This window comes from Furipterus horrens, unplaced genomic scaffold, assembly GCF_987537825.1.
Source record: "Furipterus horrens unplaced genomic scaffold, mFurHor1.1.pri manual_scaffold_9, whole genome shotgun sequence".
Classification (NCBI taxonomy): Eukaryota; Metazoa; Chordata; class Mammalia; order Chiroptera; family Furipteridae; genus Furipterus; species Furipterus horrens.
Window position 1 is genome coordinate 54,888,142 of NW_028327179.1, and position 72,089 is coordinate 54,960,230.

General features: G+C 38.2%; 1 protein-coding gene across 1 annotated transcript; it reads right to left on the reverse strand.

Annotated features, from left to right (window-relative positions):
• Nucleotides 1–286: 286 nt before the first annotated feature.
• Nucleotides 287–49,288, reverse strand: SLC26A3 (solute carrier family 26 member 3). Its single transcript, XM_090287352.1, has 21 exons — nucleotides 49,199–49,288; nucleotides 36,299–36,603; nucleotides 35,671–35,810; nucleotides 31,068–31,178; nucleotides 30,702–30,874; nucleotides 29,261–29,425; nucleotides 27,750–27,902; nucleotides 27,245–27,327; nucleotides 24,352–24,499; nucleotides 24,127–24,240; nucleotides 23,946–24,023; nucleotides 20,765–20,860; nucleotides 19,677–19,783; nucleotides 18,519–18,588; nucleotides 18,335–18,427; nucleotides 16,541–16,636; nucleotides 15,976–16,209; nucleotides 14,367–14,421; nucleotides 2,635–2,777; nucleotides 2,445–2,510; nucleotides 287–675 (listed from the first exon to the last, which is right to left on the reverse strand). Exons 2-21 carry the CDS (start codon nucleotides 36,427–36,429, stop codon nucleotides 652–654), a joined length of 2,280 nt encoding a protein of 759 aa, XP_090143478.1. The 5' UTR covers nucleotides 36,430–36,603; nucleotides 49,199–49,288; the 3' UTR covers nucleotides 287–651.
• Between the last annotated feature and the right edge of the window lie 22,801 nt (nucleotides 49,289–72,089).

Here is a 72,089-nt window from a genome sequence, read left to right on the forward strand (position 1 = left end):
CTTTTCAGTTTTTATCTTCCATTACCTTATATGACTTTCATATTAAGAGGTGGAAAAAAATAAGAATTTGCTTCAAAAGCTGGTTATGGAAATATTGTGTCTAAATATGGATAGGAGGCTGGATGCTTTACAAAGCTATAGTGATAATCATAAAATCTGGACAAAGAAGAGTCATTGTAGGGGGTTAGAAGATTCTTATGTAGCAAGCTTCCAGCCAGACCACTATAAAGGGGACTCACAGCGAGTATGTTTCAGAGAGCAAACAAGAAATTTAACAAGACATATCTGTGTAGTTGATTTTTTAGGTGGAGCTATATTAGTATGAACAGTATAAATTACAAGATTCAAATCAGCTGTGTAAGTACATTGTAAGACATGTATGAAAGTAGTGACTTGGATAGAAATCTGTCAGCACTACAAAAATACATATAAACAAAAAATTTTCTTTCTTTGATAAATCTACAAGCTAAAAAATTTAGAGTATTTACATAATTTTATACTACATACATGAAAAATATACCAAGCTAGAACAATCTTGTTCTGAAGTTTAGAACATAATTCTGTCAAAAATATTATTCATACAATGTATGAATCTATCAATAACTTTCTGGGTATAAAGTTGTTCTGAATTTTCTCTGAGTTATATCTTCATTAGAATTTTGTTTCAACTGGTACCTGGAAGAAGACAGAAAGTGCTTGTTTAAAAAAACTTGTTAAGTTCTATCTCTTTCAATAATCATATCTTGTATTTAAAATGCCATCAATCTGATTGAAATTAGGAGCTAGAATTTGCCTGAGTGATGAACAATTTTTTGTCTTGAATTTTAATAACCAAATATCTTTTATTACAACTTGGCTAATATAAAACCATGTGATACCAGGTTGTAATATAAAGTATCTTTTGAAGGCCTAATTTAAGTTAAAATAACAATACAACTTTTTGTAGCAATGTATTTCATCACATTTGTTTCAAGAGGCACTCAGCTCCAAGGGGCTACAGTGTGTTGGCCAGGCACACTGAGCTCTTACACAAATCCACGCTGGTGGCCTATCCCCGACTGCTCATTTATCTTCCTCTAAGTAATGCAAGGAGCTGGAGTTAAATGTTTCTTTTTTTAAACATGGAGGAACAGATATAAAATGTTGCTCACTACATACTGTTAGTTGGTTCTAAAGCTTTGATCTAACATCAGGTTTAAATTCTGTTGCTATACTTTAGCCTCTGAAACTTGGTGTTAATTCTGAATCCAGCTATTGGGCAGAGGATTGCAAGTGAGGCTCTCTGTACTGAGGTGGTGGGTGGTTTGGTGGGGAGTGGACTCAGGCAAGGTATTGGATTTGGATTTCTCTGGAATGCCTGCCTTGGAAAAGAGTCATGGTGCTCTTCTCGGCTCTCCTCTTACCTCAGGATTATCTGACTTTCTGGAATGGCATTTTCCATCTGCCCTTTTTCTATTTAATATAAGATCATTTCTTCTTTATTTCTAATATAAATTCCTTTTGCTACTTTTCTTAGACCTTTCTTCCTCCCATACTTGAATACAATCATTAGCTTCTTTCTCAAGACCCTCACTTCCATTAGTCTTTCACCAAAGGATAGGGTCAGAATACTGTAGTATAGTAAATAAAGCACAGGTCCTGGCATCAAACCCTGTTGATAGGTCTTGGTTAAAATCCTGTTGTTGTCACTTTGGTGTGTGATCTTAAGCAAATTGGTTAAGTTCTCTGAGCCCTCCTAATTTCCTCATTTGTGAAATGGAGATATCTTCTTTGCATATTGTTGTAAGGACTGAGATAATGAATGTAATGCTTCTACCATGTGTCTGGCCTATAACAGATACCCAGTTTGTGGTTCTGCTTTTCCTGAACTACAGACATTCCCTTAAAGGACAGAATATTCTAAAAATGAGTGTTCTAGAGTGAAATGGGACTGTCCAATTAAATGATGATGTGGAAACTCTTTCTAGTAAGGAAGAAAAGGAACTTAACTTTCATTGCTGGGCTAGGCAGTGTGCTAGGGACTTCCCATGCACCTGGGAGTATATTAGCTCCTCAGCTCCATCATTAATTAATCTGTAAATGGAAAGAGCAATACTTTCCCTACCTCATGGATTATTATAAAATCAGAATAAGATTTTGGTTGTAAGTACTTTAAAAACATAAAAAGTTTTCTCTCTGTATGCTCAGTATTGCATTAACAGAGATCTAGAATCACTATTTTCCATCCTTTTTGTCCTGGTCTGAGTTATTTCCCTCAAATTTTCTATGAGACTGGCATTGCTTCAATTTTGTATGGATGAAGCACAGACCCTCAAACAAGTTCTGGATGTCCTACAGCATGTGAAAGAGGCCTCACTACTTTTGTATTATGTTAGGTTATATTATGTTAAGTTATGCTGTTGTTATGTCTAGTGAGGATAAACCTGTTGATGAATCAATCTTACCTTACATTCCCGATTACGTAATCCTCCATTTGTCTGTATGGGAAAATCAAATTTTATTTCATTTTCCTGAAAAAAATCAGAATAGAATTATGGGTTAAGAACAATGTTTTAAATATTGAAAAACAAAGGGAAATTTAAGAAGCAAAGATGATTGGTTATACAAATATGAAAGTCACCACAAAGCTGGTACCTGACTGGAATTAAACTTTGAAGTACTGTAATCCTTTTTCATCAAAATGTGCAAAACAGCATCATGGATTGTTAAGAAAAATATTGAGTCCTTGACTTCATCATCAAAAAATTCACACCGTTCAAGCTTCTCAATGAAATCATCTGAAGAGAGAAAAGAAAGAATAATAGTTAGAAAGAAGATAATTGTATGGCCATAGACTTCTCCTTGAAGCTGGAGATTTTAATTTTCATTTACAAATGTACAGAACATATGCTCACGGACCAGTGCTATGCTGTAGTTCTGGATGGCCAGACCTGTTATTTACCAGTTACTTACTGTAGTTCATTTCCTCAAAGCTACTGGGTTCCATCAGAAAATGACTTTTCTGGCCACCCCACATTACCTCTTCAGGCACCTTTGAAGAATCTCAATCTTGTAGGCATTACGCAACACTTAGTTGCACAGATTACTCACTGAAATATTACCTCAAAGCCCTGGATGTAATATGAAGGCTCAGAAAATAAATCACACATGAATCTTACCCTCAATGATATAAGAACATTTATGGGTTTTAAAGGATCCAATGGTCCTACACCAAATGCAAACCCATCCACTCTGGGAGCCACCACCAGGGCAAGAGCTAAAAGGGTGCCATTTGCATGCATGAAGTAGGTGAAGTGACTGGAAACCAGGCAAGTTCTGAGCAAGCCTCCAGCAACCAGACAGCAGCATTTTCCCCTCTTTGACCTCTCCCCCACATACAGAGCCACAAAGCTATGAAGTGTGTTGCCTCTCACAAGCCATTACCTAACACTCCACCCCATACAATGTAACAGGTATGCCAAGAAAGGGAGTCAAAGTAGCCCTACTTAATACATGGAAACAAACATAGAGAAGCTGCCATATTGAGGAGACAAAGAAATACGGATCAAATAAAAGAACAGGAAAAAAAAACAAACAGAAAAATGAACTAAACAAAATGGAGATAGCCAACCTATCAGATGCAGAGTTCAAAATGCTGGTGATAAGGATGCTTAGGGAACTCACTGAATATGGAAAAAGCGTAAAAGAAGAAATGAAGGCTGTACTAAGTGAAATAAAGGAAAATCCACAGGGAACCAACAGTGAAGGGAGGGAAGCTGAGGTTCAAATCAATAATTTGGAACATAAAGAAGATATAAACATTCAAACAGAACAAAATGAAGAAAAATGATTTCAAAAAAATGAAGAGAGACTAAGAAGCCTCTGGGACATCTCCAAAAGTGCCAAGATCTGAGTCAAAGGGATGCCAGAAAGAGAAGAGGCAGAGCAAAAAATTGAAAACTTAGTTGAAAAAATAATGAAAGAAAACTCCCCTAATTTGGTGAAGGAGATAGACATACAAGTCCAGGAAGCACAGTGAGTCACAAGCAAGTTGGACCCAAAGAGAACCACATCAAGACACATCATAATTAAAATATCAAAGGTTAAAGATACAGAGAGAATCTTAAACGCAACAAGAGAAAAAAAGAAAATTACCTACAAAGAAGCTCCCATAAGACTATCACCTGATTTCTCAAAAGAAACTTTGCAGGCAAGAAGAGACTGGCAAGAAGTATTTAATGTGATAAAAAGCAAGAACCTACAACCAAGATTACTCTGTCTAGCAAAGCTATCATTTAGAATGGAAAGGGAGATAAAGTGCTTCCCAGACAAAGTAAAGCTAAAGGAGTTCATCATCACCAAGCCTTTATTATATGAATGTTAAAGGGACTTATTTAAAAAAGAAGATCCAAACTATGAACATTAAAATGACAACAAACTCAAAACTATCAACAACAGAATCTAAAAAACAAAAACAAACTAAGCAAACAACATAATTATAGATATGGAGATCACTTGAAGGGTTATCAGCTGTGATGGGGAAGGGGGAGAATGGAGGGAAGGTACAGGGATTAAAAAGCATAATTGGAAGGTACAAAATAAAGAGATGTTAAGAATAATATAGGAAAGGGAGAAGCAAAGAACTTATATGTATAACCCATGAACATGTACTAAAGTGGGTACAGTGTTGGAGGGAAGGGAGGTACTGGGTGGAGGGGGCAAAAAGAGAAAAATTGGGACAACTTTAATAACATAATCAATAAAACATACATTAAAAAAGAAAAAAAATTATGTATACCAATAGTAATGAAAGGAAATGTGCTGTAGAATAATAAAGACAGAAAGCAATCTAATTTTTTCTTTACTATTTTCTTAGTTCTTAAAATAATTACCAGCGCAGAGTATGTCCTCATATTTTTGTTGAATGAATAAGAGAAGTACAGATTGTGTGCTATGAAAGTCCAGAGGATGTAGGGATAATATTGTTTTCTCTTGCCCTGACCTATGTGGATCAGTTGGTTGGGCACTGTCTCACAAAGTGTAAGGTAGCTGGTTCAGTTCCTGGGCAGGGCATGTGCTTGGGTTGCATATCGACCCACACATCAGAGGCAACCATTGATCTTTCTCTCTCACATTGATGCTTCTCTCCCTCTCTTTCTCCCTCCCTTCCTCTCTCTCTAAAAGAAAAGAAAAACACTCTTTAAATATTTTTTCTCTTGGTGGGTGTTTCGGGAAACTTGATCAAGAAGACACCCATTAAAAGAATGACTTAAGATTTGGAGAAAGATGGAGGAAGATAAGGTATGAAAGCATGGAGGTGGGAAAAGTCTGTTAACAGGCAAGCTTTCCTCATTGACAGGACCTAGCAATAGCTGAGGGAAAGGGAAAAAGAAGGGAACTCTAGTCACCAAAACTAGAATGGAGCTGGGTGGCACAGAGTGGGAAGAACAATGACGATTTTTGTTAAAAACTGAGAGGGATGCCAGCAGCAGAAGCAGAAGGAAGAGATACTTTCAAAAAGACCTGAGATGATGGAGAAGGAGTAAAATTATTTAATAGACTAAAGGGTTACTAAAATGAAGAGAACTAGAATATATCTGTAGGTTTTAGGAATAGGAGCCAGTAGAGAGGGCAAACTGAAAATGCCAGATTCATGCCTCCTTCAGGATCTGCGCTTTCCCCCAAGATATTGTCAAAGTTACTCCTATGTTGCATTATTGGACATACTTAATTGCCTGTCTAACATAGGGTCATCTGTGCTGCTCTGTCTCTTAATCAGTTTTTTTTCTTCACTGAGCTTATTACCTCAAATATGTTTTAACTTACTTATTATTTGTCTTTCCCTATAGATGGTAAGATTCATGAGGGCAGGGCCTTATCTTATTCACAGCTGTATCCCCAGCACCCCGAACCTGCCCTGGAAGAAAATGCCACTTAGTGGGAACACAAGGACAAAGCTACAGTGTACTGTGATGTGTTTTGTTCCATAGATGCAAACAGTCTGAAGACTACAGTGCTGTCTCGGAAAGCAAGGAAATTCTCAGTTACTAAGGGATAAATTCTTGAAGGAGTTTTCTAGTCAGAAAATGGGAAAGTATTAAATATTATACAAGGACACTAGTTAGAAATTTGTTCCTCAGGGCCTGGATGAGAACTGATAAAGATCTGGATTAAGGTGTGGAAGTAGAGAGGAAGAGACTGATTCAAGAGGAGATATCTACAGGTGACTCATTGAATGTAGAAGGAAGGTGAGGAGAAATTAAAGATGGCTCCAGGGTTTCTACTTTGGGCAACTGGGTAAGTGCTGATGGAATAACTGAGATAGGAAAGGAGGAGTGATTTGGGGAGGGAGGGTATTATATTTAGCTTTGAGGATATGTATCTGAGGTGACTGGGACACATCCAGACAACCGAGTACCTGGATCTGGAGCTCAGAAAAGAGGTCTGCACTGAAGGTGTAGTTTGGGAATTCATTAACAAGATATATTTGCAGTCATAAGCATGTAGAAGATTGACTAGAAAGAGTCCATGGTGTTAGGAATATTGGACAGATATATGCAAAACAATGAAACTAGACCATTAACTTACACTACTCAGAAGAATAAACTCAAAATGAATAAGAATGGTAGAGGGGCAGAGATGTGAAACGGGCTGACCCCAAATCTACATGTGGAGGGATATTTCAGGAGTGAGGAGTTCCTGCTCCACAACAGGTCCCCCAGCCCACAGTTCCAGTGCCACAAAGGTAAGTCCCCATAACTGGCAGGGAGTGTGTTGGTGGAAGAAACTTCCGTCCCAAGGAGTTCCCCTTGAAGAACCCACACACAGGCTAATCTAGTCAGACTCACTCCTTCTGAGCTCCATAATTGGGGTGGCAGCTTGAATGGCACCAGTGGCTTACAGGGAGGAACTGAAGCATCCAGCATCAAGGCAAGAGCTGGGGGACAGCCTTCTCCCAGACAGAAAGGCTGGTAGAGGCCATTTGTTGCTTTTCTGAGCCCTCCTCTCACAGAGTCACAGAGCTGGCAAGTGTGTGACATATCTGAGACTCCATCAACCAGGCTAACACTGTTTTCCCTGCCCTGGAAATCCTGTGAGACAATGTTCTACCCAACTTATGGGCCCAAACAAACTGTTAACAGTGACATCTTCATATGAATGGCTGATCTTGGCTCATGCTTCACAATTCCTAAATCCTATCAAATAAGCAACAGCCAGCCTCAGTGAGCTCCCAGCCCGCATACCTCTTACTAAGTGGCCCCAGGCATGGCACTAGCAGCAGCCAGCCTAGATTCACAGCTTGGCTTCGCCTGGGAATCTCCAAGCCCAGAACAAATAGCAACCAACTCAGATTATTTTATAATTCATGCAGGGTGGCCCTGAGCAGAACACAGGTGGGGGCTGATCTTGGCCTGCACCACCCAGGAAAACCCAGCCTACCCACCCAGTAGACAGCTACAGACCATGTAGGAGTACCATCACCCTGCACCTGCACAGCTGGCCCTCCACGGAGGGTGGAGGTTGGTGGCCAGTGGTCATAATTAGTCCTTGGAGCTGACTGGCCTGGGAAAATCCCTCCCATTGACTTGCCAACAGCAATCAAAGCTCAACTACAAGAGGAAGGTGTACTCATCCCACACAAAAGGTTCACCTTGAGTACCCAGCTTGGGTGATAGGGGATGCTGTGCCACTGGACCCTACAGGATACCTACTACATAAGACCAAGACAAGGAGTCATAGCGGCTCTGCCTAATACATAGAAACAAACACAGGGAAGCTGCCAAAATGAGGAGACAAACAAACATGGCCCAAATGAAAGAACAGATCAAAACTCCAGAAAAAGAACTAAAGAAAATTGAGATAAGCAATCTATCAAAACACTGGTTATAAAGATGATCAAGAAACTTAGTGAGGACCTGAACAGCATAAAAAAGAGCCAATCAGGAATGAAAGATATACTAATTAAAATAAAGAACAATTTACAGGGAAACAACAGTAGAAGAAATGAAGCTGAGAATCAAACCAATGATTTAGAACATAAGGAAGCAAAAAACGACCAAGAAGAACAAGAAGAAAAAAGAATCCCCCCAAATGAGGAGAGTGTAAGCAGCTTCTGGGACAACTTCAAGCACTCCAACATTCGCATCATAGGGGTGCCAGAAGGAAAAGGGAAAGAGCAAGAAATTGGAAATCTATTCGAACAAATAATAAAAGAAAACTTCCCTAATTTGGTGAAGGAAATAGGCATACAAGCCCAGGAAGCACAGAGTGTCCCAACAAGATGGATGCAAACAGACCCACTTCAAAACACATCATGATTAAAATGCCAGAAGTTAAAGAAAGAATCATAAAAGCAGCAAGAGAAAGGAAGTTACTTACCTACAGGGGAGTTCCCATAAGACTTTCAGCTGATTTAGCTGATTTCTCAAAAGAAACTTTGAAGGCTAGAAGGGACTGGCAAGAAATATTCAAAGTCATAAAAGGCAGAGACCCACAGCCAAGATTGCTCTACCCAGTAAAGCTATCATTTAAAATCAAAGACCAGAAAAAGGGCTTCCCAGACAAGAAAAAAACTAAAGGAGTTCATCATCCTAAACCATTATTATATGAAATGTAAAGGGACTTGTTTAAGGAAAAGTTAAAAACTATGAACAATAAAATGACAATAAACACATATCTATTAACAATTAAACCTAAAAAACAAACTAAGCAAACAAGAAGAACAGAGACAGACTCATGAATATAGAGAGCATTTTGATGGCTGTCTTATGGGTGAGGGGTGTGGGAAAATGGGTGAAGAGGTGAGGAGATTAAGAAGTACAAATGTAAGTTATAGAATAGCCATGGGGATGTAAAGTACAGTATAGGAAATGGAGTAGCCAAGAACTTATATGCATGACCCATGGACATGAGTAATGGTGTGGGGATTGCCTGAAGGAGTGGGGGGTGTTGGGTGGATAAAGGCAAAAGGGGAAAAATTTGGACAACTTAATAGCATAATCAATAAAATATAATTAAAAAATAAAAAAATGAGATTTCACCTCATACCTATCAGAATGGCTACCATCAATTAATCAACCAAAAACAAGTGCTGCCAAGGATGTGGAGAAAAGAAAACCCTAGTGCACTGTTGGTGGGAATGCACATGGGTGCAGTCACTGTAGAAACAGTAGGGCAATCCTCAAAAAGTTAAAAATGAAACTTCCGGCCAAGATAAAGTTCTAGACAGACACACTGCATCTCTCTTCACAATTAAGAAGGAATACAACTACCTCAAAACTAGAGACAACCAGAAGTTCCAGAAAATCGAGCTGCATGGAAGTCCAGCAAACAAAGATATAAAGAAGAAATACTCATCCAGACAGGTAGGAGGGGCAGAGCTGGGTCGGAGAGGATGTGGTGTGGTTGCAGTGGTAGCAGCAGGCTGGTGGAAAGCACAGTCACATGTTTTAAAATGTCAGGAGGGACACCTGGGTGCACTCCCAGCACCAGACCAGACCACACAGCTCAGGGTTCAAGCGCTGGGAAAAATAAAGCCTCATTGCTTCTGACTGTGCAAACCAGTGGGGATTGGGGCAGAGAAAGAAACTGCTGGTCTCTCAGCAGAGTCCACTTGCTAAAAGGGCCCCCATGGTCCTAGGACATCGGCAGACCCACCCACTATGGGAACAATGGCCAGGGCAAAAGCTAAAGGGGTGCCAGTCCCATACAAAAGTGGGAGAAGTGCCTGGAAAAGGGGCGAGTGCTGAGCAAGCAGCATTGTTCCCTCTCAGACCCCTCCCCCACAAACAGTGCCACAATGTGGTGAAACCAGTCGCCTGTATTGACAAATATCTAAGACTCCACTTCTTAAAATGGAACAGGTGCGACAGCTCTACTTAAGACACAGAGGCAAACAAACACAAAAGTCTGTCAAGATGAGAAGACAGAAAAGTATGGCCCAAAAGAGGGAACAGATCAAGGTTCCAGTGGGAGAACTAAGCGATGAGGCAATAACTAACCTAACAGACGAGGAGATAGCAAACCTAACAGATGCAGAGTTCAAAACACTGGTGATAAAGGTGTTCACAGGCTTGACAGATATGCTTAAGTATGACAAACGCATAAGGGAAGAAGTGAAGGCTGTGCTAAATAAAACGAAGGAAAATCCACACAAAACCAATGGTGAAGAGAAGGAAACCAGGGTTAAAATTAATGATTTGGAATATAAGAAAGAAAAAAAACAGTCAACCAGTACAGAAGGAGGAAATAAGAATTGAAAAAAAAAAAAAAAAACCAGGAGAGGCTTAGGAACCTCTGGAACAACTTTAAACGTGTCAAATCTGAATCATAGGGGTGCCAGAAAGAGAAGAGGAAGAGTAATAAACTGAAAGCTCATGTGAAAAAATAATGAAGGCAAACTTCCCAAATTTGACCAAGTAAATAGACATACAAGTTCAGGAGGCACAGAGAGTCTCAAAGAAGCTAGATCCAAAGAGGACCACACCACGACACATCATAATTAAAGTGCCAAAGGTTAAAGATAAAGAAAGAATCTTAAAAGCAGCAAGAGAAAAGAAGAGAGTTATCTACAAAGGGGTGTCTATAAGACCACCAGCTGATTTCTCAAAGTTTCAAGAAAAGAAACTTTGCAGGCAAGAAGGGACTGGCAAGAAGAATTCAATGTGATGAAAAGCAAGGACCTACAACCAAGACTACTCTATCCAGCAAAACTATCATTTAGAATGGAAGAGCAGATAAAGTGCTTTCCAGACAAGATAAAGCTAAAGGAGTTCATCATCACCAAGCCATTATATGAAATGTTAAAGGGACTTATTTAAGGAAAAAAAGATCAACACTATGAACAATAAAATGACAACAAACTCAATGATCAACAACAGAATCTAAAAAATAAAAACAAAAACAAACTAAGCAAACAACAAAAACAGGCACAGACTGATAGGTGTGGGGATCATTTGGAGGGTTATCAGCTGGGAGGGGGTAGGGGGAGAAGTGGGGAAATGGTGCAGGGATTAAGAAACATAATTGGTAGGTTCAAAATAGACAGGGGGAAGTTAAGAATAATATAGGAAAGGGTAAAGCCAAAGAACTTATATGCATGGCCCATGGACATAAACTAAGGGGGTATGGGATTGCTGGAGAGAAGGGTGGTATGGGAAGAGGGGAGCAAAGGGAAAAGAAATCGGGACTACTATAACAACATAATAAATAAAATATACTTAAAAATAAAAAAATAGTAAAAAGTTAAAAATGGAACTGCCTTTGACTCAGCAATTCCACTGCTTTAAATATAGAATCCTGAAACACCAATTTCAAAAAATATATGCACCCCAATGTTCATTGCAGCATTATTTACAATAGCCCAGATCTGGAAACAGACCAAGTACCCATCAGTAGATGAGCAGATAAAAAGGCTGTGTTACATTTACATGATGAAATACTATACATCTATAAAAAAGGAGACCTTACATCCAGCCAAGGTGGAGACGTAGGTAGACATGCTGTGTCTCCCTCCACAACTAAGAAAGAATACATCTACCACAAAAACTATAAAAATCAACCAAAATTCCAGAAAATCGAACAGAAGGGAAGTAAAACTAAGAAGTGAACAAATACCCATTCAGACAGGTAGGAAGGGCAGAGCTAGGGTGGAGAGGAACCAGGTAGGCACACCAGTGGTGGCAGCACCAGTCCCTTCAGCAGTGGCGCCAGTGGCAGTGGCAGCACAGTGATTGGGGCTGGCTGGTGTAAAGCTCAGTCACACATTTTAAAAAGTCATGGAAAAAAAGTTGAGGCACTATAGCAGCCCCAAACCAGACTGGGCAGCTCACAGCTCTGCCACTGGGGGAAAATAAAGCCACATTGCTTCTGACTGTGAAAACCATTGGAGGTTGGGGCTGTGGAGGGAGCTGCCAGTCCCTCAGGAGAGTCCATGTGTTTAGTGGTAAAGGGGCAAGTGCTCAACATGCAGCATTGTTCCCCCTCTCAGACCCACCCCGCTCCCTGCATACAGCACCACAGCTCAGGGGTTGCCCTTGCACTGATGAATACTTAAGGCTCTGTCCCTTACAACGTAATAGGTGTGACAGCCCTGCCCAAGACACAGGAGGTTGTCAAGTTGAGGAGACAGGGAAGTATGGCCCAAAGGAGGGAGCAAATCAAGGTTCCGGTGGGAGAACTGAGCAATGAAGAGAGAGCTGACCTAATAGATGAGGAAATAGCCAAACTAACAGATGCACAGTTCAAAATACTAGTGATAAGGGTGACAAAGATTTGACAAAAAATATTAAGCATGAGAGGGAAGAAATGAAGGCTGTGCTAAGTGAAATGAGGGAAAATTCACAAGAAACCATTGGTGAAGGGAAGAAAACCAGGATTCAAATTAATGATTTGGAACAAAAGGAAGAAATAAATTGTCAACCAGTGCAGAAGGAGGAAACAAGAATTGAAAAAAAAAAAAAAAAAGGGAGAAGATTAGGAACCTCTGGAACAGTTTTAAATGTGCCAACATCCAAATCACAGGGATGCCAGAAGGAGAAGAGGAAGGGAAAGAAATTGAAAAATTATGTGAAAAAATAATGAAAGAAAACTTCCCAAATTTGGCGAAGGAAATAGACATTCAAGTCCAGAAAGCACAGAGTTCCAAACAAGCTAGAGTCAAGGAGGACCACACCAAGACACATCATAATTAAAATGCTAAAGGTTAAAGATAAAGAGAGAATCTTAAAAGCAGCAAGAGACAAGAAGAGAATTACCTACAAAGGGGTGCTTATAAGACTATCATCAGATTTCTCAAAAGAAACTTTGCATGCAAGAAGGGACTGGCAAGAAGTATTCAAAGTGATAAAAAGCAAGGACCTACAATCAAGACTACTCTATCCAGCAAAGCTATCATTTAGAATGGAAGGGCAGATGAAGTGCTTCCCAGACAAGGTAAAGCTAAAAGAGTTCATCATCACCAAGCCATTAGTATATGAAAGTTAAAGGGACTTAAGAAAAAGAAGATCAAAACTATTAATATTAAAATGACAACAAACTCACAGCTATCAACAACAGAATCTAAAAAGTAAAAACAAAAACAAACTAAGCAAACTACCAGAATAGGAACAGAATCATAGGTATGGAGATCATTTGGAGGGTTACCAGCTGGGAGGGGGGAGGGGAAGAAAGGCAGAAATCATGCAGGGATTAAGAAGCATAATTGGTAGGTTCAAAATAGACAAGGGGATGTTAAGAACAGTATAGGAAAGTGTGAAATCAAATAACTTATATGCATGACCCATGGACACAAACTAAGTGGTGTGGGATTGCTGGAGGGTAAGGGGGTAGATGGGTGGAAGGGAGAAAAGGTATTAAAAATTGGGACAACTGTAATAGCATAATCAATAAAATGTACTAAACTTTTTTTTAAAAAAGGAAACCTTACATTTTATAACAACATGGATGGACCCAGAGTGTATTATACTAAGTGAAATAAGCCAGTCAGAAAAAGAGAAATACCATATATGTGTAATCTAACAAACAAAATAAACTGATGAACAAAGTAGAAATAGAAGCATGGGCACATGGAACAGACTGGCAGCTGTCAGAGAGCATGGGGAAAGAGGGCCTGGATCAAAGAAGGTGAAGAGATTAGACAAAGAGCATATATGTATAACTCATAGAGACAGACAATAGTGTGGGATGGCCAGAAGAAAGGGTGGAGGTAGGCAAAGTGGTGGTGGAGGTGGTGGGGAAGGAATGGGGACATCTGTTATAGTGTCAACAATAAATTAATTTTAAAAACTTCTTAAAGAGTTCATGGAATTAGAACTAGAGGGTTTAAAGGTGAAGCCTGAAAAGATGGCTGTCAAAGAGTGGGAGAGGAGCCAATGTTGTACACTTAGGAGTTATGAGAGGTGGGAGGTGAATCAGAAGATTGATCTTGCAGAAGTTATATATAGAGAGTTTCAAAGAAAGGGTCAAATGCTAAAGTGAGAATGAGGCTAGGATGAAGGCAGTTGACCTTGACAATCTGTACATTACTGATGATGTCATCAGCAAGGTGAAGCAGAAACCAAGTTGTTATGGGCTGAGGAATCAAGGGAAGCAAGGAAGACAGAAAAGCATATTTTTTTCAGGAAGATTAGAGTGAAAATGGTTACCTCTCCATTTTTTTGCTGCCTATTAAACTAAGATTCAAATTGTAAAGTTAATATAATTACATAGCGACACAACTAAAACATAAAGATGCTATTTCCAGAGGGATTTTTATAGGCTCAGTTACAAATTAGACTTCTTTCTTGGTGATCATTAAAAAAAAAGTATATTCTTAGAGAGGTTATCTAGATTGAGAATTGATAATGAACCTGAAGTAATTGTCAAAATATAAAAATCAAACAACTTACCATCAGTTCCAACAATATACACATCTACCTTGATCCTGATAAATTCTTGCAAAATCTGTTAAAAAGAAAGTAGATCTTTGTTGGGGTACAGTTTCATTTGTCAGAAATGTAAAGAAAACTGTCATAAGTATGCCTTATGGGTGACATATTGCTTTTAGAAACTGTTACATTCTGAAAAAAGATAATAGTATAGAGAGACACTAAAGTTAAAAATAAGGCTCTGTGACAGAAAGAAATAAATCCAAGGGAAGAGCTCTCCTCATAAAAAAGTTAAAAGTGATAATTTTTCTGGGAAGTATGATGGGAAAATGTTCTGTGTGAACTCACAAGGTAAACTCTGATTTATTTTTAAAATTAGTGAGAAACAAATGAGACTTTTCAATGCACCATGATGCTGACATCACTATTTTAAAACCGTATTTTTTCCCTATGAGATGATCTTGACTAGAACTTTGTACATGATAAACATAAGTAGGAGACCCAAGGACCCCTAAGTTGTTCATTATTCCTGCCCACAGTGACTGAATGTTTCTAGTACCAACAAATATTAATCCAATTTCTTGGTTTCTTGGCTAAGAACAAATACCAATAGTGATATCATTAAGGTCACATAAGGTGAAAAAAGTAGCTAATACTGTTGATCTTCGAGACACTGAGCTCAAAACCAGGTTTAAAGAAATGTAAGGCAGAGTCCTAGTCCTTTGTGCTATCCTGCTAGGATAAAAAAAAAAAAAATTTATATGTGCGTGTATTTTTTTCTCCAAGGCTGATAGAAACAAATTTAAAAAGCACAAAAATAAAGAAAAGGCAAGCAGTCTTGAAAGTGATGTGATATTAAGATTTTTTTAAAAGAGAAGTTTGAACAAAATGAAATTGATCCAATTATCTAATTTTGAATCCAGTTCACCCATACTTAATGGATCTTATCTTAGCTCAGTTCTTATGTAGATAGATTCCTATGAAAAACCAAGCAAAAAGGGGAAATGTAGAATTTCTTAAAATTTCTTTGTATCTATTTCTGCATCTGTTAGAAACTAATTCATTTTAGAAATGCTGACAAAACTGTGCAAAGAAAACAGACTGCAACCTGATGGTTTCAATCCTACTTTCAAATCACATGTGACAGTTATTCTTCCACATATCTCCTTAAAAAAAAAAAAAAGTTGTTATTTAGCCAAGTGATTTTTCATCAGCTTATAAGGAATGGAGATAAAAACAAAGGGAGACCCTTTTTCACTTTTCCCCAAGAACTTTTCAAATCGCCTGTGTTTTAGGACAATTTAAATACAATATCTTTAAGGATATGGAGGTGCCACAGGATTGGAATTTGAAAGGAGTGTCAGCAGAGTTGTCTACTAGAAGGTTCAACATACATTAAAAAGGCGAGTTCGGTTGCCTTCAGTATTTTATGCCAGTCTCATGGAAAATGCACTTTTAAAGAGTTCGTTGAACATGCCCCACCTGCCCTCCCACACCCTCCATGGAATATTCAAAGTTTATAATTTACTTGTACTTAAGGGTGCATTGTTTAAAGGAGCATCCTTCCACAAATACAAGTTTTCACCTTTAGTCTTTGATTGGTTGTTTCCATTAAGAAAAAAGAAATTACCGTTTTGAGACCCCTCATTGAAGAAACGTCAAGAAATGACACTGCTGAAAAATCAAGAATAAGGCTATGCAGTTCAATTTTAGGGACCACAATGTTGGGAGGAAGGTTAGCATTCCAGTCTATCTGGAAGGGCAGTCCTGTGGTGTCAATCGGCTGATTCAGCTCTTCTATCTGATTGTTGTCCAGCTCTTCATCAGAATCTTTCAAGCCATCAATGGTGCATATAAGTCCTTTCTGCAATAGAGGACAGTAAAATGCATGATAATTCCAACCAAGAAATACATTCCATGTGTCAAATATAACCAGTGACTTTCCGAAGCACAGACTCAAAGTTGGGTCAAGCAAATGAGACTGTAAACTCTTTTCTTTGGAGAATAAAAATTGTCCCAGGAAAATACAATTTTAAGGAGAACCTCAAAGTTGCCCTTTAAAAATACCACACTAATTAACACATGAAATACCTTGTTTAGCTGGCTTTTTATATAAAAGAATAGAACCAACATCTTGACCTTCATTTTACTGAACTTTTAGCTATAATACATGGAAATGTGGTTAAGAAACTTACTGGTGTCACTTGTAGCAGGCCTTTATTCTGCAGTTTTCGGATTTTCTTCACAGCTTTGTTGCGCTTGTGTAGAATTCGAAGTGGACTAAAGCCTACCTGAAAAATCCATTGTTGTGTTACAAGAGTACTGAATATTCTGCTACCTATATAACATAATTTTAATAACCTTAAGTGGGATGGGTTGAGAAATCGAGATACATAATAAAGATACTTGTAATAAAATGTAAGTGGTTCAAACATCAGTGAGAGCATTGTGGCAGACCTATGGTCTGCTCAGCCTATATGCAGTTATTAGCATTTAAAAACATCGTTGCCATCCAGGATTTATCCATAAATTATCCCTGAATGGATTTAAACTCTAATTTGAATCTGTTTGTGGTTTGGCCCACACAATTCTTATGGGATTTTATTGTATTTATGTTCTATTTATTGAATACAGGTGGCATCTAATTAGCACCCTTCTTCTAAATAATTTTATTCTATTAAAATATATATGATTATATTTTATAATATCTATTATGTGATTTCATTTTATAATTTTAGTGTTATATCTGAGGATAACCTTCATGTCCTTTTTCCAAATTAATGTATTTTTATTGTGGCAATATATAGATCCAGAGTAATAGCTAAGGAAAATCAAATTATGTACTGAAAAACCCTGTCCGGAGAGCTCAGTTGGTTGGAGTATTGTCCTGATACACCAAGGTTGTGGGCTTGATCCCTGGTCAAGGCATGTATATTTTTCTCTCTCTCTTCCTCTCTCCTTTCTCTCTCTAAAATCAATAAATTAATAAAATTAAAAAAAAAACAAAATTAAAAAAGTTATGTAACAAAAAGATCCCCCCCAAAAATGTGGTTAGATGGAAAGATACAAGATTAAGTGAAGAGGACAGTATATAAAACCATATATACAATATGATCAATTATTGTAAAAAGTGGGTAGAAAAATTTTTGATGCATACCAAACTAATAATAATAGGGCTAAGGCAGAAGCTGTATGTAAGGTACAGAGTAGATCAAAAGGCAGGTTCAGGAGTAAGTGCTGAGCTTTTCTTTCTGAACCTTAATGTGCTTCTTTGTCATAGTCTCTCCAGGTCACCAGGGACACTCAGTTGTTATTTCGTGTTAAATATTCATTTATATTATATTTATTAATTTCATTTATATTATAAATATTTGTCTGCTATGCCGAATCTCTTCCATGATTCAGTTAAATATTAAATATTGCTCTCTTGCTGTTTCTGAAGTTGATTCCTCAAGAAAATCTGTAAGATAATATCTATTAAAAATCGGTAGCCCCATAGATAGAGAGCAAGCTGACAACTCATCAGCAATATGTGTGTGTGTGGGGGAGAGGTCTAGGGGACTGGCGGGATCGAGCAAAAAAGAAAAAAAGAGGAAGAACTCACATGGAGAGCAAGGGGTCAAGGAATGATTGCAGGGGTGAGTGGAGAGGGTGGAAATGGAAGAGGATATGGGGGTGGAGATAAATGGTAATGGAAAAAATACAATAAAACTAATAGCCCTAAATCTTGTGGTATTCTTTTTACTCTACAGCAGAATTTAATAAAAGATGACTGTACATTGGACATTGTCCAAAGAGTCGTATTTTCCACCATGTTAATGGTCCCTTTATAAGATAGTTTGTCACCTGCTTTGGGACATGGGATACAAAAACACACAACCAGTCTCAATATATGTGAGGTCAGTGACCCTCTCTTGTTATAAAACAAACATTTTATTTCTAGATGTTTGGTGAAATTACAAAAAATAATTAATAACCCCTAAACTTACGGCATTAATAAGTTTCTGCTTAAAGAAATTAATGTTTGCAAAGTAAATAGGAGATGGACATCTGAAAATTTTCACTCCTTCCAGTTCATATATCTGTAAGACAGAGAATTAATATCAGATGGTGCCCAGTAGACTCATATTAAACTCATTTAGCAAATCAAAGTAAAAAGTAAATCTTCCTTACGTCAGAGTAATCTTTTTTATTCTTGTAGATGTTGCTCCTTCCAACATTAGCCAATGTGCTGCATTTTGGACTGTAGGGAAAATCATTACCATGTGAACCTTTTGTGCATATTTTGGAAGCCTATAAGGCTAACATTGATGTTTTGCTAGCACATCAAAGCAGGCTCATTTTCAAAATGTAAAAGATTCATCATGCCATCAGAGACCCTGGAGGGAAAACCTGTTGTTTTATTTATTCTTCTACAGCTCCTAAGACAGTGCCTCCCATCTACCATATTCTAGTTTACGAAGAAGTTCTATATGTCTTTGTCATTTTGATTTTGAATATCACAGTTATTTGGTGAAATAAGGCAGATATAATTACCCAGTTGTATAGATGTGGACATGTAGAAGTATGATGGTTTTCCTATGACTACTCAGTTTGTCTCTATGTTTGATAAGTCCCCAAGAAATGAATGAAAATATAAATGAGTAAATGAATGCAGGAACATCGCAATATAAATGTATTCTGTCAGTCAAGGATTAACTTTAACTATAACACTGTTTTAGAACTCCTTAGCTCCTAAGAAACCTTATTTCTGTCATGTATGTAATCCAATTTAGGCTAAGTGACCACGTGGTGGTAACATTATATAGCAGAGATTTAAGAATCAAAAAATTGTTGGGACTGGATGACTGTTAAGAATCAATCATTCTAAGTGGTTTTGGTGGAATTCTAGGACAAGAGGGGCCTTTCAGAAATTCTCTTAATTCAGCTCCATGATTTCAGGTGGGAGTACAATCTAACAACCTATAAAGAGGAACAAACCTCCGCTAGACATGGAGAATCTCACAATCTTCTCAGTAACACATTCCCACGTTTGAAAAGTATAATTCAAAGAGGTTTGTATGATTTCTTTGAACTAGAATGCAAGCAGGAAGCAGATCAACAGCTGGAGGGCCCTGGGCTGATGCTCTAAGTTCAGACTGTTCTGTTGCCCTTCAGGGGTGAGCAAACTGAGGAAGAACAGACTGGCCAATCTTGATCAATTTGGGTGCCTATCAACTAAGCTACTTTCCCCTTGACCAGTGACAAGTTTTTTTGTTTGTTTGTTTGTTTTTTCTTTTGACACTGGCAGGTAAAAATCTGCAAGGATTACAGAGGACAACAGTCACTCACAATTGGGTCCTGAACACGATGGTCAGGAGCTGAAATGCCACGCTAGCTGCCAGGCCTAAAGCAAGTCCCAGGACAATGACAAAGATGAAGGTCATGATCCAAATTAGCTGCAAAAAGAAGGCAACATATACACCAACACTACGATTGACTCTGATTCAAGTACAATGTCTTAGGTCAATACTGAGAAAGCATACACTTCTAGGGACAACAGCAGAGGTTGGAAGTGTCCAAAAGAAGCAACCTGCCTCCAGAGGTCATTTCTGCTGGCTCAGGTTCTGAACCACAGAAACACAAGCAGATATTTAAAAAATCCAAAGAGGCACTATCCATTGCTAATCCCACCCCTGAACCAGTTAAGTAAATGATTGAGTCTGTCTGTCAGAGCTAAAATTCCAGAGCCAGCTGTTGTTCCTTAAAATTAGCATATTAGCTGGTATATAATACACTAATGTCTTACTTTTGGTCTGCTGATTTAATTAATGGCTATGATTGCTACAAGAATCTTAGTATGCCAAAGAGCTATGAAAAGTTCCAAGTTATCTAGCAGGAACAAAAAATAAACCAAGTGTAGTTTATTACTTTATGCTTGTAAAGTACCATAGGATATGTCAAGCATTTTTATGCCACAGACTTTGACCCTGATATAATTATGGGCTCTGCTTCTCACAACAAGACATGTTGAGGGCAAGGGGAGCCTTTATAGAGTATTTCAAAAAGGAATGTTCAGAATTTAAGTTTTTCACAAGTTCTCTCATAATTAACATATGATGTAATGAAGAACAGAAGCAATGCACACCCTGAACCTCAGAGTTTCTGTGCATTTGGGAGGACTGCGAGAATTTTTAGAAAAGATCTAAGGAAGTTGTCTACTAGTGTTTCCTGTAGCATTTCCTACTTGCAAGAAGCTCATCCTTTTCAATTAAAATCCCAGAGAATAATCATTAGAGTATGCAGCTTAAAGATAGTAAACATAGGTCATCTTAACAGCTATACAGAAACAAAATTTATTGTACAATATAAATATTCATTTTACATTAGCATTAAACCCCATCCTGATATCTCTCTCAAATACTGTTGCCTCTACTCACACAATCATACTTATCCTTTCGCCACAATCTTCGTATTTCCATGAACTGCATCAGCATTCCCTTTAAGTTTCCAAGTGCCAAAGCTGCCAGGACAGACTGTGAAAATCATAAATTGCAGATGTACTTTCGGATAACCAAATAAGCCATACAGAAGCAAAGGTGAAAGTTGCAGATAAGTGAGTCCTTTAAAGGGCCTCAAGGCAAAGGGTACACCATTTTCTGGTGTGCAATGACATACAAGACACACCAGACCTTTCCTACCACAGTGACAGTAACATGCCATAGATGATCTGACAGCACACAATTGTAGTCCGTACCTTGGGACAGTGAAAGGCAGATCTTAAGACTTATGATGGAGATAATTCTTCTCAATCAGAGATAGTCTAATGTGTGTGTCTATTTATGGGAGGTGGGAGAGGGGGCTGCTCTTTGTTTTAAAAAAAGTTTGGGGAGCTTATGGTCTTGGAATAAGAATTTAAAACTTTGATGATGCTCAGCAATCCAGCCATTTTGAAAGAGGAAGCTGAAGATCACAGAGAGGTTGACAAAGCTTTGAGATAGACTCTCTGGGACAGCATGAATCATACCTGTCATGTCCCCTGCTATATCCCCAGAACCAACTATGGTAAATACATACAGGAGGAGCTTAATAATTATTCAATGAATGAGTGAATTACTATTTTCAAAACTAGTACTAACTATCATGTAACACAGCCTATTTTAAAAAGCCCTGATGTAGATTCCACTGAAAAGTAGATTCACTAAGAGATCTGGATAGAAAGCTCAGCTCTGCCACATCAACACTTCAGGCTCCTGGTTCTTCATATTCCCAAATGAGATCATATGTCTCACAGGAATGAATATAGGTAAGGTGAAGAATGCTGACTAGTCAAGTAAGCTCCTTTTCTTGTTGGATTTTAACACAATGGTAGAAACATGCCTCACCCCCAATTCAGGCTGTTTCATTTGGAATGGACTATGAAATCTGTGTGCTGATTACTTTCATATCATAAAAGCACAGTGTACAAGGAAAAACCAAACAAGTTTTTATTTTCATATCTCAAAGATCACTTACCTGATCTGGACACTTTTGATTTTCACATTTATAACTTAATACCTAACCAGTTAATTTTATTCACTGTGAGAATACAAGTCACTGTTTAGAATACTAAACTTTAAGTAACTTTAAAAAAGAAATTGTACACAAATAAATGCCAGTTAGAAGTGGTGAAAAGTGAAAAAAGCTTATCTAGCTGATAGCACTATGTCAATGTCAAGGTACTGGTTTTGATATTGTACTATAGCTGTATAAGATGTCATCACCATGGTACCTGGGGGAAGGCTCCATAAGACTCTACAATAAGCCTCCTGCTTTGGGGGACTTTAGTATAAAGCATGTCCAGTGCCACCTGCATGTTAGGCATTATTTCCCAACTGGTCAGTATTCTACAGAAAAAAACAATTTGAAACAATTAAAAATGAAATACATGCACACTAGAATCCTTAAAAAAATAAAAATTGCAGAGCATTGAGAAGTGATAGAAATTTCACTTGTTATCCATACTGTAATTGACATAAAGGGTTAAATACATGTAAAATGCTTAGGATTCTGGTGATGTTTACTTAGTAAGCACTCAAGAAACATTCATTATTAGCTATTATTATGGGTTATTTTGCCCTCCTATGATAAAATGAAGCAAAACAGTTACTCAGGTGAAACAAGAACATTATAAACACAATCGTTTGAAAAGAACTCGTCATGTGAATCCTTTATAGAAGGAGTTTTGATTAACATCCTGGACAATGTCCTTGGGTATTGTTTAGTCACAAGAGGGATAGGATTTTATATGGCAATTGTTTCTTTAATTTCTCCAAGTTGGGTGAGGAAGAACCCAACTGTACACATGGGAAAAACACAACAGGGAAGAATCCTCTATGTAGGAAGACTGTGTGTGTATTTATTTGCATGGACATATACATTCTTCTATTTCTTTGGGGGTGATTATTGACTCCTTTTATGCCATTTCTTCAGAGATCAGAAAGTAAGCATATGGAGAATGCGTATTTTTGGCTAACAGTTCTTTGCTTTGCTTGAAGACAGATTGGGCCAGTGAAGCTCTTGCAGGGGACTGTACTGGAAATCCAGAAACTCAGGACCAAATTCACATTCCTGCTACCAACAAACAAGGAAAAAGACCTAGATATCAACCAGTAAACACTCCCCAGCATGCAATATCTCTATATCCTTTGGAGTCAGAAGTGTAATAGAATGGTCATAGAATAATAATAATATTAGCAATACTTTATTAAGTGTTTATCATGTGCCACACTGTGAGCTAAGTACTTCACCTACTTATTTTATTTAATTTTTGCAGTAACTCTGTGAGGTGGGTGCTATTTCACTGCCTATTTTGCAAATGGGGAACTTGAGGTCGAGAGAAACAGTTTGCACCAAAGCACACAGATAATAAGTGGTAGAGCCAGGATTAGAAGCTAATCTATAGGACTCTAGAGCCAATGCTCCATACACTACCTCACAATCATATTAACACCACAAAGAACAATGAATTTACCATTGTTGGTGTCCTAGAGATCCTATGTTTCCCAGAGTCTGCTGCTGTATTTTTCATCTGGGTGCTGCAGCAATTTACAAAGCATTCTCCTAAAGCCTCAAAATTGCAGTGCAGGAAAGCTGGACAGAGGAGCAAGGGGACACAGCAAGTCTGTGTTTGGCTGTTTGCTCCCATTCTGCAATCTGACTGCTTTGGGTCCAGGAGCTGCAGGGCGAGTTCCTAAGAACAGGTTGAGTGACTGGTAGCACCATTCTCTGACTTAAATAGAGGCTCTGAACCTTTAAAAAAATCTTGGGTTCAGTCAAGTCATATTGAAGCTGCAGTGCCAGGGTGTCTTTCTGTCTAACATTAATTATATTCAGGGCTACGAACATGGGAAGAGTAGAGTAGATAAAACCTTTTGGGCATGTGCATTCCGAACATTCATAAAATGCTACCAGAGGAAAAGCAAATATTTTGGCCCATAGAGTATTGACTGAGAAGAGTACTTGAGAGTTTGCAGTTACCTCATTTTTCTGTTTGGTTTATGTTACCAGAGTTTATAAATCAGGGTCTTTGATTCATCACCCAAAGGAGAGAGATAGCATTCAAAGAGGGAGCGTTGTTACCTTTTGTAATGGCTCCAGAAGAAATCCAAGGGCCGTAATGACAATCAGCACAATGACAGAAGAGAGAATCCCAGCAATCTGTGCAGATGAAAACATTCCCATCACAAAATCAAGTTTTCCTGTCTTGCATTTCCCAGGGATTAATGCTAGGATGGTCTTTACAGCAAAGATCCTGAAATACCTGTGTTTTACCTCCAGTACTCTCCTGAATTGCTGACCTTGAGAGGGCAGTACTAGAGGCAAATCCTTTGAATGATCCAGTGACTATGTTACTCAATCCCAAGGCTATTAAATCCTGACAAGAGAACAAGAAGGAATCTTTATTAGAAACAGCACCATGGAAATTGTGCACACAAAATAGTATGTAAAGCTGCTGAATTAGACCTAGTGTAGGCTATACGTTTACCTGATTGCCATCAATTGGATAATCATGTTTGAGGGAATAGACACTGGCGACGGAAAAGGCCACTGCGAAGCCAACAATTGCAATGCTGAAGCTATCTCCAATAGTTTCTTTGACAATCTCCATGTCAGGTGTGATAGGTGGCTGAAATCTGAGGTTGAAATAAAGCAAGTCTGAATGTCACCAACCTGCTTACGAACCTTCAATGGCATCTATTTGTCTCAGAAAAAGTCCAAATTCCTTAGCAAGGCCCGGTCTACACCTTCTCCCCATTTCTGCTTAATCACTACCATTTCCCAGAATTTATGCTCCAGCCATCCCCAGCTTTTGTTTCTTGTTATTTTTTTAGTTTGTTTGTTTGTTTCTCAAAAGCATCACCCATTCTCTCACCTTGGAAGCTTCTAATTTACTGCCCCCCTCTGCCTGAACCATTCCTCACATCTCCATCCTTCCTTCTAGAAAGTCTTCCTCATCACCAAGGTAAGGGTTAGGATAGATTCCCTGTGTTTCCCTAACTCATAATACATCCTCATACCAGTACCCCTGCCAGCCAACTCTCCATCCAGACACTGAGCAGAGATGAACTGGGTCACTATTCTGTGACCATAACTGAACACTCTTCATGGCATATATCAGGTGGTCAATAATTATTGGGAAAATCAATGAATACATGCAATCTAGAATGAATGGTGCCTCACTTTGGAGCATGACTAACAAAAATTTAGCACACTGAAAACTTTAGAATCTGTTATCTTATTGTTGGAAAGAAGCAATGCTGCTTGAATTTGATACACGATTATATATATAGTCTAATGACAGTGGTATCTGATATGACTTTGCTTGTATAATCAAATTATAATGTATACTTATATCCTCATGAGCTGCATGCAAAGTATCCTAGGTCTCACTTATATTGCTACATGGGAGTGACAAAGTATTGCCCACAATGCTTCCATTAGTTATCCATGGATGAAGGCTTTTGGGGGAAATGCAATTCTGAGGCCAGGCAAGCAAACAAATCTCCTTTCTGTTGATAACATAACCTTTCATGGAAAACCCTTAGCAAATACATGGGCCTTGGACTCTGCCCCGTGCTCCACTGGACTGCTAGACACAACTGTGGCCCTGATGTGTCAGGAAAATGTATAACTCACAGAGGATACTTTTGTGCTTATGCCTCATGAACTTAGAGCAGTTAAATGATATTTACTAACTGTATTATAAACAGTACAAATATCTCAAACTCAAGAACAATTTACTCAAATGTCCAGCTCCTGTAAAAATCTAAAACTTATTGGAGGAGGGTTAATTGGCTCCAGTCAACTCCTTCTTAATTGCTGTTCATGTTATGTGAATACCTATGTTAAAAAATATTCAGCTCTAATTTGAAATACTATTATCTGACATTCTGCAGCTACCATGAACCAGAAAGTCAGCTTGGAATATTGTTTATTTATTAAATAAATCTAAAATTGGTGATACAGTTAAAATGTGTATTTTATATCAAAATAAACAGAAGTCATCTATTACTCTTTTGTTCTAGCCTCTAAACACAATAGACAGAGTGGTTTGAAAATTTGGGTTCATTGCTTGGTTCTGTTATTTACCTATGTCCCTGAGGCCAAGGTAACCAAGTAAGTCAGAAATAAATCCTAGGCACTCTGCCTCTAGAACATGTGAGCTTGTCTACTAGGCTACATGGCCTCTCTATAAAATGTAATGATTAATAAATGTGAATCCTGCCTCTCCCTTTCCTCACCCCACACACACTGTGGAAAGAACTCCATTGGCATTTAAAATATATTCATGAAGTAAAGTCTCTAAGATTGTAACTCAGTGCTACGTTAAGTTTATCTCTGATTTTCAAAACCCTTCTGACAAGGTCTCCTTTAATTTAACAAAGTGTAATTATTAGAAAGTTGCACTGTGGAGAGAGGCCCTAGAAATAGTTTTTTGGTTTCAGCCTAATTCTTACTTAAAACAATTTTAAATTAAAAGTGAGGTTTAAGATTCACTGAGTATAACAGATGAATATCTGGTGATAAAAATATGTTTCTGCTTAAAAATATATACATGTACATTTGTTTTAAAAGAAGTTGGCTATTTTTAAGTCAACAATGCATATAAATGTTGATTCATGGAATTCTCAAATACACCTTAAGTATGGGGAAGGAGGTAAGTCTTTTTTTTTTAAATGAGAACACAAGCTTTTTTTTATAAGCAAGTTGGGAGAAATTGATGTTATGGTCAGAAGGCAGAAAGGAAAGAGAGCACAGATCTGGACCTCCCTTCTCAATCTGATCAATGCAATGGGATACAGTTTCAAATTCCTCATACGGATTGGACCTCCCATCCCTTTGCAGTGGTAAGATTTGCTCTGGCCTTGTTTTGAATTTGATCACGAGAAAGGACAGAGTGTGCCTAACTGGACTGCTTAAGCCGTGTGCCAGGTAGTCCCTCAATGTCTCTTTTGAAGTGTTGGATCTTGGCTCCAGCAACCTCAAACAAAGCACTGCAGATTGTTTATAGTAATTTATGGACAAGGAAATCTGATTTCATTTGGTTTTCTTTCTTTCTTTTTTTTTTTTTAATGAGGAGAAGCAAATTACATTGCCTATTTTTCTACATTCACTACTTCACTTTCACTTGTGTTTGAGTTCCTGTTCATCTGGTTTGGAAGTTCTTCCACGAGGAAACACTTTCTGATATAAAGAACTGCAGACCCCTATGTGCTTTGTGGCTCCTTTGTAGAAGGGCAATAGCGAGCCTTCTTCATAAATGCCAGATGTAGGGAGGAGTCTGACTTGGATTAATGTCTTTTAGCTGGTTGTCTTCAATAACTCCTGCTTACTCTCTAATTAGTGCTTGAAGATGCCATCTTAAAGGACACACTTACCCACTTTGCATCTTCCCAACCACAGCCACATTAAACCTGTTCTTGAAGTCAAAACCATAGGATACCCCTGTTGCGATCACAGTCTGCAAAGTTGCAAATTGCTGGTTAGAAATGTGAGATATACCTAAGGGTCTTGCTTAACAAAAAATACCATTGCCAAAAACCACCCCTTGACCTAATAGATAAGAATCTCAAGCCTAGGCTTTGCTACTTTTTAAGAAATCCTGAGGCATTTTTATGTCCCACCAGAGTTGAGAACCATGCCTCTAACTCAAGGTCTCAGAGACCTTGCCCTCTGCACCAGCCTTAAGTAGACACAATAAGCCCAAAATCATAAAAAGAAATTTTAAAATTATAAATAAAAATAAAACTGTACTAAATATCATACTCAGAACCTTCAGAGATGACATCTGCCCCATTAAAACCTCGTAGATGGTGAAGGGCATTCAACATACAAATGTGAGACTAATTAATTATGAAAGAAAGTTTTAAGATGATCAATTACCATGATGAGTTCAATTGGGATGGGCACTGGAAGTTTGGCTTTGTAGCATTGATTTATTTCTTTGACCACAAATAAAATGAAGAGGATAATCAAGGATGTCACAAGGTCTGCAATATTAGTCTTCTCTATTTGTGTGAATATGGAACTTAGTACCTAAAATTATAAAAACAAAAATCACCCAGGTGTTATGTTAATGTATAATTTGATTACCACACTCAATTATTTTCAAATAGATAAAAATAAGCATTGAAGCAAAAGAACTGACATAGATTGATAGCTATTCTCTGTCCTGCTCATGAGAAAGGTAGCATAGCGTCAGCACCACACTGATTTAGGAATGTTTCTGGCATTTTTGCTGGGAATCTCTTTGGCTAGTGTCAAATTTTCTTGGACACTTTTCACATGTTTAGAACTGGTCTCTTTTGCTTTTACATCTCTTTGGCCCTTGTTTTTTTACTTCACAATCCTCACTATTGCTCTGTCCAGGGAGTAACTTCTGTTCACTGACAGATTTTCTTAGCATTTATCCCTTAATTCTTGGCCTTTTTTAGGATAAACCTCCTCATATTTTTTAGTTTACTCTCTTTATCACTTTTGGAAATTAGTTTCCTGGATAACTGCACTGTGCATAATCTTAATTCTTGAAGCCATTTGGATTCTGTATCTATGGGATTTGGACAGCTCAAGTAGACCTAAACTAGACCTCAAATTGCTCCTAGAACGATCCACTTTTGAAATAGCTCTGGATGGGAGTGAGAGAATATGGAGTAAGTTCTGTCTCAGACTCCCAAAGACTGTCTTGATAGAATCACTAATAAGCCCAAAGTTAGCAAAAGAAAGGATGTAGCAAAGATCAGAGAGGAATCAAAGAAATAGAGACTAAAAATAAAATAGAAAAAATTAATAAACTAATAGTTGTTTTTGAAAAGATAAAATAAACAAATATTTAGCTAGAGAAAGAAAAAAAAGAGAGGGTACTCAAATAAGTAAAATAAGAAGAGATCAGAACACTGTTCTACAGTACATCTCCTGTAGGAGGGAAGAACCACTCTCCTACTTACATATTGGCCAATTTCCTTTTGCTTTAGCAACAGGATGCATAAAAAGTTAGAGCTTCAATTCTAAAACCTGCTTTTTAGAAATAGGGAAGCATCATTCAATTAGTACATTTCTTTCAAAATAAATTTTGAGAAAATTTTAAAAACTTGAAACAAAATATGGAAGATTTTAATAATGTATGTAGATTTTTCTTTTTAATAATACTTAAGTGTCAAATAAAGAGAAGTGGTACTTTATTTCTGTTGCTCACATTAGCTGTACAGTAGAAGTGGTTTTTTCAGCATTGTTCTCTTTGTCACTAACTTTCTCTTAATGTGAATAAATTTCACAAACCATGTTTCTTGGAAAATGTAAGGTAAGCCCCACAGCAAATGCCTTAAAAGGAGTTCTCCCAGAAACATGATAGAGAATTTCATGTATTTAAATATTTTTTAAGCAAAAGGAATACTTACTTTAAAAATTGAAAATGGATCAGTGTATGCTGGGACAGTCAGCTGAAGAATAAATTTGAGTTGGGAAACCAAAACATGAACAGCAGCAGCTGTGGTGAAGCCACTGATTAGGGATTCAGATAGATATACCACCATGAATCCGATCTGCAGAACCCCCATGAGCAACTGGGAAGAGAAAGTTAAAGGTCTTTGTTAGTATAGATTAAGAGTACACCTTAACAAACTGAAGGATCAGCAACTGAAATAATCAAAATGTAAAGGTTCAGTCAGTACATGTAAGCCATGAAGTAGCACCAGTCCTTGTTTCTTGTAACTCCTCTCTTTTCCCACCCCATCCCCCAAGGTGGAATGCTACAAGCTGCTCAAATAGCAGGCAAGTCCAACATCCCCCCAACCCCCACCCCCACCACCAAAGTAACAGGCTTATTTACCCCTCTTTTTTAAAGGTACAGTGTCTTTAGAAAACTTAACTATAAACCTTTCATAGCAGAATCTTATCTATTTTCCTCATCAATTTCCTATGTCATTTTAAGTTACACTTTCTAGCTGTTGAAGCATGCATGAGTCAGCACCCATTCATATTCCCTCAAACAAGTTGCTTGACTTTTGTAAGAAATAAATAACTGTGTATTGAACATCTGAAGTGCTTAGTTTTAGCTTGAAGCAAAAATGGTTAATTGTCTCAAAGCACCAATATTTTGCAATCAGGTGAATGGATGGATTTTCCTTCCCTTGGATACCTGGCCTGCCTTTCCATTCATGTCCCCAGAATGCAGCCAGAGCTGTGGACACGCAAAGACACTAGGTTCAGAAATGTCTTAGAACTGACCATGCTGTTTGTCAATAGGACATACCACTTATATTTTTGTATAAACTGATTCTTTCTTTAAGGAAAGATCTTAATGAATAATACCACTATTCATAAACTTAGGCAACATCTTGAGGAATCCACGACATTTTCACTGTCAGCAGTGGTGACTCTTGGGAAGGAGGCTTAAAGCCCCTCGGTAAACCTCTTCAGCTTTCCCCAGATCTTAGATATGGACAGTCCAAAGTCTGAAATCCCAGTCCTTTCTAACTAGATTATAGTCTCTGAGGAATTAGAAAGAAAAGTTCCAAAGCTTCCAGTTTTACTCTTATTTGCATATAGTTATGTTTAGTGACTATGTTGAATTCAGCATTTCACTTCTTGCCACGTTTTTCTGTTCCCACTTTTCCTTCTCTCTAGACCCACCATCACTCATCTTTGCAATGTGGATCTGCCCCTACACTTCTGGTTGTGGTAAGTGACCCTTAAATTATTTTCCATAAGCCATTAAAGAAAGGCTACAAATCAAATGGAAGAGTGGGGAGGAACGACAAGAAGGAGGAAAATCAGAAAAATATGCACCAGTCTGAAAAAACAGATTGAGGAGGGTAGATTACATGAGAAAGTGCTCACCTGAATGATTCCAGAAAAAACAGTGACCGTTGCAGCTACCATCACCTTATGGTCATCTAGGAATGAATCATTACTCATTGAGTTATTAGAGGAATCCATAGCACTTGGACTGGTCATCGGGGTTAATCTCATAACCGTTGCTCCCACCATGATACTCAGAACTGGAAATGGACCTAATTAACAGATGGTGAGTTGTGGTCAGTAAATATCTCCCTAAAGCACAACTGTCTTTCAGTTTTAATTCTTACAAGAAACTATGATTCTTCTCCTGGATTATGCACAATTTGAAATTGATACAATGTGTGGCTAATGGAATTCATAAAAAAAAGGCAGTATGAGCATTGATTAGTCCAGAAATTCACTTACCCACAGATATGTGTCTAGAAGTGCCCAAGAAAAAGTAGACTATGACTGGGAAAAAGGCTGCATATAACCCATAGCTTGGAGGAATGTTGACCAGCAGACCATATGCTAAACCTATAAATACACAAACATCAGAGTCTTCATTTTAGTCCAAAGGAAGCATAGAAGTTCTCATGAGATTCTTTAGATATTTATAATTGGACCCTAAGTATAAGTTACTTTATTAACTCAAATGTATCAAAGGTGTAAATGTAAGAGCTAAAACTATAAAACTCTTAGAAGAAAACGTAAGTGTAAATCTCTGTGATTTTGGATTAAGCAATGGTTTCTTAGAAATGATACCTACACTATAAGCAATCAAATTAAAAACATAAAATGAGCTTCATCAAAACATTGAAATGTATGTTTAAAATGGTACTGTAAAGAAAATGAAATGACAACCCATAGAATGGGTGAAAATATTTCCAAATCATATCTTGAATAAGGGTCTAGTACCCAGAATATATAAATAACCCTGCAACTCAACAATAAAAAGACAAATAATCTAATTTTAATGTATGTAAAAGGAGTTCTGGTTAAGATGGCAGCATAGGTAAATACGGCTCACTTCTTTGAATAACCTCATCAAAATTACAACTAAAATATAGAACAACTATCATTCAGAACTGTCAGAAATCAAGTTGAATGGAAGTATGACAACTACAGAATTAAATAAACCACATTCATCCAGACTGGTATGAGGGACGGAGATGCAGAACAGGCAGTTCTCACATCCATATGTGGTGGATAAAAGTTTGGGATACATATTCTGGGAGTGAGAAGTCCAGCCCCACACCAGACCCCACACCAGAGGGTTCCAGTGCCAGGAAAATAAATACCCGTAAGTTCTACCTGCAAAAACACATGGGGATTGAGTTGGTGGAAGAAACTGCTGGAGTCCTAAGCAGTTCCTCTTAAGAAACCCACATACATACTTACTCAGACTCACTCCCTCTGAGCTCCAGCACCAAGTTATCAGCTTGAAAGGAACCAGTGGCATACAGGGAGGAACTGAAGTGTCAGGCATCAAGGCAAGAGCTGGAGGGCAGCTTTCTCCCAGATAGAAAAGTGGGCAGAGGCCATTGTCCCTTTTCTGAACCCTGCACCCACAGAACCATGGAGCTGTCAGGCAGGTGCCATATCTGAGACTCCATCAACCTATATAACACCAATTTTCCCTGTCCTGGAGATCCCCTGACTATGTGCCACCCAACTTATGGACCCACCCAAGCTGTTAACAGTGACTTTTCCATTAAATGGCTGGTCTTTGGCTCATGCTTCACAACTTACTAATCCTCTCAAACAAGTAACAGCTGGCTGGAGTGAGACCCCAGTCCCTGTATGTCTTGTTAAGCAGTTCCAGGACTAGCACCAGCAGCAGCTAGCCTAGATTCACAGCTTGGCTTTTCCTGGGAATCTCCAAGCCAAGCACAAGTAGCAGATATCTCAGATTGCTTTATAGCTCATGTAGGGTAGCTCCAGGCAGAACACAGTTAGGGGCTGACCTTGACCTGCACCACCCAGGAAAACCCAAAGCCTGTGCACCCAGTGGACAGCTACAGATCACATCGTAGCACAACCACCCTTCCCTTGAACAGCTGATCCTCCACGAAGGGTGAAGGTTGGTGGTCAGTGGTCATAGCCAGTCCTTGCAGCTGACTGGGCTCAGTAAGTTCCTCCCATTGACCTGCCAAAAACAATAAAAGCTCAAATACAAGTGCAGGTTGTACCCATCCCACATGAAGGGTTCACCTCTAGTACCTAGTTTGGGTGATAGTGGAGGCTGTGCCACTGCACTCTACTGGACATCGGCTACATAAGGCCACACTATCAAGACAGGGAGTCATAGAAGCTCTACCTAATACACAGAAACAAACAATTAAAGGCTGCCAAAATGAGGAGACAAAGAAACATGGCCCAAATGAAAGGGCAAGTCAAAACTCCAGTAAAAGAGCTAAATAAGATGGAGATAAGCAGTCTATTATATGCAGAGTTCAAAACACTGGTTATAAGGATGCTCAAGGAACTCAGGGGGTACTTCAACAGCATAAAAAAGGTCCAGTCAGAAATGAAGGATAAACTAATGAAATAAAGAGCAATTTACAGGGAAACAGCAGTAGAGTGGATGAAATCAAGAATCAAATCAATGCTTTGGAACATAAAGAAGAAAAAATAGCCAATCAGAACAATGAGAAGAAAAACAGGCCCACCCTCCCCCCCCCAAAAAAACCCAAAACCCAAAAAACAAAAAAACTTAGGATAGTGTAAGGAACCTCTGGGACAAGTAGAAGCATTTCAACATTTGCATCACAGAGATGTCAGAAGAATAAGAGAAGAGCAAGAAATTGGAAACCTATTTGAACAAATAATCAAAGAAAACTTCCCTAATTTGGTGAAGGAAATAGACATGCAAGTCCAGGAAGCACAGAGAGTTCCAAACAAGTGACTCAAAGAGGCCCAAACCAAGACACATCATAATTAAAATGCCAAAGGTTAAAGATAAAAAGAGAACCTTAAAAGCAGCAAGAGAAAAGCGGTTAGTTACCTACAGGGAACTTTCCATAGACTGTCAGCTGATTTCTTCTTCTTTTTAAATTTTTGATTTATTTATTGCTTTTCTATTACAGTTGTCCTACTTTTCCCCCCATTACTCCCCCCAGCCCAGCCCACGCTTTCTCCCACAGTCAGTCCCCACCTCATTGTACATCTCCATGGGTTATTTATACTAGCTCCTTTATTAAACCCTTCCCCTACTTAACCCCCTTCTCTCCCTCCACCCCTCTCCCTGGTAACTGTTAGTCTTTTCTTGTTTACATGCCTCTCGTTCAATTTTGCTCATTTGTTTGTGTTGTTCATTAGTTTCCTGTATTATGTGATATCATATGATATTTTTCTTTTATTGCCTGGCTTATTTCGCTGGGCATAATTCTCTCTAGTTCCACCCATGTTGTTACAAATGGTAGAAGTTCCTTCTTTCTTTGTGCTGCATAGTACTCCCTTTTGTAAATGTACCACTGTTTTTTGATTCACTCATCTACAGATGGGCACTTCGGCTGTTTCCAGCAGTTGGCTATTGTAAATAGCACTGCTATGACCATAGAGCTGCATAAGTTCTTTTGAATTAGGGTTTCAGGATTCTTCAGGTATAATCCTAGCAATGGAATTGCTCATTCAAAAGGCAATTTTGATTTCTTAAATAAACCTTGCAGGCTAGAAGTTGTTGGTAAGAAATCTTCAAAGTCATGAAAAGCAGGTAACTACAGCCAAGATTGATCTATCTAACAAAGATATCACTTAGAATTGAAAGGCTGATAAAGAGTCTCCCAGACAAGGACAAACTAAAAGAGTGCATCATCAAGAAACCACTATTCTATGAAATCTTAAAGGAATTTTTTTAAAGAAAAAGAAAATCAAAACTATGAACAGTAAAATGGCAATAAATACATATCTATCAGCAATTGAATCTAAAAAGCCAACTAAGCAATCAAGAAAAGAGACAGAATTGTGGATATGGAGATTATTTTGATGGTTGCCAGATTTGAGGGGGATGTAGGAGAATGGATGAAGAGGCGAGAGGATTAAGAAGTACAAATGGGTAGTTACAGAGTAGCCATGAAATATAAAGTACAGTATAGGAAATGGAGTAGCCAAAGAACTTATATGCATGACCCATGGACATGGACGATGGTTTTCAGATTACCTGAGGGAGTATGGGATGCAGGGTGGAGGGGGGCAAAGGGGAAAATATGGGACAACTATAATAGCATAATCAATAAAATATAATTTGAAAAAAGAAAAAATAGAAATAAAAAAAATTAAGTGTGTAAAAGATTTAGATATCTCACCAGAGATATACAAATCTCCAGTAAGCACCTGAAAAGATGTTCAATATCATTAGTCACTCAGGAAATACAAATCAAAACCACAATGTGGTTACTATTAGAAAAGTTAAAATAAAAAAGGCAGACAAAAACCAATGTTCACCATAATGTGAAGAAATTTGGACTCTCATGTGTTCCTAGTGGGTTACCATATGACACAGCAATTACACCCCTAAGAGAATTGAAACATATATTTCCACAAAAGCTTGTACATGGTGTTCTTTCCTAATAGCCACAAAGTGAAAACCAAAAACACCCCAAATGTCCATCAACTCATGAATGCATAAACAAAATGTGGTCTATCCATACATTAGAATATTATTCATCCATAAAAAGAAACGAACCATTCATACATGCTGAAACATGGATGACCCTTGAGAACATTATGCTAAGTGAAAGAAACCACGCATAAGAGACTGCATATTCTGCAAATCTATATGAAATGCCCAGAATAGGCAAATCCACAGAGACAGAATGTTGTTGCAAAGGGGTTAGATGGAAGGGGGGCGGATGGGAATTGACTGCTGATGGGCAAGCAATTTTTGGGGTGTTGGTGGTGATAAAAATATTCTGGAATTAGATGTGATGGTTGCATAACCTTGTGAATATACCAAAAAACATTGACTTGTACACAGTAAGAGAATGAATTTTATGTTAGATGAATCACATCTCAAAGAAATTTTTACCTTGCAGTACACACACCAGCCCTGTGCTGATTCCAGAAACAATGTCACTGAGTAGCCACTCCTTTATCCGGTATCCTGGTAACCAAGATGCTATGGGGAGCAAAGAGATGGCAATTGTCCTGGCCTTTTCTGTAGAACAGCTGAAAACATTGAAAGCCACAGGTCAGTTAATATCAAAATTTAAGTTTAGTACCTCATTGTAGTTGAAAAATTGTTAAAGGCGATACTATACTAAAGAACAAACTAGTGCTTTCACTAACTTTCCCACAGTCACTTTCTTACCCATATCAATTGCCCCCTGGCCTCAACCAAACAATCTTTAAAAAGAAAAATGCTGCTTTTCTTCAGCTGTAATAGACCTTATTTGTCATCCTCAGCTTGAATTGTTCAACATTTCAATTGAGAATGTTCCTCTGTCCTCATCTATTAGTCCTGTGATATGGAAAGACTGTGTTGAGAGCTGAGATGGTGTTCATTTCAGAGCTGACCTTTCCAGCTCTGGCAGGGAAGTTTGGAAACCAAAGATAAGAAGACTATGGCCTAGAGCCAGAAAGGAGAGCTTGAAAGTTTGAAAATTCAGCAGAAAGTGTTTATTTCTAATGCCAGTATCTCAAACAAAAAATCTTACCTACAGCACACTTTGAGATGATCCAGAAATGTCTTATGATATCTGTGTTTCTTCTTATGTTCTTCCCCAAAAGTATTTGCAGAGTACACTGGCCTGGCCACAATATACTGATTGCCAATGGGTTCGATCATTTTGCTTCCTCTGAAGGCTGTGGTAAGTAGAAGATCTTTGGAATGATGTGGCAAACCCTCTTCTGCCGTTAACAGGTAAAAATGCCAGAAACCAATGGAGCTTGCTTCTTAAATAACTCAGAGATAATGTGATGCAGTTTACAGATGAGTGAGCTCTGGACTGAATGTTACCACCTTTTGAGATCAAAAGAGGCAGGATTATGGGACCTGGATTGTGTTTTGAGACAGTGATATTTCAATGAGCTGGACATGGTTCTTTTGGGTAAGTAAACAAGAACTTTTGTTTATTTATTTTTAAAAGGCCACCAAAAAGCAATAGAAAGTGACTCAGATTATTAATCAATAAGTGCATTTTTTTACTCATAAAGTAAGATCTCCTGAAGTAAAGAAATTTTAATTTTTTTTCCTAGAAATGTTTCCAAAGATATGGTATTTGAGTACTGGGACAATTAGAGTTGAAGTCTACTCATTCCCCCTAACTCCAGTCATGGCTGTTCTATTTTACCCATCAGAATTTTTGTAATACCATAGCAAGTGCTTTTAATGTGTGAAATTCAAGAATATTGCTCATTTAAGTTTTTCTTTTTTATTGTTTCTGGGAGTTAAATAGAGTTTTACAATTTATAGCTGAGGAGACTGGCACAAAGCATTACTTGTTTACTTAGTTCACTAGTGATGAGACCTTTTAAAGGAAAGATCTTGGGCAATATACTTAACCTCTCTAAGTCTCAGCTATGTAATTGGGATGCTACTACTCAAGTTTTAGGGTGATTTTAAAGATTAAATGAGAATGTTTTCAAATCATCTAGCTTGTGCCTAGCACACAATATGCAGTCACTAAGTGATAGTTATTATTCTATTTGCATTTTCTACACAAGGTGTTTAAATTTTTTGTTCTTATCTCAGTCTATTATATTTAAAAGATCAATTTTGCAAAACCTTTGAATGCACATTACCTATTTAGCCCTCACAATTTTTTGAGGCATCTGCAATTATGATTATTGCTCTCTTTGTACAAAAGAGAAAATAATAGCACACTCCTCTCCACAAAAATGTAAGTACTTTTCTTAAGCCACACAGCTAGTAGAGTGTCAAAATGTGACTTCTGTTTTCAGACTTTTTTGCTATTTCTTCTTAAATGTGCAGCTTCTCTATTGTCCAAATGTGAAGATAATTAAAGAACATTCTAACTATTAGTGTTTTTCCCTCTTATCTTCCCTGACCATAATCACAATTATTAATTGAATTATTTCAAACTAGACTGTACCTTGTTGCATGATGCTCTCTCGTAACTCAGGGGTTTTCAGCATGTTTCCAGAGCTCGAGTTATAATCAGATGCTAGCCTCAACTTCTGTCTCCACCTGACCTTTCTTTGACCACTCACTTCTCTTCCCAATCCCATTCCTTAGCCACCTTCTAAGGTTCTCTCTACTGACCTTCTCTGACCATGATATAAGGCTTCTTGCTCACTCTCTGGCTTGACCTCCAGAATTTGTTCCTCTGAGTTTTATTATAACTGTCAGCTTAAACTCCCTTACCTATTCTTTCTGACCCTCCTCCCACCTCAAGCTGCTTGTTTTCCCTGCTTCTCATCTCTCTCTCTCTCCTCTTCCATCCCTTCACCCCCAGTTCCACTAACTACATAGTACTTACCACTTTCAGAAAAACTTGTACGTAAGGTAGAGTTGGCTTACTTATTGCTAATTTGTCAATTACCAACAGTATAGATGGAGCACTAATACTTAGGATTCTAATCCATGTTAATGATTCTTGACACCTTAGCACTGTTGCAAAGACTATCTGGAGTGTCTTTCAAGAACAGCTTTAGTCTTGTGAGGTATCCAACCTAGCCAACCTTAAGATGAAGAGACTCAGGTACCGCGCATTTTACTTCTGTCAGATGTGCCATGAACAGAAAAAGAAAAAGATACGTACCACTATTTCGTTGCTTTACTCATATTTTCACATTGTTCATGAAAACTCCTTAGTTCTCTTTTTAAAGAAAGATCCTGAAAGTACTTCTTTTTTTCTTTTGCTGCTTATGTTTTCTCCTTGCTAAGTCATGTTTTTATTTTGTTTTGTTTTGTTTTGCTTTGTTGCCAGTGACAAAGATGGCAGAAACAACTTTATTTCTATTAAGCTTTCTTTCCTGAGCATGCTCATGGCTGGCTCTGTAGTGGGCTCCCTCATAACTCCAGCTGCATGGAAGGCCTGAACTCTGGCCTCACAAGCGCTGAATAAAAGGTGAGGGTTCAGTACAAGGATCTAGGCAGCTTACAGAATCTTTTAAGAATTAGAGAGAGAGAGAGAGAGAGAGAGAGAGAGAGAGAGAGAGAGAGAGAGAGAGCCTAATGGCCACATTCCATCTTGTGGTTTTTCCCTTGCTGCCTTTCAGTTCCCCAAAGCCATTGCCTCATATTCCTCATGTGACCGATAACCTGAGCCACTGAATCAATTACCCCACTGGTGTCTCTGCTGAGAGAAGCTCCAGATACTCATAAATTGATGTCATTTTTCATTTTATCATTTCAGGGTTTATTAAGAATGACCTATATTGTTTAGGAATTCAAAAATGAGTTTCTTAACTTTTTTTAAAAAAACCTGAATGAGTTACCTTTTCACCAGAAATTCTTGGGAAACTTTTTCTTGATTCCTAGAATCACAATTCCAGTTTTGAATATTACACCCATGTTAATGTATACCTTTTCATGTTCTGTTTTATCTTTGTACCTCAAATTTCTCTCTGTGTTCTTTAGGGTGTCAGTGCCTTTTGGGGGATTGACATTCATTCTCAGTATTTTTTTTATTAGTAATAATTTGAAATCAGGGGGCAAGCAGGTATGCAGAGTATTTCCCAGTCTGTCCCCAGTCACAGTAGATACCTCCACCATACTCACAAGGTGGGTCTTTAGTTACCCTAGCCCTCAGTAGGATTTCAAAATACCCCTATGCCAGTCAATAGAAAACAAAAGTAAACTAGCTATTTCATGAGTTGGTCCTTGGACAACGAGAAATATCTTGATAGTTTTTTTTAAGTATATTTTATTGATTATGTTGTTACAATAGTTCCAATTTTTTCCCCTTTGCTCTCCTCTGCCCAGTATCCACTTTCCCCCAGCAATCCCACCTTCCTTAGTTCATGTCCATGGGTCATGCATATAAGTTCCTTGGCTTCACTCTTTCCTATATTATTATTTTTAATTAATTAATTAATTAACTAATTAATTTTTTATAACAATAAAAATTAACAATTCCACCCTCTCAGACTTAAGACCCTTTATAATCTTATAAAGGACAATGGGCACAGGTCTCATGCTCCTCTAGCTGCTTCAAGCTGGACATGGTTGTTGTCCTACCTACCCTTGGATCCAGAAATCCCTAATAAGAGTGGGAGTGTATTGGGGAAGATGACCTTCCCACATGTGGAAGGATCTTGCAGACTCCAGGTCAGTTGGCTGTCCCCGGACAACGGCATGCCTGGTTTAACAGGCTGGCATCCTTGTTGTATTAGACAATCATTCAGATAATGAGATCACAGGCTTATGCTCTCTAGCTCAGTTTTTCTTGTTTGTTTGTGTTGCTCATTAGTCTCCTGTATTAGGTGATATCATATGGTATTTTTCTTTCATTGCCTGGCTTATTTCACTAAGCATGATTCTCTCTAGTTCCATCCATGTTGTTGCAAATGGTAGAAGTTCCTTCTTTCTTACTGCTACAAAGTACTTTGTTGTGTAAATGTACCACAGTTTTTTGATCCACTCATCTACAGATGGGCACTTAGGTTGTATCCAGCATTTGGTTATTATAAACAGTGCTGCTATGAACATAAGGGTGCATAGGTTCTTTTGAATTGGTGTTTATTTTTCCTTTATTTCTCTTGCCTTAGGAGATCTATCAGTGAAAATATTACTGTGTGGGATATCTGAAATTTTCCTACCTATGTTTTCCTCTAGGACTTTCATGATGTCACACTTACATTTAAGTCTTTTATCCACCTTGAGTTTATTCTGGAGTACAGTGTAAGTTGGTGGTCTAGTTTCATTTTTTTTGCATGTCCCTGTCCAGTTCTCTCAACACCATTTGTTGAAGAGGCTCTTTTCACTCCATTTTATGTTCCTTCCCCCTTTGTCAAATATTAGTTGACCATATAGACCTGGGTTTATTTCTGGGCTCTCTATTCTGTTCCATTGATCTATATGTCTCTTCTTATGCCAGTACCAGACTGTTTTTATTATCATGGCATTGTAGTATAGTTTGGTATCAGGTATTGTGATTTCTCCTACTGTGTTCTTCTTCCTCAAGATTGCTCTGGTTATTCGGGTTCTTTTTTGGTTCCATATACAGTTTTGAAGTATTTGTTCTAGGTCTGTGAAATATGTCTTTGGTATTTTAATAGGGATTACACTGAATCTATAAATGGCTTTGGGTACTATGGACATTTTAATAATGTTGATTCTTCCCACCCGTGAATGTGATATATGCTTCCATTTATTTGTATCTTCCTTAATTTCTTTCTTCAGTGTTATGTAGTTTTCTGAGTACAGGTCTTTTACCTCCTTGGTTAAGTTTATTCCTAGGTACTTTATTTTTCTTGTTGCTATAGTAAATGAGATTTTTTCCAATTTCTGTCTCTGAGAGTTTATTGTTGGTGTACAGAAATGTCTTCAATTTCTGAACATTGACTTTGTACCCTGCTGTTTTGCCGAATTCACTTATTAGGTCGAGTAGCTTTTTTTGTGGCATCTATAGGGTTTTTTGTTTTTTTTTTAATTTTATTTTTTAATTTTTTTATTTTGGTTTTTCAATTACAGTTGTCCCCTTTTCCCCCAATTTCTCTCCCTCACCCAACCCACCCCCTCTCCCGTAATCATATCCCTCCCCGTTGTCCATGTCCATGAGTCTTTCATACAGGCTCTTTAATTAAACCCTTCCCTTACTTATCCCCCTTCTCTCCCTCTCCCCTCCCCCCTATTGACTGCTATTCTGCTCTTTGTTCTATTTAGTTCCTTTGTTTGTGTTGTTCTTTAGTTTCCTGTATTAGGTGATATCATATGGTATTTTTCTTTCTTTGCCTGGCTTATTTCACTAAGCATAATTCTCTCTAGTTCCATCCATGTTGTTGCAAATGGCAGGAGTTCCTTCTTTCTTTCTGCTACATAGTATTCCATTGTGTAAATGTACCACTGTTTTTTGATCCACTCATCTACAGATGGGCACTTAGGTTGTTTCCAGCACTTAGCTATTGTAAACAGTGCTGCAATGAACATAGGGGTGCATAAGTTCTTTTGAATTGGGGTTTCAAGATTCTTCGGGTATAATCCTAGTAGTGGAGTCATTGGTTCAAAAGGCAGTTCCATTTTTAATCTTTTGAGGTAATTCCATACTGTTCTCCATAGTGGCTGCACCAGTCTGCATTCCTACCAACAGTGCAGTAGGGTTCCCGTTTCTCCACATCCTCGCCAGCACTTGTTGCTTGTTGATTTGTTGATGATGGCCATTCTGACTGGTGTAAAATGGTATCTCATTGTGGTTTTTATTTGCATCTCCCTGATGGATAATGATGTTGAGCATTTTTTCATGTGTCTATGGACCTTCTGTATGTCCTCTTCGGAGAAGTGTTTGTTCAGGTCCCTTGCCCATTTTTTAATTGGGTTGTTTGTTTTCTTGATGTTGAGTCGTATCAGCTCTTTATATATTTTGGAAATCAGTCCCCTGTCTGTGATGTCATTGGCAAATATGTTTTCCCATATGGTTGGTTTCCTTTTCATCTTGCTGATGTTTTCTTTTGCTGAGCAGAAACTCTTCAGTTTGATGTAATCCCATTTATTTATTTTTTCCTTTATTTCTCTTGCTTTAGGAGATGTATCCGTGAAGAGATTGTTACGTGAGATATCTGATATTTTCTTGCCTATGTTTTCCTCTAAGACTTTTATGGTGTCACGGCTTACATTTAAGTCTTTGATCCATCTTGAGTTTATTCTCGTGTGTGGTGTAAGTTGGTGGTCTAGTTTCATTTTTTTGCAGGTCCCTATCCAGTTCTCCCAGCACCATTTGTTAAAGAGGCTCTTCTCACTCCATTTTATGTTCCTTCCTCCTTTATCAAAGATTAGTTGACCATAGAGGCCTGGGTTTATTTCTGGACTCTCTATTCTGTTCCACTGATCTATATGTCTTTTCTTATGCCAGTACCATACTGTTTTGATTACAGTGGCTTTGTAGTATTGTTTGATATCTGGTGTTGTGATTCCTCCTGCTGTGTTCTTCTGTCTCAAGGTTGCTTTTGCTATTCGGGGTCTTTTTTGGTTCCATATGAATTTATGGAGTATTTGTTCTAGGTCTGTGAAATATGTCATTGGTATTTTAATAGGGATTGCATTGAATTTGTAAATTGCTTTGGGTAGTATGGCCATTTTGATGATGTTGATTCTTCCCATCCAAGAACATGGTATTTGCTTCCATTTATTTGTTTCTTCCTTAATTTCTTTCTTCAATGTTATGTAATTTTCAGAGTACAGGTCTTTTATCTCTTTGGTTAAGTTTACTCCTAGGTACTTTATTTTTCTTGTTGCTATATAGGGTTTTTGATGTACACTATCATGTCATCTTCAAATAATGACAGTTTTACTTCCTCTTTTCCAATATGGATGCCTTTTACTTCTCTTTCTTGTCTGATTACTGTGTCTAGAACTTCCAAGACTATGTTGAATAGGAGTGGAGAGAGTGGACATCCTTGTCTAGTTCCTGACCTCAGGGGGAATGCTCTCAGTTTTTGCCCATTGAATATGATGTTGGCTTTAGGTTTCTTGTGTAAAACCTTTATTATGTTGAGGTATTCACCTTCTATTCCCATTTTGCTGAGTGTTTTCATTATAAATGGGTGTTGTACTTTATCAAATGCTTTTTCAGCATGTATTGATATGATCATGTGGTTTTTGTCTTTCATTTTGTTTATGTGGTGTATTACATTTATTGATTTGTGAATATTAAACCATCCTTGCATCCCTGGGATGAATCCCACTTGATTGTGGTGTATGATTTTTCTAATGTGTTGCTGGATACAGTTTGCCAATATTTTGTTGAAGATTTTAGCATCTATATTCATCAATGATCTTGGCCTGTAGCTTTCTTTCTTTGTTGTGCCTTGACCTGGTTTTGGAATTAGAGTAATACTGGCTTCATAGAAAGAATTTGGGAGTCTTTCCTCTTCTTGGATTTTTTGGAATAGTCTGGGAGGATAGGAGTTAGTTCTTTCCTAAATGTTTTGTAAAATTCACTCATGAAGCCATCCAGTCCAGGGTTTTTGTGTGCTGGGAGTTTTTTGATTACTGCTTCAATTTCACTAATTGTTATTGGTCTATTCAGGCTTTCTACTTCTTCTTGATTCAATTTTGGAAGATTATATGTTTCCAGAAATTTGTCCAAGAAATGTCTTGATAATTATAGTTGGAGGACAGGTAGGAGAACAAGCAGAAAAATTGCTCCAGTGAGCACCTTGAGAGGGGCCCCAATCAGCAGCCGAAGGGGAACCAGAAATTAAGGGCACATAACTCCCACATTCGGGTTGGTTTTGAGCTGGATGGAAGCAGGGAGATGATGGTATTAGAATTGGAGAGGGCCAGAAGGTGATTAGGAGTAACTGGGCTGGGGGTGGGGTACAGTGGGTGCAAAAGGTAACAATGCAGATGTTAATGAAGAGAGATCATAAGGGTACAGGGCTGGGACAGGCTGTAATTTCTAGTTAAATCCTATGATTTCTATGAGCCTTAGTCACTTTTGAAACACAGCAGGGTAATTAATTAAGCTATGTTATGTATATAAACCCACACACACTAAGTAGCTATTTTCTTGGGAGAAATAAATAATCATTTAGAACATAAAAAACATTCCTGTTTTGCCCTATCATGTATTGATTATCCTTTGAAAACTATCAGCATCTCACAAACCCATCCAGCTTGTTTCTGAAGTCTTAGTCTTTCCCTGGAGAGAGGGGAGGGGCTGACATAGCAAGTGATTAAAGTTGATGGGACTGAGGTGAGGATCTGGAAGGTATGGTGGCAGTTCCTCCAGAGAGTTCCAGGGCAGGATGACTAAAGAAAGAGGTTTGGATTTTTTTTTTTTAACCAAAGTAATGTGGATAATTCACACAACTCTAGTTCAGTGTCCACAGTGGGCAAGAACATAACCCGTCTTGCATTGCTTATTTAAGAAGTCTTTATGTGACAATTTATAGTGGTCTTATAACATCTTCTAGGAACTAGTTTTAACTTAATCTTAGTCCAGGTGCTATACTTATTATTATTGACAATTGGTTCTCCTGGCAATTATGATTATTGGCCATGCTGCTTAAAATCTAAGTCATACCTAATTTAGTTAGGAGGTACAGCAGAAGAAAGGTAGAATATGGCAGCAGAGTAGACCTGGATTCATATCCTTGCTTTGCCATTGCTTAACTGTGTTGTTATGGGCAAGCACTTCAAACCTTAGTATTTTCAATGGTAAGAGGAGATGCCGTTGTCTTCCTCATAGGGCTGTTAAGATTGAAAATAAGGTATGTAAGGAGAGACTTAGCTTTAATTTCATAGGTAAAGGCCTCAGGTCTGAGTTTAATATTGACTTAGTGTAAACCTAATTTACAACTGCACCTATATGAAAAAAGTCAATTGGAATCTGCCTGACAATGTTAGTGTTGGAATCTTTTCTATGACTTCCTGTTTACTCTGAAGTTTTTCAGAATTAGCAGTTTTCCATTCTCACCTATTTAGTTTAACTTAATTAGAAAGCATCCACCTATCTATGGCATATGAAGCCTTTGATATTTTTGCTCTGGCCTATCTTACAAGCTTCTTCCCTCCTCCTCCTCCTTCACAATTACATCAATTTCCTAGTACACCATGACATGCACCATTTCCATGCCTTTGCACACATTGTTTCCTTTATCTGTGTTCCTCTCCTCCGACACCTGGTAAATTCCAATTCATTCTAAAAAATACTCAGCAGTCCCCGACTATGATCTGTTTCTTCAACAAGAATTTATTGACCTATTGTTTGTCAGGAACTCTTTCTTAACATAGTTATATAAGATAAAAAGATATTGTGACATCTTTGTGGGATCTTTCAAGAAGAGCTAATCATTTTTTTCTTGCACATACTTGTACTGTAATGCTCCACACAACAACTTTCCAGTCACTGATGGACTACATATATGATAGTGTTTCCATAAGATTATAATGGAGCTGAAAAATTCCTGTTATCTAGTGATGTCATGGCCTTAACATTGTAGTACAACACATTTATTCACGTGCTTGTGATTATGCTGGTGTTAACAAACTTACTGCACTATCAGTCGTATAAGAGTGTAGCATCTACAATTATGTGCAGTACATAATTCTTGATAATAATAATAAAAGACTCTGATACTGGTTTATGCATTCACTGTGCTATACTTTTTGCTATTTACACTTCCTACTTATTAAAAAAGTTTGCTGTATAACAGTATGCTATGTTATCCAGCAGAACCTTTTTATATCTTGTGTTTCCCAAGTCTTTTGTTTGCATCATTTTCTTTTATGCTTGACTTAATATTGTGTTGTTTTGTTCTTCTGGGGCTGTAAGTGTTCAAATAATGGTGAAATCGCCAGTGATGCAGTTCTCAGAATGCATCCCCATTGTTAAGTGAAACATAACTATATATATTTGTATCCCATATCATACTGTATTGTTGTTGTTTACAAGTTTCTCTCCCCAGTAAGACTCAGTTCTCCAAGAGCAAGGCCCAAATCCTTTTTTTTAATTAATTAATTAATTTGTTTGTTTATTTTATTTTTAGAGAGAGGGGAAAGGAGAAAGAGAGGGAGAGAAATATCACTGTGTGGTTGCCTCTCACTGGCACCCCTAACTGGGGACCTGATGTGCAACCTAGTAATGTGCCCTGACTGGGAATCGAACCAGCGACACTTGGCTCACAGGCCGACACTCAATCCATGGAGCCACAGCAGCCAGGGCCTAGCAAGGCCCAAATCTTAATCATTTTTTCTTTTTTGCATAGTAATTATTCACAAAGGCTTCTTGAACTAAACCGAACTATGAACAAAAGATACATAAATGATAAACGATGTAGTCATAAATGCCAAAGTTTACATACATAGGAGGAATGCCCAAAATAATTGGTACAGATAATAAACTGTGAGAAGAAAGGATGTGAATATAGGTTGTAATTGAGGAAGATTTCATAAAGAAACTGGATCTTCAGTTAGACCTTAAAAAAAGAGGTAAGTTTGGGAGAGGTGATGAAAAATAGATGAAAATGAGCAAAATCATGTTTAAGGGGTAATGATTAAAAAACTGAAACAGAAAACATTATTGGCCAACTTCAGAAAAATGTTAAGATATGCCATAGGAAGGAGTTTAAGACACAGTAAGCTCACAAAACAATAAACATAATCACTTGACTTTCTGTAAGGCTTTGTGGTTTTCCTAGCACTTTCAGTTTTTCCCCTTAACTATTAAACTATGACATAAACAAAGAAGGTAGGCATTATGACCAATTTACAGATGAAGAAATTGAGATCAGAGATGATAAATAACTTTCCCAATCTCACAGCTAACAAGTGACAGAACTGGGACAATAAACCAGTTCTCATGAATGATTGTTTCCAACATACACTCTCCTCTGCCATGTTGATGTATGGGTGTGTACATTAGCCTGATTCCAAGAGAGACAAGGCAAGAGAACCAAACTCCAGGTAAGACCTTCAGTGCCTTTGACTTTAAGCATAAGAACTCCTCCTCTCATGCCTCTCCTCTCAACATCCCATGCACAGAATATGAGCCTGGGTAGCCTGAAGCTTAATATGCTTATAGTGAACCAGCTTATTCCCTTCTTTGTTCCCTAACAAAGTGAAAGAGAGGCTAGAGGAGGCTCTTCTTTTTCTTTGGAGAACCAAAGACTTCCATTATGAAGAGAAGCTGGACTAAGTTATTACTTAGTTATTGTAGCAATTAAGCCTTATCTGTTCTTGCCCTGCCTGAGTGGCTCAGTTGGTTGAAGTATCATTCCCATGAGCCAGGGTTGTGAGTTCAGTCCCCAGTCAGGGCATATATAAGAATCAACCAATGAATGCAAGAATGACTGGAAGAACAAATCTCTCTCTCTCTCTCTCTCTCTCTCTCTCTCTCTCTCTCTCACCTGCCTCTCTCTCTTTAAAGTTAATCAATCAATTAAAAAGAAAATCTATTCTCATTTTTGAACTGTTTTGTTTCATGCTTGAATATGCTATTTTGTAGATGTTGAGACATTTGTTCATTTGTTTATATTCTTATTTATTTATCCAGATGGGGCAGGCAAGGTATATAGTAATCCACTATAAAGTACTTGTTTATGAAATCAAATAGATGTTTCCTAATTTCTCAGTAGGAATGATTTTTATGTGGCCAACTTGCACTACACTATTTTTCTGAATGACAAATTAACTTTGGAAAAAAGAATTATTTAGTCCAAAGATTTAGTAAGTCTTTTCTCACTTGCACATTTAAAGAATGTGTGATCTTTTCCGTACATTATAAAAAATAAAATAAATTTCATCTTGTTAGGACTGGTAATCTGCAGGATAAGTGCCCTTGCACAGTATACAGTTGACCCTTGAACAACATGAGGGTTAAGGCCACCAAGTCTGCATACAACTTTTGGTACTCCAAAATTTAACTACTAATACCCTACTGTTGACTAGGTGCCTTACCAATAACATAAAGTTGAGTAACACATACTTTGTATATGTATTATATACTATATTCTTACAATAAAGTAAGATAGAGAAAAGAAAATTTTGAGAAAATTATAAGAAAAATACATTTACAGTATTTATTGAAAAAAAAATCCACATAGTAAATGGACCCACATATTAAGTGTTGTTTAAGGGTCAACTGTAATATTTCTCATTGTGTATGGCACTCTGCTCCTTTCCAGGGACAACTATTTTCTCTATTTCTCTTCCTTTCACTGTCTATTCTATTTGCTTCTATTCTTCTTTCTCCTCTCACTCCTTTCCTTCTTGGACTTTTTGGGGTATCCGGCAGATAAACCACTTACTTCTGGACCAACTTTTCACAATACCTTCTAACAGATTATTCTATTTACTGGAAGAACCTTTCCTAAAAGCTTGTTCTATTTAACAAACTTTGGAACAAATGATCTACCTATAAAGTCAGATCTTGGAACAGAATTAAAGAAATTATGTGAACAATTAAGGCAAAAACTGATGCTATCTTTGAAAAAAGCTATTAAAACCTTAACAATGCATATAATCAATTATTGGGTCAAATTAAATTCTACTCAGATATTTGCTTCACATTGCCAGGGCTCCATATATACATTTTTAGCCTATTGTTCTAAATAGTTGGAAAAATAAATATCATATAATCTCACCTAACACAGGAAACTAATGAACAAAACAAACAAATGAGCAAAATAGAACCAGAGACATGTAAACAGGGAACAGACTGACAGTGACCAGAGGGGAGGAGGGAGGGGAAAAAGAAGGGAAAGAAGGGGAAGGGTCTAGTTAAGGAACTAATATGAATGACTCTTGGATATAGACAACTACATGGGGATTGTGGGAGAGTGGGGAGGTGGATGGAGCAGGGGAGAGCAAAGGGGGAAAAATGGGACAACTGTAATAGAAAAAATAAAAAAATAGTTTTGGTCAGAAAATATATGATTTTCAAGAACCAGAAAACCATTTTGAGTAAAATGATCATAAATGTGGTTCCTACCTGATAGTCAGCGAAGCACTTCAGCAGCAGTGGCTAATTTCTGAAATAAAGTAACCTGGTTCTAAAGGTTAGTATCCATTCACTTAGAGCTATAGCCTTCGAATGCTTTCATATATATATAAGGATGTCTATATATAGAATATGTAAGTCAATGGAGAAATTACCATTCTGTCAGCTTTAATAATTAACTTTCATTAACTTTTACAATAGAAAAACTCCAATGTGATCTTGACCTTTGAGACTATGATCAGCAGAAGGGATGATAACAGCTTCCTCCAGTTCCTTGTGAGATTACACCACTCATGGCACGTGTGTGTGTGTGTGTGTGTGTGTGTGTGTGTGTGTGTGTGTGATTGATTTGCAGAGATTTGCACAGCAGATTGCATGTGGAAGTAAAAAGAAATCTCAGCAAGGGTTCTCTCTCTGATAATTTACTAACCAGTTTAGGTGGGAGTTCAGATATATTGCTTCTTGGCTGGATGACTCCATGGAACTCTCATGATTTGCACAAGAATGCCATACACATTAATTTCTGGTATGATAAAGGCCCTTGTTAGGAAGCTCTCTGAACTCCAGGCAATGAGCACCTGGACTCTAATTCCTGCCCCTCGCCCCCCATTATTCTCACTAAGAGCAGTAAACCCTTTGCTACGAAAGCCAATGAATACTTTGCATCGTCATCTTACTTAATGTCTTAGCATTTAACCTGCTGAAGATTCTTTTGGAAACCTCTTTTAAAATGTTTAAAAAAAATTTTTTACCACACTTCTCTTTATTTTTCACCTCAGAGTTCTCTGCCAACTTTTCCTCTATCTAAACCTGGACTCCCTTTCCTTCTTGTTCTCTACCCTTATACCCTAAGCGAGAGTCCAATGGTTTCCAGTGACTTTCAGGTCTCCAACTCCAGCCCTCTAGACCCACATGTTGAACTGCCTGGATGCCCCAGAGCCATCTCAGTCTTGACACATTCAAATCTGAACTCTTAGTCTTTCCCCTGAAATGTGTGTCAGCTCTAACTTTTACCATTCCAGTACACAACACCCATCTCTACTCATGTCAGAAACCTGGGAATCATCCTTGACACTTCATCTTGCAAATACTCTCCCCTCCCAGCCAATTCACCAGCAAGTCCTGTTCATTCCACCTCCAAAACGTATCATAAATCCATTGTGTTTAATCTCCACTCTTGCTTCCCTTGCCTAAGCCACCAACAGCTCTCACAATAGCCACCTTGCTGTACTTCTTGCTTCCTCTTATTTATTTATTTTTTATTTTAAGATTTTTAAAATTATTATTCTATTACAGTTGTTCCAATTTCTCCCCCTTTGCCCTATCTACCCATCTCACCCCCCACCCCCACAGTCAATTCCCACACTGTTGTCCATGTCCATGGGTCATTCATACATATTCTTTAACTAGTCTCTGGTCACTGTCAGTCTGTTCCATGTGTCCATGGCTGTGGCTCTATTTTGTTCATTAGATTCCTCTTATGAGTGGGATCATATGGTATTTGTCTTTTACCAACTGGCTTATTTCACTTCACATAGTATTCTCCAGTTCCATCTATGCTGCCGTGAAAGGTAGGAATTCTTTCTTTCTTTGTGTTTCATAGTATTCCATTGTGTAAATGTACCAGTGTTTTGATCCATTCATCTGCTAATGGGCACTTGGGCTATTTCCAAATCTTGGCTATTATAAATAGCACTGCTATGAACATAGGGGTGCATAAATTCTTTTGAATTGGTGATTTGGGATTCTTAGGGTATTCCCAGGGGCAGATTGGCTTGGTCAAAAGACAGTTCCACTTTCAGTTTTTTGAGAAAATTTCATACTGTTTTCCATAGTGGCTGCACCAGTCTGCATTCCCACTATCAGTGCACTAAGGTTCTCTTTTCTCTGCATCCTCTTCAGCAGTTGTTATTTGTTAATTTATTAATGATGCCATTCTGACTGGTATGAGGTGCTATCTCATTGTGGTTTTAATATGCATCTCTCTGATGGCTAGTGATGTTGAGCATTCTTTCATATGCCTATGGGCCCTCTGTACGTCCTCCTTGGAGAAGCGTCTATTTGGGTCTTTTGCCCATTTTTAATTGGACTGTTTGTCTTCCTGGTGTTGAGTTGTATGAGTTCTTTACATATTTTGGAGATCAAACCCTTGTCTGATGTATCATTGGCAAATACGTTCTCCCATATGGTCGGTTCCCTTCTTTTCATATTGATGATGGTTTCTTCAGCTGTGCAGAAGCTTTTTAATTTGATGTAGTCACATTTGTTTATTATTTCCTTTATTTCCTTGCCCTAAAGGATATGTCAGCGAAAATATTGCTGCATGGGATATGTGAAATCTTACTGCCTATGGTTTCCTCTAGGACTTTTATGGTGTCACTTCTTACATTTAAGCATTTTATCCATCTTGAGTTTATTCTGGTTCATGGTGTTAAGTTGGTGGTCCAGCTTCATTTTTTTTTTTTTGCATGTAGCAGTCTAGTTTTCCCCACCAAATTTATTAAAGAGCCTATTTTTATTTTATTTTATGCTACTGCTCCCTCTGTCAAATATTAATTAACCATAGAGACACGGATTTATTTCTGGGCTCTCTGTTCTGTTCCATTGATCTTTGTGCCTGTTTTTATGTCAGTATCAGACTGTTTTGATTACAGTGGCCTTGTAATATACTTTGATATTAGGTATTGTGATTCCTCCTACTTTGTTCTTCTTTCTCAAAATTACTGAAACTATTCAGGATCTTTTTTGGTTCCATAAGTTCTTGAAATATTTTTTCTAGATCTGTGAAGTATACCATTGGTATTTTAATAGAAATTAGATTGAATCTATATATTACTTTGGGTAGTATGGACATTTCAATGATGTTAATTCTTCCAATCCATGAATATGGTGTATGCTTCAATTTGTTTGTATCTTCCTTAAGTTCTTTCTTCAGTGCTCTGCAGATTTCCAAGTACAGGTCTTTTACCTCCTTTTAACCCTTCTAGTCTCTTAATCATCCCCCTGGCTGGTTTGGCTCAGTGGATTGAGTGTCGGCCTGCGAGCTAAGTGTCGCTGGTTCGATCTTCCAGTCAGGGCACATCAGAGAAGGAAAACTCTGACTCCAAAAAACCTCCGCTGCCTTGTGGCATACCTCTTCAGGGGAAAGGCTAAGGGAGTAAACCCCGACAGAAAATCCGGAGCCGGAGTCCCTAAGGCGGTTTGACGTTGTAGTCAACACCGGCAACTCCTGCGGCGCACCTGAAGCCAAGCTGTATTGACTCCGTCTTTCCCTTGGACCCTTCAGCTGCGAAGAGAGGGGGGGTCTGCTGCATGGGCAACAGCAGACCCTCCATATTACCCTGCCCAGGCTCTGTAGCTTCAGCTTCACTGGAGAGGACACTCCAGCATCATCGCAAGATGTCGATTCAACACGGGAGGAGACAGATACCGTGTCACTCCCGAGTCGGACTGCACAGCCATTCTTGGCGGTGCAGATAGACTCTTAAGAAGCTACACCATCGTCTCTCGAGACAGACGGCTGCCGACGACGAGTCTCTTAATCATCTAATTGTAGGAATGAGCTTTTCATGCTAATCCTCTTCATGGAGCCAATGTTAATCCTTATAATATTGAATACAAGGCCTCCAAAGTCTTGCATGATATCTCCCTGACAAACTCTCCTACTTCATCTGGCTCCTCTTTCACCATTGTTTTCTCCATTCCAGCCACTGAGCTTCTTTAGAATACTCTGCATTTGCCAGCTTCTTTCAGGCACTGTTTCCTCTGCTGAAATGCTCACACCCTTCCCTCTCTGCCTGGTTATTACTTAGTTTCAGTGTCACTGCCTCAGAGTTAGCTCTTTTGATCCCCAAAATCTAAACAGCTTCTCTTGTGGTATTCCTTCAAAACATCCTGTACTTTTCTAACGTAGCATCATAATTTCAAAACAAACTATTATTTTGCAACTCTTTGTTTAATGGTTGGCTCCCTTATTAGAATGAAGCTCCATATAAGCAGGGAGTTTGACTGTCCTATTCAGTACTGTATTCCCAGTATCTAGGATGAATACATCACAGAACTAGTCAAATGACAGTTAAATGAATGAATTATATTTTATATAACACAATTCCAAAAGAATTTGGACAAGGCACTGCTTTGTTCTAAATCAATCTAACCTGTATTATTAAGTTTGGCTCAAATATACCAACTATGTAATTGAATTAGTTGTGGCATCTTTTAAAGCCTATAATACTACTTTTAATTGTTTTAAGAAATGTACAGCATTTATTCAGAAGTACTGTGGATTGAACACATTGTGTTTTTAGGTTTGGTTGCTGAATGAACTGGAAAATAATGCATATGATGTAGAATTTCAGGAACACTGATCAGATTAAAAATTATTTATTTTAGAACAAATAAGAGAGTTTTGCAAGATTAATAGCATACAAGCTGAACAAAGAAAAATCAAAAGTATTCCTGTACACTAACAATAACAAAATAGAAAATATAACATAAAGAAAAATACCATTGGTAATAACAATGAAAGCTTCAAAGATAAGTAGAAATAAATCTTATTTAAAGACATACTAGAACTTTATGGAGAAAACTGCAAAACACCATTAAGGGATGAAAAGAAAAACATACAGCAATACATCTTCATGGATGTGGGGGCTCATTATTATAAAGACATTTCTCTCAAATTAATCTAATATATTAAATGTTATTGCAATAAAAATCTAAAAGTGGGGAGACTTACTCTGTCAAATACAAAGACTTATTACAAGTTTTAGTAATTATGACAGTGCTCTATCCGTGCTGCAGGAGACAAATATACAAATGGAGCAGAACAAAAAGCCCAGAAACATATTTAAACTTGATATATGATTTAGGTTACTTTACAGTAGAGGAAGGATGAACCAACTACTCAATAAATGGTGCTGAGACAACTTACTATCCAAAAGAAACAAATAAAATTTAGATTCCAACTTCATACCACACACACAGAAAATTTTTCAAGTTGCCTAGAGACCTAAGTGTAAAAAGCAAAATTTAGAAACTTTTAGAAGAAAAAAAATAGCATTATAACCTGGAATAACAGTATTTCTTATATAAGGAACAAAAGTGTGCACATCATAGGGGGAAGTTTAAATGATCTTGTCTACACTAGGCAAGATATGTGCCCTAATTAAGTCTTAAAAAAAAAAAAAAGACTTTGTTATTTATTTATTTTTTAATCTTCACCCAAGGACATGCTTATTGATTTTAGAAGGAGGAAAACATTGATGTGAGAGGGAAACATTGATTGGTTGCCTCTCATATGTGACCCAACTGGGACCAAACCCACAACCTAGGCGTGTGCTCTGACTGGGAATCAAAACCTTGACCTTTTGGTTTACGGGAGGACTACCCAACCAACTGAGCCACACCGACCAGGACCCAATTAAGTCTTTAAAAGATTAATGTCTAACATATATGAAGAACTACAAATCAATAAAACAAAAGGTAAAAAAGTCAATATGATATATTAATTTACAGAAAACTCAAAATGCCAATAAATATGAAAAAATATTCAATTTCACTAGTAATCAGGGAGAAGTAGATGAAAACCGCAATGAGATGCATTTCACACTTATCATAAGGAAGTGTGGAACTAGATTTGGTGTAGTCCAAAGCTTATGCAATTTGTGGGGCTCACTTTAAGAAAAAGAATACAAAATTACAAGTACAAAATTAACTACTGAGCTCTTGAAGGGGCCCAAGCAAATGAAGGGGCCTGAAATTAAGATTCATTTGTTGCACAGTAAATCTCTTCTGCATGAAAGGCCTGAAAGTGCCAAAGGTCATGGAGGTTGTGGAACAATAGGAACTCTTAAACTACTGTTGTGTGAATTCGCTTCAGAGAGCTGTCTGGTACTATCTTCTAAGGCCTGGCGATTTCACTCTTAAGTATATACCCTTAAGAAATATTGACACATTAAAAAATGTTTGAAACACCAATGTTTGTAATGTGTGTGTCTGGGTGGGGGGGAGGAAATGCCCTATATTCCATTTACAAGACAATGGATTAGGGAATTATACTTTGCTCAAAAATGGAATTTCATGCAATGATGAAAATTAATGTTTTAGAGCTGCACATAGCAACATGAAATCATCTGACAAGGACAAATGGCATAAGAAAATTATGAAAGAACAAATACAATATGATTCTATTTATCTAAAGTTAAAAAACATGCTAAAATGCTATGATGCTCTATTATTGACCAATCAGAGGAGACCACGATCTTGAAAGGGCACACCTGGAGAACTGATGAATATTCTACTGAAACCCTACCCTGAAACCTCCCCTAAGATTCTCGCTTGTGAGAAAGAGAAAATCTTCAAGACAAAGGACCCAGCTGGTGCTCTTCCTCTGGGGAGAAGCTTGGACCATTCCCTTCTTCTTCTCCAACTTCTTTCTTCACAGGCACACATCTCCATTTCCTAAACTCTAAGGCACTGGGCAGCTGGCAGCTTATCCTAGGCTCATCCCCTGAACCTATCCCCAAAGCCTCTTTTCTCTGAGTTCCTAGTGAAGTAAGGCAGCCCAGCCTAGACTCTCCTATTGCTTCTTCTATGCTAAGCTTTTCCTTGTTTCACTGTCCCCAGCTCTAATAAATGAATCCTCACAGTCAAAACAAAAACAAACTGCTTATGATTCATGTATATATAGCAAATATATAAGAACAGGCAATGGAACACTAAACAAGAAGTTCAGGCTAGTGGTTACCTCTCTGGAGAAAGAAAATTTACTGGGGAGGACTATGAAGAAGGCTTTGACTGTATATGTAATATTTTATTTCTTTTCTTACTTTAACTTTCCCTTCCTTCCTTCCTTCCTTCTTTTTCTTTCTCTTCCTTCCTTTCTTTTCTTCCTTCCTTTCTCTTTCTTCCTTTTTCTTCTTTCTTTCTTTTTCTTTCTTTCTTTCTTTTTCTTTCTTTCTTTCTTTCTTTCTTTCTTTCTTTCTTTCTTTCTTTCTCTCTCTCTCTCTCTCTCTCTCTCTCCCTCCCTCCCTCCCTCCCTCCCTCTCTCTCTCTCTCTCTCTTTCTTTCTTTCTTTCTTTCTTTCTTTCTTTCTTTCTCTCTCTCTCTCTTCTCTCTCTCTCTCTCTCTCTCTCTCTCTCTCTCTCTCTCTCTCTCTCTCTCTCTCTCTCTCCCTCCCTCCCTCCCTCCCTCCCTCCCTCTCTCTCTCTCTCTCTTTCTCTTTCTTTCTTTCTTTCTTTCTTTCTTTCTTTCTTTCTTTCTTTCTTTCTTTCTTTCTTTCTTTCTTTCTTTTCTTTCTTTCTTCTTTCTTTCTTTCTTTCTCTTTCTTTCTTGTTGGAGATAGGTATTCATTTTCTAAGGCTGCTGTAACAAAGTACCACAAACTAGGTGGCTTAAAACAACAGAAATTTATTCTCCCACAGTTCTGGGGGCCAGAAGTCCAAAATCAAGATGTCACAGAACTCTGTTCCCTGTGAGACACTGGGTGGAATCCTTTCTTGCCTCTCTCTAGTTTCTGGTGGTGGCTGTCAATACTTGGCATTTCTTGTCTTGCAGTTGTAGGACTCCAATCTCTGCCTCTGTTGTCATATGACATTCTTACTGTGTCTGTATTCCCCTCTTATTATAAGGACACTAGTCATTTTAGATTAAAGGCCTATTCTACTTCAGTATGACCTCATTTTAAATAACTGCATCTGCAATGACCCTATTTCCAAATAAGCTCATTCTGAAATACTAGCAGTTAGAACTTTAACAAATCTTTTTCTAGGGGGCAGGGTGGGGCAAACAGATCCACAACAAGAATGCAATAAAATGTGCAGTTCTTTTTTTTTATTTTATTTTATTGATTATGTTGTTACAGTTGTCCCAATTTCTTTTCCCCTTCCTCCCCTCCACCCTGTGACCTCCCTCCTTCCAGTTGCCCCCCCTTAGTCCATGCCCATTGGTTGTGCATATAGTTCTTCTCAACATCTTCCTGTCTACTCCACTTCCTCCTGCTTCTTAATTCCTGCATCATCTCCCTCCCTTTTTCCCCTTCCTCCTCCCCGCTGACCTCCCCCAATATGTTCCCCATATCTATAATTCTAGTTTGCCTTTGTTTCAATTCCCTAGCTTCTGTTGTTGGTTGTTGTGATACAGTTTTCATTTTAATGTTCATAGTTTTGATCCTCCTTCTTCTAAACAAGTTCCTTTAACATCTCATATAACAGTGGTTTGGATCTAATGAACTCCTTCAGTTTTACTTTGTCCTGGAAGCACTTTCTCTCCCTTTCTATCCTGAATGACAGCTTCGCTGGATAGAGTAATTGTGGTTGTAGGTTTTTTATTTTCATTACTTTGAACATTTCTTGCTAGTCCCTTCTTGCCTGTAAAGTCTCCTTTGAGAAATCTGCTGATAGCTTAACTGGGACCCCTTTGTACATAATTCTTTGCTTCTCTCTTGCTGCTTTTAAGATTCTCTCTTTATCTTTAATTTTTTGACATTTTGATGATAATGTGTCTTGGTGTGGTTCTCCCTGGGTCCAGCCTATGTGGAACTCTCTGTGCTTCCTGGACCTGTAAGTTCATTTCCTTCCCCAAGTTAGGGAAGTTCTGCTTCATAATTTTTTCACATAATTTTTCAATTTCTGGTTCTTCTACTTCACTCTCTGGCAACTCTATAATTCGAATGTTTGTTTGCTTATAGCTGTCCCATAGGTTTCTGAGCTTCTCCTCATATTCCTCACTGTTTGTTTCCTCTTTCTGCACTGGTTGACTGTTTGTTCCTTTCATATGTTCGATTTGTTGATTTGATCCCTGGTTTTCCTTCCCTCACCACTTGTTTCGTATGTATTTTTGTTCATTTCAGCAGGACTAGCCTTCATTCCTTCCCTGTCTTGATTCATCCCTGCTGTTAGGTTTGTAAGCTGCCTTATGACTATAGCTCTGAACTGAGCCTCAGAAAGATTCACTATTTGTTCATCGGTCAAGTCTTTTATTTGTTTTTTTGTTAGCTGTGTTATTGGTATTTTAATAATTAATTCTATCATTCTGACCGTTTTGTTTATCTTTCCTTCTTGGGTGGGGCGCTGTCACACCTCCTACACTATATTGGGCAGGGCCCCATGTGGTCGTCATAACCTGGCGACCTTTCTCACCACACTGTGGCGCTTTGCGTGGGGACAGGAGTCCAAGATGGATTCCTGCTGTTACTCTCTGCTGAGGAACTGGGAGCCTCCTCCTCCATCTGCCCTCTGGACCTCGCTGTCTGAGACAATGGGGTCTGCCTTCCCCGGCATTGGAATCACGAGCCGACGGGTCTGGTCTGCAGCCAGGGCCAGCTCCCAGGCACTTCTCTCCTCCCTTCAAATATGGGTGTCTGCTTACCAGGTCCCGCTGTTCGCTGCTGCAGCTGCCACCTCCAGCACAGTTCAATCTTTTAGCCGTGGGTTCGCCCTTCCTACCCATCTGGACAAGCACCACTTTTTTATAACTTCATGCATTGGACTTCCATGTAGCTTTATTTTCTGGAACTTCTGGTTATTTTTAGTTTTGCGGAAGTTGTAGTCCTTCTTAGTTGTGGAGGGAGATGGAATGTGTCAGTCTATGCCTCCATCTTGGCCAGAAGTCAAAATATGCAGTTCTTAAATGTATATTTTAATGAGTTTTGACAAATGTGTATACCCACTTTTATTAGTTTTTTAATGATCTTGTAATATATTACCACAAATGGTGGATTAAAACAATAAAAATGTGTTATCTTATACTTCTGTAGGTCAGGAGTCTGACATGGGTCACATTAGGCTAAAATGAAGGTGTTGATAGGATCGTGTTCCTTTCTGGGATCTATAGAGAGGAATCTATTTCCTTGCCTTTTCCAACTCACATTCCTTGGCTCATATCCTTTTCTCCATCTTCAAAGCCAGCAATGTTACATCTCTTTGCCCTTTCTTATGTTGTCAGTCTCTCTCTCTGACTAAAGCTGGGAAAGTTTATTTGCTGTTAAGGGATCATATAATCTCCCCATCTCAAGGCCATTAACCTTAATAACATCTGCAAAGTCCTTTTGCCATAGAAAATAACATATTCACAGGTTTGGAGCATTAGGAAATGGATGTCTTTGGGGGCCATTATTCAGCCTTCTACACCATATAACATCCACCCCATCAAAGTTTATAATATTTCCAGCACTCCAGAAAATTCCTTCATGCTTCTTCACAGCCTACCTCCAGAGGCAACTTCTGCCTTGATTTTTATAATTTTCAATTAATTTGGCCTATTCTAGAACAACATATAAATGAGATAGACTGTATGTTCTCTTTTGTGTAGCTTCTGTCTCATCACATAATATATTTTTTAAATGGCAAAAGGTTTATGTATGTAGTATTATTATATCAGAATATATACATAATACTGACACAATTACATGTTTAGGTTAATCCTTCAGAATGGAATTTTTGACAGATCCTCTCAGTTAATGAAACATAAAACATAATAATACTTGCAAGTATACAACTGATATCAAAATCTAAATAATTGTTTTTCAAGAAACAATTTAAAAAATGACATTGACCACAAATAAAGAGTGTTTGAATTACATTAATAAAATGAAATAATTAAACACTGGATAATCACATGTAAAAGTTGAATGTGATTAAACGTATTGGGTTTATTATTTAGGTAGCAGTCAGCTATAAGAGAAAATGTCCACAAACTGCCAAATGTATTCACAAAACTAATTTCAGTAATAGAAATATCCAGAATAAAGAAATGCAGGTTCAGTGCAGCCGCTCAACCATGTAACATGGGAACTAATCTTCTTGCATGTTATTCAGCATTAAATGTATCGAGGTCAAGACAAGAAACAGATCTACCAATAGAAGAACAAAATGCCTGCTACTACAGAAATCATGTAATTAGCAGATGGGAGAAGAGGATGATAGGATGAGAGGTTGCTAAGAGCAATAGCCTTACTAAGAGGCCCAATGGACATCAAAGAGCTCCAGGAAAATGCGAGAGTCTGCATGAACCTGAAAACTAATGAGGGTCCGTAAGGCGGGAGCTCATGTGAAAGTCCATGGAATCCACTGCCTAAGAGGGAACTGACATTAAACATGTGTTCAGTTGCAACTGCTCCAGATGGGCAGAGCCAGAAGTAAAGAAAAATGTCCTGTAACTCAAGCCCACTTGTTCTTTTTTCCCTCTGTCTTCTGATGGTACAGGAGACCTGAAAGTCATGCTTCTTCATTTCTGTCTTCCAAACCTCAAGAATTATTTTTTCCCCATGAATTTTAGTTCATAATTATAAACTGAAAAACTCTGGGCTCTAGTTTTCCACCTTGTGCAAGTTAACAACAAAAGTCAGTGTTGTGGAACCATCTGGACACAAAATTTCACTTTCATGCCACAAGGTCTCTCTTTGTAACTCAATGAATCCTGTTCAATTACTGACCAAGATTAAGAACAATGAGCAAAGGCAAAATTATAAACATAATCAGATGAGACTGTTTTCTTCCAAGATCTCCCAGCAATTACCAATTTCTGTGAGAAACAGATGTGGTGTCCACTACAAACAATATGAAAGATACATGTTTCAATTGCAAAGACTGAAGGGGAGAATACAAGTCAAGTCAGAAAATTCTAGTATCTGTAACAGTAGACCAGAAAACAAAACAAAATGAAACAACATAATACACGTCTCATGTCATAATCATATACTAGAAACACAGTAAAAAGTATCGACCAACTTTTAATGTAAAAATTATATCAAGTTGTGCATAAAAAATACTCAACTTATCACCCATGTCTCAAAAAGATATTGCAGGGAAAATGAGACTAATTATATATAACTGTATAATTATTTAAACAGAATATATGTAGCATAGGAAATAAGGGATACAGGAGAATATTTATGAAATAGTCATATCAGGAACATGAACTAGAATAGACTGAGATCTTTATTAACAATAAGTCACTTATGTAGAAAATAAGAGAAACTCTGAAGCTTTTGGCACATTGATTCCATTCATAAGGTTTCTCTCTGGTGTCTTTGCTTGCACTTACAAGGCCTTAGGGAAGAAAATGCTCTCCCATAGTTCTTATAATCAGTTCCTTTCTCTGTGCACCCTCATATGTACTAGCAGGCTGTGGATTGCTTGAGTGATTTCCACAGCTTTCATATCCGTAAGGTTTTCCTCAGTATGTGTTCTCACATGTTTTCAAAGGTGGGAGTGAGAACTGAAGGCTTTCCACACTTCTTGTATTCTAGGGTTTCTCCCATGTGCATTCTTGCATGTACTCATAGGGAGGCATGACAAGAGAAGGATTTCCCACATTCCTTATTCACAGGGTTTGCCTTCACTTTACTTTCTCATATGTTATTACAGTGATGAAAATAACTGAAATCTTTCCCACATTCCTTACATTCATAGGGTTTCTCCCCACTGTGCATTTTTTGCATGTACTTGAAGGGAAGCATGACACCTAGAGGTTTTCACAACTCCTTATATTCAGTGTTTCTTCCCAGTGTGTGTTCTCAAATGCTCTTGCAGGTTGTGTAGTCCTGAGTCTTTTCCTATAATCTTTACATTCATAGGGTTTTTCCTCACTGTGTGTTCTCACATGATATTTAAAAAAGCTTGGTTGACTAAAGGTTCTCCCACACTCCTTACATACATAGGGTTTCTCCCCATTGTGTCTTCTAACATGTACTTCAAGGTTGCAGTGATAGCCGAAGACTTTCCCACACTCCTTGCACACATTAGGGTTTCTCTCCATGTTGGATTCTCACATGTTTAGAGATGACAACCACCTGAAGGCCTTCACACACTGTTTACCTTCATGAGATTTCTTCCTGCTGTGTGTTTCCATGTGTCTTTAAAGAGAGGGATCCAGTTTGGATTTTCACATATTTTCTCAAGGATTAAGAAAATCTGAAGATTTTACATTGCTTTCATTCATAGGATTTATCTCAACTGTACATCCTTATATGTTCTTGAAGAAAGGAAAAGCAAATGAAAGCTTTTCTTATGCTAAAAAAAATTTTTTTTTACTACTCAAGTTGTTCATGCATCTCTTAGATGCACCTCCAGTATCCTGACATTGATAGGGTTTCTCCACAAGGTCTGTTTGCTCAAGAGTCCTTACACATAAGACACAACTGTAGGCTTGCCAACATTTCTCACATGGATAAGGTGTGTATTCAGTTTGAGATCTTTCCTGATGCTGAAGAAAATAACATTCCAGGAAGACTTTTCCACATGTAGAGAGTGCATTCACTGGGTTGAACACCAGTCAAATATCTCTCAGGCACAGGAAGATTTATCATTGTATTCAGGGTATGTCCACATTGATTAGTGTAATTAGTTTCACAGAAATCCTCCTGCAAATGACTTCTACAAGGCATCTCCTAGGTCAGGTGCTCATCTCCATTATTATTATACAACTGGTTTTCACCAAAAACTACCCCAAAATAATTTCCTATAAATTTTACTGTTTTCTCTTCAATGAGTATTCTATTGTCCAAAATACTCCCCTGAGAACTAGAGTTACTGGTTTTAACTGAATGCAACACTCTAAAACATGTTCCTCCTAATGATTTCTGCTATCTTAATGTTGGCATACAGAGAGGCCCTAGATGAAGTCTTTCTCCTCATTCCAAGCTAGCATTGGGAGATGAAATGGTGCATGGTTGCTTCTTAACAAAAAAACACTGAGGGTATGTTCCTTGTCTCCAGCATCACATTTCTGTAGAGATGCCTTTGAGAATGATCCAGCAAAGCACACTCTTCAACCACATCCACAAAGACCACTGAGTTCATCTCCGTGGTGCTCAAGAAACGATGACCCATGGCTCTTGACCAGGGCATGTGAGAACAATGGTGGTGGAATGCCTGGGGTTGCACACAGAACACCCACTGTAGCACTGCATAAAAATTTTGAAGTTCATCTATGTTATTATGTGTTCTATTGTTGAATAGTATTCCATTGTATGAATATGCAAAAATTTGTTTGTATATCTCTTGTTGATGAACAATTGAGTTGCTTCCAGTCTGGGGCAATTATAAACTTTCTTGTACAGGTCTTTTTTAGACACATGTTTTAATTTCTATTGGGTGAAAACCTAGAAGAATTCAGGGTCATGGGATAGAAATATGTTTAGCTTTATATGAAACTGCTAAATTGTTTCCCCAGAAGTGGTTTTTACCAATTTAAATTCCCAACATCAACATATGGGGATTCTAATTACTCATCATCTTTTCCAACATTTGGTATTATTGACTTTTCAGTTCTAGCCATCAGGTAGATGTTTGTTTACTTCTTTAAAAAAAGTATTTTCTCCCCTCAAATAACAAGATAAAAGATACTACTCAAAAAGGTGGCCCAAAATTTATGAAGTAAACTTTGGTGGTATAAGTTCACAAACTATTTTTTAATAACATTATATGATCATAACTTAGAAACACTCCTTAAAAATTAATAACATTTGAACCTTAATGTAACAAATTTATTGATTTACACATATATTCTAGGAAACAAATCTTTTTCTCTCTTATTGAATTTTATCCTTGTAATTAACATGGTGCCTTGAATTAAATACTTCTCTAGGTTTTACAACATTCTCCACTTCCTGAACACAGGCTGTGTTTTAATTATCTTTCTATTCCTAGTGTGTGGCACAGTGCTGGGACTAGAACCAGTGCTTAATAAGATGGTTGAGTGAATAAACAAACAAATAAGCATATTGATTTAAAGCACAAATATAAAAGATTAAAATTATCTGTCTCTCTTTTAATAGAAAACCACAGTTTAAAAATTTGGCTGAAATCTTAATTTGACCCCAGTTACAAATTTGGGCTGAGATAAAATCTCTTTTCTTCTGTTCCTTATGTATGATGAAAAAAATCTATTGAATTTAAGGAGAAAATAAACATTTTTGAAAAAGAAAGTCAAGGATTTTTTTTATGTCCACGGTCTCTTAAAACACAAAATTTTCCATCCATAAGGTTGTTTCAGTTGTGATATCATGACTTGTAACACTTTTGAGATAGATGTTTTTGTGTTTCGTGGCCTAGTATTACCCTATTCTACAACACTAGTAGGCATGGCCTCCCAGCTGTACTGAATTCTATTAGAAGTAAGAGCCTCTGGATAAAATTTTCATGAGTCAAATTCAATTTAAATGTAACAGAGTCCCTATCTGGGCACTCAGAATCTGTGGTTAGAAATCAGGGACCCTGCACAGCAATCTTTCCAGGGAAGGAATGAAGGTTGTTTCCCTGAAAGATGGCTAGAAGGGACCTTAAGGCACAATGGAAAACCAGAAGGACTTGAAAAAGACAGGTGTGTACAGGGAAGGCTGAATGCCAGGTATGTGGCTCAGCTTCTGTGTCCTGAAGGGCAGACTGAAGGTCACCCTAAATGTTCCTTGCATAAGTTCCAGCAAAGCAGAACTAAAGATCATAAGTGATCATTTGCTGCTCTTGTTGTGTTTATGCAAATGAACAGGATAAATTAAAAATGGACTTAATGCAGTCCCTTTAATGACAAGGAGGGTAATCTTAGGGAGAAAAATTATTATTCAAGGAAAATCACAATACTCAGTGGTAGACTATAAAGTAGTGGAGCTAACTGTCTTTAAAGTTTCTTTTCATTTAAAATTTGTTTTCATTTGAAAGTTAAACTATGTCTGTGGTATTGTCAAAGATGTTTAATTTACAGGCAAGAAGAATGTCAAATGCCTTGCAACTGGATGTCTTTCCAATAAGACAGTCTTACAGATTTAGAGACTTGTTTGTGGGTTATGTTACATAAATTAACATGTATTTTCTGTTTTCATAGAGCATAAGCCTATGATCTCATTACCTGAGTGGTTGTCTGTACATATAGGTCTCACTTAATCCTGTCTGCAGCGCTGCCTCCTGAGACTCAACGGTTTGGCTGAACTAAGTGGCTGGGTTGGTAAAGTATGGGGTGGTCTGTGGGGTTCACTTTAAAACTGGTTTCTCTTTTCTATCCCAATGGCTTGGACAGAAAGAGCCCAGAGGTCTGAGAAGGGGGAAACCTAAAATATTTCCCTCAGCCCAAACTAAGTATAATGGGCAAAAGGGTTTTGGACAGGTGAGATGTGCCTGTCACACCTTCCTCCAAAGAAATCCTTTTTTTACCCCCAGTGTGGAACATTGAAAAATTAATACCTGCCTTTTTTCATCTAATGGTTATGGATTGAATGATGTCTTTTAACCCTGTTGCCTCCAGAATACAACAAGGATGCCAGCCTGTTAAACCAAGCACACCGTTGTGCGGGGACAGTCAACTGACTTGGAGTCTGCATGATCCTTCCCCATGTGGGAAGACCACCATCTCCTCCACACCTCCACTCTTATTAGGGAATTCTGGACCCAAGGGTAGATAGGACGATGACCATGTCCAGCTTGAAGCAGTTAGAGGAGCTCAAGACCTTCGCCCATTGTCCTTTATAAGATTATAAAGGGTCTTAAGTCTGAGAGGGAGGGATTGTTATTTTTTATTGTTAAAATAATTAATTAGTTAATTAATTATTTTTAAAAAAGAAGAAGAATATATGAAAGGGTGAAGCAGGAGAGCTTGTATGTACGACCCATGGGCATGGACTTGGTGGGGGACTGCTGGGGGAGGGAGGGTGCTGGGCGGAGGGGAGCAAAGGGAAAAAAATTGGAACTATTGTAACAATATAATCAATAAAATATACTTAAAAAAAAAAGAAATCAGGGACCCTGGTAAAACTATGCAAAAATGTGTGTGTGTGTGTGTGTGTGTGTGTGTGTGTGTGTGTGTGTGTGAGTGTGCAAGTATGAAATTTTCAGGGAAGATGGTCCATATTTTCATCAGATTTTTAAAAACCAAGAAATGGGAAAAATTATGGAGTAATCAGACTTAATATTGTGCTACATTGACATGTCTGTTATGTCAATTTGTGTATAACAGTTAGTGGACTCATTTAAATAATTAACTTGAGTTTTCTTCTTCTGAGTAGACCTTTCAAGTGGTTGGCTGAAAAGATCAAAACAAATTTCCTGGCACAATGCAAGTGCACCCCCAGACATCATTGACAAAATGGACAGAAATTACACCAGGAGGCAAATCTCTTGTCATGGAGAGAAAAACAAAACTTCATTTCCCTTAGATTTACTGTTATGTCTAGACTTCAGATCACACTAACTTTTCTAATAGAACCCAGATTGCCGTTTCAAAGGCTCAGTTTGCCCATACAGAATATCCTTTTCTGTTTCCTCAAGGAATTGGGAACTGAGGCAGTTATTTTTTTGCACTTCATAAAGACTGACCTCAGAAGGATCCCAATCTATCAAAGAAAATAATTCTTGTTTAATATGAGTTTCTATTAATCCCTCTTAGTGTCAAGATGAAACCAGACACCAGATGGAAACTCAAATTTCAGAATGGAGAGAAAAGAGTAAAGCCAACCAGTAATCACCAATCAGAAGCAAATTAAACTTTCTGATGTCTTTTATTTTGGTCAAACTTTAGACCATTTAGAAAACAGTACAAAAGGAAAGGAGGAAACAATCTTAGAGAATACAATCCAAGAGAAACTTTTCGATTAGAGTGACCTAGTAGAGTCACAGTCATCCTCCAATATATTTGGGAGTGAGGCATAATTAAGTAAGGGAGTGGGTGGTGATGCTGAAACATTTATAGGAAGTACACTTTGTACAAACTTGAAAACAAGTTTTCATGACTCTTGTTCCAAGCATAAATTACATTTTCTTTATTGCTTATGGTTTTTAAATTTCTTTATTATATACAGTCATGTGATAAGACTTCTTGCAGCAATATGGGAATGAAGAATTACATTTTATATTTAAATACATTACAATCTTTAGTCTTCACCATTCCTGGCCTCCATCCCATTACTAGTCTTCATTTTAGAGGTGAGACTCCCAGTAAAACCATGGGTGTGCAGAGTACATTGGGATGGAATGGCCAGACTAGTCATTTTGAAACTACCTTTCACTTTACTGACAACATTACTTAACGTTTTGGAACTGAGTCAACTTCATCTTTCAGGGAGTTCAAAGAGCTTGCTGAGTTTCACACCAGCCTCATCAGGGTAGAATTTTCTAGTAAACAGTAAAGTTTTCTAACATAGGTGTTGTCCACAAAAGTTCTAACATTTGGAAAATAATAAGACAGAATTAATCAATTTTTATATCTCTGGCAAATCAAAAGGTCTGTTTTGACCATTTTTCTAATTCTTGATGCAACGTGTTACACTTCACTTCCTTTCTGAAACTCTGCTGCCTATACTTTTGACTACTATTGATTTACCAGTTTTTTATCAGTATCCATGTTTTTGGTTCCTCTTTCTGCCATCACCTCTGTTTCCAGTGCTCAGTTTTGTTCTCTGATTTTCTAACTCTACATTCACTCTTTGAGAGAACTTAATTCTCTCTATGGTCATGATTCCAAAAACAGCATCTGTACTCCTCCTCTTCACTCAAACACAGATCTTTTACTTCTAACTGAGTTCACATGAATGCTCCCTTTAAGCTATCTTGTGGCTTCTCAAACTCAGAATGTCTAGAATTTCATGTAGCTACTTAAAGCTATAATATAGTAACATTATTTACGTGCCAGTCTTGCAAGATGATAAAGTTTAGAAATATTCATTCTGAGAGTGTGGAGAATCAGAGCCTCTTGTATTCTGTGTGTACAGGGTTTTACTAGTACACACTATTTATTTGACAATATTTTTAAAAAATTATTAAGGGGGATGGGAAGGTGGAGGAATTTAGCAAAAAAGAAAAATATTATGGACACCAACAACAGGGGTGGTGATTGCAGGGGATGGGGGTGGGGTGGCAGCAAAAGAGGGTATAAGGGGGATAAATGGGAATGGAAAGAAAGACAATAAAAATAACAAAAAATAAAATAAAAAAGAACATTTATTAAACTTTAACAACACACATTATTTGGCCTAACTTTTCTATTTCTCTAAGAATTTATGTTCACAAATATATTTTTAAAATGCATACAAAAATTTGCATTGCAGCAGTGTTTTTTAAAATTGCTTTTATTTTTCTATTTTTAAGTTACAGTTGATAAACAATATTATATTACTTTCAGGTGTATAGCCCCATGATTAGACGTTTTTAAAGCTAATGAAGTCATCACTTCAATAAACCTAGTACCTGTCGGACACCGTATATAGTTATTAAAATATTATTAACTATATTCCTTATGCTGTGCTTTATGTTCCCATGACTATTTTGTAACTACCAATTTCTTCTTTTTAATACCTTTACAGGGTATGACTTGTTTCAGTGGGGCTTTGGTGCCTGCCAAGTGTGCCCCTTGAGTGTGTTGCTCTCAGAGGTGGTAGCATTGTAATCCAGCATGGTTACAGTGGTTCCAATTTTATTCCCCTTTGCTACCCACTGCCCAGGATCCCTCTTCCCTCCAACAATCCCACCCCCCTTAATTCATGTCCATGGGTTGTGCATATATGTTCTTTGGCTTCACCCTTTTCTATATTATTCTTAACTTCCCCCTGCCTGTTTTGTACCAACTGATTATGCTTCTTAGTCTCTGTACCATTTCCCCATTTCTCCCTCTCACCTTTCCCAGCTGATAACCCTCCAAATGATCCTCATATCTGTGATTCTGTTTCTATTCTGCTTTGCTTAGTTGGATTTTGTTTTTATTTCTTAGATTCAGTTGTTGATAGTTGTAAGGTTGTTGGCATTTTAGTGTTCATAGTTTTGATCTTCTTATTCTTAAGTAAGTCCCTTTGACATTTCATATAATAATGGCTTGGTGATGATGAACTCCTTTAGCTTCACCTTGTTTGGGAGACACTTCATCTGCCCTTCCATTCCAAATGATAGCTTTCCTGAATAGAGTAATCTTGGTCGTAGGTTGCTTTTCAACACATTGAATATTTCTTGCCAGTTCCTTTCTGTCTGCAAAGTGTCCTCTGAGAAATCAGCTGATAATCCTATAGGCACTCCCCTGTAGACAACCCTCTGCCTCTCTCTTGCTGCCTCCAGGACTCTGTCTTTATCTTTCACCTTTGGCATCTTAATCATGATGCATCCTGGTGTGGTTCCCTCTGGGTCCAGCTCACCCGCAACCCTCCATGCTTCCCAGTCCTGTATGTCCATCTCCTTCGCAAAATTTGGGAAGTTTTCCTCAGTTTTTTCAGTTCTTGCTTCCCCATTCTGCACTGGTTGACTGTTTTTTTCTTCCTTATGTTTCAAGTCATTGATTTGAACTCCAGTTTTCTTCCCTTCACCATATGTTTTATGTAGATTTTCCTTTGTTTCACTTAGCATAGCCTTCATTTCTTCTCTTATGCGTTTGTCATACTCAAGAATATCTGTCAAGCCTGTGAGCATCTTTACCAACAGTGTTTTGAATTCTGTATCTGTTAGGTTGTCTATCTCCTCATCTGTTAGGTTGGCTTTCTCCTTGTCGCTTAGTTCTCCCACTGGAACCTTGATCTGTTCCCCCTTTTGGGCCATACTTCCCTGTCTCCTCATTCTGACAGGCTCCGTGTTTGTTAGCCTCTGCATCCCAGATAGAGCTGTCGCTCCTGTTACATTGTAAGGGGTGGAGCCTTAGGGTTTCCTCAGTACAGGGTGATCCATTTCACCACGTTGTGGTGCTGTATGTGGATGAGGGGTCCAAGAGGGAACAGTGCCACCTGCCCAGCACTTGCCCCTTTTCCAGGCACCTCTCCCACTTCTGCACCGGACTGGCGCCCCTCTAGCTGCTTCCCTGGCTGTTGTTCCCAGACTGGGTGGGTCTGTGGACGTTCTAGGACCGTGGAGGCCCTTTAAACAAGGAGATTCTTCTGAGACGGAAGTTCCTGCCTCCACCCAACCCCCACTGGTCTGCACAGTCAGAAGCAATGAGGCTTGTTTTTCCCCGGTGCTGGGACCTCGAGTTGCGAGGTCCAGTGAGGAGCTGGAAATGCTCCTCGGGTTTCCCCTGACTTTTTAAAACGTATGACTTTGCTTTCCGCCAGCCTGCCACTGCTGCCGCCACCACGCTGCGTCCTCTCCACCCCAGCTCTGCCTCTCCTACCTGTCTGGATAAGTATTTCTTTTTTATATCTGTGTTTGCTGGACTTCCATGCAGTTTGATTTTCTGGAACTTGTGGTTGTTTCTAGTTTTGAGGTAGTTGTATTCCTTCTTAGTTGTGGAGAGAGATACAGCATGTCTGTCTACGCCCCCATCTTGGTCGGAAGTCAGGTTCTTCGTAGTTTCCCTGAAGTTCTTTGTAGTTTTCTTTGAGCTTGCTGAACTCATTGAGCTTCTCTATAATCCATGTTCTGAATTCCATGTCTGACAGTTTGCTTTCCTCTATTTCATTTAGCACTCTTTCTAGCGACCCCTCCTTTCCTTTCCATAGGGGGTTGTTTCCCCATGTCCCCATTTTTGTGACTCTTCTTGTTTGTTGCTGCTTCTTAGATTGATCTGCACTTCCTGGATCTGCCCGTGGTGGCGTCAGAGCATGTACCAGTCTGCTCACTTTCTATTATTATTCTTTTAGCACAAAAGTTTATGCTGATTGTTTAAAAAAGTATTACATTTTATGGGGCTATACAGAAAAAAAATGAAAGTTCCCTTTACCACTCCAATTTTACTTGTTAGCAAACAAAGCTAATCAAGAGATAGTTAAGATAGAATTTTTGGTTTTGTCAGTAGACTTACGTAAGAAGAGAAAATATAATAATCATTTGCCTTTTGTATCTGTTTTAAAAATATTGGCCTTTGAAAATTTTTAAACGGTTTCGTGGGAATAAGGCAAAATTCTATTTTTCTTATGGTTGTGCTCATAGGATGGGCAGACACTGCTATTCTAATTGCAGAAAACACAGGAACTAGAAATAAAGAGTAGCTAAAATGAGCACTGCTTAGAAGGTTTCCAGAACCTTCTACAGGTTTGGCTACAGGGAAATGCCATTTGGTACAACCATCGTCGTTGTCGTCGTCGTCGTCGGCAGCCGTCCGTCTCGAGAGACGATGGCGTAGCTTCTTGAGAGTCTATCTGCACTGCCGAGAATGGCTGTGCAGTCCGACTCGGGAGTGACAATCCCTGCCACACTTGTTACAGGTGAAGGCAGATGGCCGTTGTTGCTGCTGTTGACGCTGCTTCCGCCTCGATCTTTTCTGGACCGCCTCCTCGTTGCGCGCAGCCTCTGCGCGTGACGTACCTTGCCTGACCGCGAGCCTCCAGGCTAGGCGGTCGTCTGCTTGAACTTCCCATGTGTTGAGATTGATGGAGCATTGTGTCATGTCCTTTTTGCAGATGTCTTTGAACCGCAGTTTTGGGCGCCCTGTCATCCTCTTGCCTTCTGCTAGCTCGCCGTAGAGGAGGTCTTTGGGGATACGACCTGCATCCATTCTTTTGACATGGCCGAGCCACCTGAGGCGTCTCTCGCTAAGAACTGCATGCAAACTGCTCATATTGGCTCGCTTCAGCACCTCGGTGTTGGGGACCTTATTCTGCCAGGCGACATGCAGGACGCGTCGCAGGCACCTCATGTGGAAGCTGTTGAGTTTCCTTTCGTGCCTTGCGTAGGTGGTCCACGTCTCGCTGCCATAGAGGAGAGTGCTGAGTACGCAGGCTTGGTAGATGCGCAGTCTGGTTTTCTCAGTGAGGCTGGAATTGTTCCACACTCGCCGGTTCAGTCTGGCCATAACTGTGGCTGCCCTGGCGATTCTCCGGTTGACCTCCAAGTCGACTGACAGAGAGCTCGAGATGGTGGACCCGAGGTAAGTGAAGTCGTTGACAACCTCCAGGGTGTACCCATCGATGGTGATGCATGGGGGAGTCCCCGTGCCTTGAGCCATAACATTCGTCTTCGTCAGGCTGATGGCTAGTCCGAACTCC

Excerpts from the sequence above, each read along its gene's own strand:
- SLC26A3 (XM_090287352.1), bottom strand. The coding sequence starts at position 36,429 with ATGATCGAACCCATTGGCAATCAGTATATTGTGGCCAGGCCAGTGTAC. Across the intron at positions 29,426-30,701 it reads TTTTTTCTGGAATCATTCAG|TTGCTCATGGGGGTTCTGCA; the intron begins GTGAGCACTTTC and ends TTCTCTTCCCAG. Across the intron at positions 27,903-29,260 it reads ATCCATTTTCAATTTTTAAA|GTACTAAGTTCCATATTCAC; the intron begins GTAAGTATTCCT and ends TTATAATTTTAG.